The following is a 72,089-nucleotide window of genomic DNA, read 5'->3' on the forward strand; positions in this document are numbered from 1 at the left end:
TGTGTTTTGCCTACAACATAGTTATTTCCCATCATTAATAAATTTAAACTTGCATCCCCCCCCCCCTCCACCCATTTGAAAATATGGTTGCACTTCAAGCCTAGTATAAAAAAATCACAAGCACAATAACAACAATATCTTGATATATAAGCCCAAACGATACGCACTAGTAAATCTGAGTAGTATAGCTAAAGATAGAACAAAATAACACATATTGTTAGCTCTATTAACTTTATGATGCAATGACGATACTAATCCTAAATAATCAGTGCAAGAAAAAAAAAGATACATCCAAACTCTGTGAATAGAAAGCATAAATCTAAACACGGAAGGAAGTCACACACTACCATAATGAAGGAAGATTGATAAACGCAACTATCAGAACTGAGGAGATTGACTCGCGTAAAAATAAAATCTATACGAGCCAGCAACCTACTAGAAGGAAAGCACATCTTATCAGAATCAAGGAAGATTGATTTACATCAAGGAAGAATTACTTTTCCAATGATGGAAACTAGTTACCACACACTTGTCCTAGCTTCACTATTTGATGTTGTAAAAACATTGAATTTAATAAATCTAACTAGTGAAAAGAAAAAAAAGATAGATTAGAAAATTATACGAGTAGAATATTTTACCAGCAAGTGAATTGCAATCTTTCATGTCAAGGACTTCATAATAGGTTATTTATCTAATCGGAAACATTCAATCTCTAAGGAAACCAAGAGGACTGAATTAGGCACCACATGGTGATTAAAACCAGTAAAAGAATATTTGTATCAATTGTGTCTTTTATCTCTTTAAACCTTATATAATGCTCCCTCTGTTTTAAAAAGGATGGCCTAGTTTGACTTGGAACGGAGTTTAAGAAAAGAAGGAGACTTTTTAATCTTGTGGTTCTAAATTAAAGTTATGTCAAATGTACCAAAATTACCTTTATTCTTGTGGTTTTAAACATGCCACGTGGAAAGTTAAAGTTAAAATGTTGCCAAAAAAGGAAAGGGGTCATTCTTTTTTAAATAAACTAAAAAGGAAATTGGGACATTCTTTTTGAAATGGAGGGAGTATGTTTTTTAATCTACTCGTCTAAATTGTAGGGTAGTTGACTTGAAAAAATCAGCAAATGTATATATATTTGTCCTGAAATAAACAATGCTTATACAAAAAGAACAACATTTGCACAAACTGAAATGTCCTGGTAAGATACAAATATTCAAGTCAAATTAACTAATCATCACAAACAAGATGTTGAGTGGGGAGAGAATTTACCTGTGCTATCCAAACAACCTTCCTTTTTGAATGCATCTTGAATGCAGACTCCTTTCATAAGCTGATATGAATATCAAATTGGTCATTCTGGTAACTATAAACCTCAAATCGAAAACAGATAGCATCATAAGGAAAAAAAGTACAATTCATCAATTAGTTATACCTTTGACTTGATTGATCCAATATGATGCAACAACTCTTTTCCATTTCTTTTTTGTGAGCCACGCAAAATACAAATGCCAACATTCAAAATCTTTTCAATGGCAGCTCGAGAAGCAACAGATGTACAGGTCTTTATAAGTTTCAGAGCATGTGGAACCAAATCCATCCTTGAATCACAGTATCGACATAAATACTGTGCATCCAACTTGATGCTTCCTCCAACTTTCCCAGCCATGTAAGATCGTAAAGCACAGTCTAGATGGGAAACATGTCCACATATATATCCATCTACTATTGCTTCACATTGAATATAACTGTACCCATCATAGTCTGAACTGATTTTTTTGAAGCAAAGTATACAGCAACAACCTCGGCAAAAACCAGGCTCACTGCAATACATGTCATAAAGCATGTCTGGAAAAGGATTTTCTGTTGATAAACTGCTGCAAATTCTGTACCACCCTTACAAGTTTGCTCTATTATATCTGAGTCAAAATCAATATCAAATTAAAAAGAAAACAAATTTGGCATCAGGTCAATAAAAAGATGTGGCGAGTGTCTTTTTTAAAAAAAATTGACTCAAACAATCAAATAAATATCTACATGCTATATACCAAAAAGCTAACCTTTTGAGCTTGTCGACTTCTTCACAGGAATCATCCAACTAAATGAGGCAAAAAATTGGTTTATATCCATATCAGGATACTCAGATTGGAGATACTTTTCAACTGAAATCTTACTTCGAAAAGAATTTTTTCCACCTTTTGGAGCCTTAAAATGCTTCGGAAGATACAAATATCTATCTCTAAAGGTGCCTGAACTTGCAACTCTTTTCCCTGCGCGCCAACCCCACATATCACCGGCATTTGGCCAATCTACAGGAGCATATGGCAAGCCTTTGCCAAAGTCAGACTCAGAAACTGGATAAAGTTGAAGCTCAATTTTATTGATTCTGGAAGCACTCCCATTATATATAGCATGTGCACGACTCTCCCCAACCTCCTTCATGGCAAACATTTAGCTGGAAATCTCTAACTCTGTTAATTCCAATAGAAGTTTGAAACCATTAAAATAAGGAAACATCAAAATTCCACAGTAGAAAGTAAATTGGCTATAAAATATTGAAGAAAAGAATAGCTAAACGAGACAATCTAAAAGTTGGGGATATGCTCCAAGAAAATAAGATACTTTAAACAATAAGAAATTTGTTAGAAACAACAAAATTTAAAGAGTATTTTCAAAACTAGAAACTTAAAACCAATAAAGAAAATAGAATATGAAACAAATTTAAAATAATAAATAGAATATTTTCTTGAAAAGAAATTTACCCCACTGAATGCACAATGTTTTCTTAAGAAAATTAGTCCCCAAGTACTCGAGGTTGATGGAATCTATCCTCTAATAATAAAATAATGTTAGTCAACGGTGTATAAATACCTAAAACCACGATGTTAGCAAACCAATCGATAACAATAAGATTCACTTCGAATACTAAATTTAGAAGAAAAGAAAGAAGTTCAAAAGTTTGTTATTGAAAAATAAGAGAAACCCATCTATTTATAGAGAATAGATGGTAGTGTCAATGGCTTCTTATTGTGACTTATCATAAAATGTACAACCCTTCAGAAAAGTCACAATCTTATGGAAAAGTCATAACTTTTCATCCAAGTCACAGCTCTTCAGATTAGTCGCAACTCTTCAGAAAAGTTAAAACTCTTTATAAAAGTCACAACTCTTTAATTTCTTTCACATCTTTTTAAACCCAACAATTAATCGCCATCAAACAAATTGTGACCTTGAAGGGTTCTTTAGTAGATACCACAACAAGCCATTCCTTATGTGAGTCATGAATGGAACCCACAGATTTTTTAGAATGTTAGTTAGAGTTACGACCCAAAACGAGTCATGAATGGAACCCACACTTAACCTCCTAGGTGGGAGAACCAATGAATCCAACCTCAACTTATATTTATCATTGAACTTATTAATATTAATCATAATGCGGAAGCTTAAATATTATTAGTGTAGGAAACACAAATCCATCAAAGTCTACTATATGTCATTTCTAAAACCTGAAAATCGTCACATTAAAGACATCTAATCTTCAAATACTAAGTCTAAGAATATTATAGGCACCAAAATAAATAAATAAAATAGTTTATGTCCCAAATCTAAGAATATCATGTCATGACCGAGAGAATCCAACACGAGCTAGAATGAGTAGCTCAACCTGGAACCTGATATCCTGGAGACTGGATAGATCAAGTACACTTGTTGTACTCCATAAAAGAAAACAAAGGAAAACACAAGTAGGCTTAGTAGGGAGAAACATCTAATGAGTAGGTATCATCAGTCAACCCAAAATAGAAACTAATATACAATGAAAAATAATATAAAATCAACTATGAGACTTAGCAGGTGGCAAGCAACAACCAACATGAACCCTTCACAACAACAATAAAGTAAGTACACAATCAATCACAATATCAAACACACATATGGAACGCATGCCTCCACACCACACTCATTTGGGAAATGAGTTCTTTGAGATTGAGTGCATTAAGTTAATTAAATATATTTTTTCGTTCATGTGTCCGTGTCGGAACGTGACACTCTGATCCAATTATATCGTGTCGGGATGTGACACTCCAATCCGATAGTACTTTGTCAGAACGTGACACTCTGATCCATACTGTCGTGTCGAAACGTGACACTCCAATCCATAATGTTGTGTTGGAACATGACACTCTCATCCATAATATTGTGTCAAAGCGTGACACACTCATCCATAATACCGTGTCAGAATGTGACACTCTGATCCATTAATTTGTTAATGTAGCATTTATTATTACCACTTCTCAGTGCACTAACAACATTTTATCAAGTCTTCTTTGTTCAACCAATCAATTCGTCGACGGGGCTCAAGATTATATATTTCACATTTTCAAGATTTCAGACCAATCAAAGAACACACAACCATATAATCAAGTACATAGGGAACTTCAAAATGTTACTCAATACATATCAATCTCTATTAAAAATAAATCTATCAAATAAAATAAACCATAACCTACCTCCACCGAAGACCTAACGTCAAGCAAGCTAGTTCCCTAGTGTGTTCCTTTCCTCAATGTCTCAGAGTATTCACAATGTATCAAGTATGCATAGTATACAAGCAAACCAGTCGGAAGACACTCATATTACTATAACCAGATTCTTAAAATTTGATACAAACTAATGTATCAAGTTTAGTATTCCTCAAGTTGCAAGTCTAGAGTGATGTCTTAATTCCTTTCAGTAACTTAATCTAATTATATTTATATAATGCATAAATACACCTAAAATTTAATTACCTATACCAATATATCAATATTTGTATCAAAACCTAGCACCACAACAAAAATCCAACACATCGAAACTAACTAAGAACTCATTACTTCAATCCACCCGTAAGTAAAATTGTAGAAGCAAGATCTACTCTATACTCTAAATATTAATTAATAATTGCCTATAACCCTTAATTAATCATCTTTATTCTATTATTATCTACTCACAATCTTGTTCCCATAATAATCAAACTCTACACCAGAGAATAATAGGATGTCTTTAAGCTTTTAAGAAATAAAATTGAAACAATTTTTAATCAATATCTAGCCAACAACATATATCCATATCATAAGTCATGCTAATATAACCAATAACCTCAAACCTTATCCATCATTATCCAATAATGTTGTAACATTTGTCCCCTCAAATTGTAAAATAACGTACTGCCAAAGTGCCAAATTCAAATTTTAAATTTCAACATTGCCAAATTTCCCTTCCTAATTCAATTATAACGACCAAATACCAACTATACAACACATTCTTCCATCAATTCGATGCTATAGTAGTACAATATTCGTTCCAGAGTTAGATTGTAATTTACAAAGAAACGTACCAGTAGAGAGACCCACGATTGATTTTGATGTCGTTGCTTTCTCTTCCCAAACCCTCATTCTTTCTACATAATATTTTCTCCTTTATTATTATATGATTATTATATAAGACAAACTATAAAGTGTGAAAGTAACCGACTTTTAAGTTTGCATTTATTTTTCTTAACCACCAACTAAATAAATTATAAAACTACCCCATTGAATTCATAAATGTAGTTACGAATAGTCCAAAATACTCATTTAGAGTCTATCTAAAAGTCTTTTACAATATAGAAAGCTCTAATTCTCAAAACGATCAAATGGGTCGTTATGTTTATGTACCCTTTGTTCATCCTCAAACGCTCAAAAGAAGGTGAGGGTAAGAAAGTATAGCTGTTTCTACAATTCCTTATCCAAGGTCTCATATCAAAAGTATCAAACAAACCAATTGGAGATTTACACGAAGTTAAAACATGATGTTGATGATGAGATAAATCTTAAGTATATCGAACAACTGTAAATTTTCATGGTAGCTCTCCGATAAATTCTCATAAGCAAAATTGTACATGTAGAATAGCTAGTATACTTCAATCAGATCCAAAGGACTAACCCAAATTTTATGCATACTTTCGAACTAAAATCTTCAATTGAATTAACCCAAGTATATTCACTGAATTTCTTTATCCATAAGATTGTCATTCAGGCATCAATCCCCTCCTTTGGAGCTTAAAATAAAATCACTAGTCCAAGAACCCTCAAGATACATTTCACAACCAAAATGTATTAATACCATAGCAAAGATCCACTACTAAAAGATTTTCCCTTAAAATGATACTTAATCCAAGCGGTCGTAGTAACAAACTAGGTGGTTTCTCAAATTTGAAAGCAACATGAAATCTCATTATCTAAACATGTCATACCACTGATAGCTCCTTAAGTAGTTAGTATTTACACTTGACAATCGATGTATTTGTTTCCACATAACACTAGTATTGTACTGTACCGTGAAAGGTCGTTCATCTATCACTATAACACATCATATTTATCGAGAAGATCGCACCCGAATAGCTCAAATAATTATACCCATTGAATTACTATAAAGTATTATCAAATCCATTCTGTCTCTACCCACAAGCAATTTGAAATCTTTCTTAGATCAGCTCAATAACAAAAGTAACACACTTAATAAATCTGACCCTCCATAATATAAAATCAATCCATGGGATCATAGTAAAGATTTTGACCTCGATTGGCGCACCCTAATTTCATTATTTAAATAAAGTATAAAATTTGACCTCATAGGCCACAACACATATCTTCCATTTTTATATATTTAAGAAACCATCTCTTTTCTTATCGCTCTAGATCTGGGGTATTTAATTGGATGAAGAAGATAGAAAATGTTTTCTTTAAGTCATAGGTAGTTGCTTTAATAATCGACAGTCAACATGAAACTACTACAACATTTTGCATCTCTCCAGAACTAGTATGTCACAAACTAAACACTAAGCCTATCTACTATATTCATTTTATGAAGCAGGTCAAAACAATCAACAATGAAAGTATAAGTATCTTCATAATTAATACCCATGAAGAATGAGGGTTTCAACTTTATGAACTTAATTAAAAAATTATGTTGATCACTAGTCATTACTGGTCATGTAGTCAATCGAGAAAATATGCCTATATGAAAGGACACATTTTTTTTCTTTCTGATGAACCTATATGTGAAATAGAGTGAAGAAGTTCATAAACAACTTTTATAACTAAGATACCAATTTATATCACCTAAATACCAGTTGGATTCAAGTAGTAGCACGAAAGAAACAAGGAATGAAGTTTTCTTAAAGTCTAATATCCTCTCAAAGAAAAGTAAAGGTGTTCCCATATTGTTCCTCAAACTGTACTAGACTTGTCCTTGTAGGATGAGATCGTTGAACCTAATGTGTGCTCTGATACCAAGCTCGTCACGACCCAAAACGAGTCAGGAGTGACACCCACGCTTAATTTCCTAGGTGGGAGAACCAATGAATCCAACCCCAACTTACATTTATAATTCAACTTATGAAATACTAATCATAATGCGGAAGGTTAAATCTTATTAGTGTAAGAAACACAAATCCATTAAAATCTACTAAATGTCATTCTCAAAACCTCAAAGTCTTCACATTAAGGACATCTAATCTTTAAATACTAAGTTTAAGAGTATTATAGGCACCAAAATAAATAAATAAAATAGTTTATGTCTGAAAACGAAGGACATTAAGTCATGACCGAGAATATCCAACACAAGCTTCAATGAGTAGCTCAACCTGGAACCTAATATGCTAGAGACTGCCATAAATGAGGGCAGGTCGAAGTAGTTGGTCCACTCGTTGCACTCCATAAAATGAAAACAAAGGAAAACACAAGTAGGGCTTAGTATGGAGCAACATGTATTGATGGAGTATCATCAACCAACCGAAAGTAAAAACTAATACACAATGAATAATAGTATAAAGTCAACTATGACACTTAGCAGTTCACAAGCAACAAACAACATGAACCAATGACAACAACACTAAAGTAAGTATACAATCAATCACAATATCAAGCACACATATAGAGACTCATGCCTCCACACCACACTCATTCAGGAAATGGGTTCTTTCAGATTGAGTACATTAAGTTAATTCAATATTTTTATCCTTTAATGTTACCATGTCTGAATATGAAACTCCGATCCAATTATACTGTGTCAGAACATGACACTCCGATCCAATAATACCGTGTCGGAACGTGACACTCCGATTCATAATATCGTGTCGGAATGTGACACTCTGATCCATAATACCGTGTTAGAACATGAAACTCAGATCCATTAATATTGTTAAATTTAACAATATATCATTTATTGTTCCCACTTTTCACTACTTTAACAATATATTATCAAGCCTTCTTTATTCAAGGCATCACTTCGACAGAGAGGGCTCAAGATTATAAATTTCACGGTCTCAGGATTTAGACCAATCATAAAACACACGGTAAAGTAACTAGGAATCTTCACAATATCACTCAAGGCATATCAATTAGTATTAAGAGTCTACCTACCAAATAGAATAAACAATAACCTACCTTCACCGAAGAATTGAAGTCAAGCAAGCTACTTCCCCGATGTGTTTCCTTTCCTCAAGTATGCATAATATATTAGCAAACCAGTCCATAGACACTCGTATAACTATAACCAAATTCCGAAAATTTGTACCAACTAATGTATCATATTTAGTATTTCTCAAATTGAAAGTCTAGAGTTACTCTTAATCCCTCTCAATAACTTAATCTAATTATATTTATGTAATACATCAAAATTTCTATCAAAACCTAGCACCATAACAAAAATCCATTACATTGAAACTAACTAAGAACTCATTAACTTCAATCCACCCTCAAGTAAAATTGCAGAAGCAAGATCTACTCTCTACTCTACATAGTAATTAATAATTTCCCATAACCCTCAGTTAATCATCGTTATTCAATTATTATATACTCAAAATTTTGTTCCCATAATAATCGATCTTTACAACAGGGAATCATACTATATCCTTAAGCTTTTAAAAGACAAAATTAAAACAATTTCTAATCATTCTTTAGCAAACAACATAGATCTATAGAATAAGTCATGCTAACCTAACCAATAACCTCAAACCTTATCCGTCATTAGCTAATAATGGCCTGACATTTTCCTCAATTTGTCAAAGAACGTACTGTCGATGTTCCAAATTCCAAATTTCAATTTGAACATTACCAAATTTCCTTTCCTTATTCAATTATAACGACCAAGTCCAACTAGACAATACATCCACTTCATACATTCGATGCTATAGTAGTACAATATTTGTTCCAAAATTAGATTGTAATTTACAAAGAAACGTACCAGCAGAAAGACCCACGATTGATTTTGATGTAGCCGCACTCTCTTCTCAAACCCTAATTCTTTCAATATATATAATATTTACTTTCTAAATATTATATAAGACAAACTATAAAAGTGTAAAAGTAACCCACTATTAAGTTACATTTATTTTCCTTAACCACCAACTAAAAAAATTATAAAAACTACCCCATTAAATTCATAAATGTAATTACAAATAGTCCAAAATAACCATTTAGAGTCTATCGAAAAGTATTTTATAAAAATAAAAAGCTCTACTACTCAAAACGATTAAATGGGTCGTTACTGTTAATACTTAGCACTATTATTGATATTTGGGATAATGCACAAGTACCCCCTCAACCTATGCCCGAAATCTCAAATACACACTTATACTTTACTAAGGTCCTATTACCCCCCTGAACATATTTTATTAATAATTTTCTACCCCTTTTGGGCCTACGTGGCACTATCTTGTGGGTCCAACGCTGGTTGACTTTTTTTTTCAAGATAGTGCCACATAGGCCGAGAAGGGGTAGAAAATGACTTATAAAATGAGTTCAGGGGGTAATAGGACTTAAGTATGGTATAAGTCCGTCTTTAGAATTCCCGGCATGGGTTAAGGGGATACTTTTGCATTTTCCCTATATATTTTATAAGTACCATTTAAAGAAGACAATTCGATTTAGAATAGGTAGTTAGCAGTCAATACTATTATTAAGTGGTGGAACTAAGTATTGAAAATGTTGTTAATTTGATCCCTTCGTTAAAAAATTGTAGTGTAATTAAGGCAAACATAATCTTCCTAGTTATATGTAAATTGTAAAATCCAATTTGACAGTAAGGGAAGATACAAGTGTAGTGGTAAATGGTGTTCAAAATCTATTTTATCATATATTTAAATCTTAAGTACACATTCTAGTATTTATCTAAAAATTTATAATTTGAATCTCCTTTCACCACGACTATAATTTCACCGAGAGTCCTGTTTAAACCATCTGCCAACTCTAGAGTAACTATTTAGAAATAGCAACGATACATTCTACTTCCATGTTACATTTTAATATACATAGAAATTAATGAACATTTGTACCTAACTCGACTCAAAAGTTATCTATTTCTCAAGAGAATATATATAGACAATAACTTTAAATTCTTTGGGAACTCTAAATATTCATTCTTCCACACTGCAAAATCTAGTTATTGATGTGGGAGAGCCTCTACAGTAGGTAGTATTCACTCTACCACAAGTAGGACACTTTTTCTGAGGTAGCCCTTTTCAAGTTGATGGTCAGCGCCCTCCTGCAATAGTGGACATGAAGGGTGATGTATATTAATCTTATATCATCGATACAATCAAGGAGAAAATTAAATTAACATAGAGTAAAAAACAAAATAAGAATGCTTCCAACAAAAATGAGCATATCTACCTACTTTAAGAAAAAAACATAGTACAAATCATTATCAGATAGTGAGGATGAGTATATCAATTAACATGAGAAGCTTTGATTGAATTTGGGTATATACTTGAGGAGATTAAGGACTTGAATAAGCTCGGTCTCCTGGTAATCCTAGATGAAGATGAAAAGTAAAAAGTTCAAAAGCAAAGGAAAAAGGGAAATCAAAATCGTAAAACCTTTGTGAAATGCAGAGGCTATACCAAGTATATTTTTTTTAGTATTTAAGAACTTTTATACTCTTCATGTCTGAGTTGGTGCACATTCTGCACAACTGTCACATTCCTTAATGAGAAATAAATAAAAGCATAATTTTAATAGGATAAACCATAAGCTCCCTAGACTATGATAGAAATCTCAGAGACACACCTTAACTAAACTGAGGTCCTACCCCCCTACCCCCTTAAACCCTTTTTTGTAATTTTGTGCAACTTTTGTCTTACATGGCACACTATATGACATGCAATTGAGACGCGTGGGACATATTGGAGTCCATGTAAGTCAAAAAGATTTACAAATTTATTTTTTTAAAAAATTAAATGGGTTCGGGGATAATAGGACCTTAGTTAGTTAAGTGTGTCTCAGGAATTTCGTTCATAGTTTAGGGGGGTGGGGTACTTGTAACTTTTCCCTAATTTTACTATATCATTTTTTGAATGTAATATATTTAATATTTTGAAAAATATATTGTGGGGGTTGGATGATACTTCCTCTAGTATATATTAAGTGAATTATTAGGATATTAACACTCCTCTTAAAGAAAAATATTTAGGAGAAATATTAAAGGCTATTTTAAATTATTTTTATCTTTTCTAAACTATTCTCCTAAAAATGTAAAGTAGTTAACAACGTCATTAAAAGAAAGGATGAATGTGAAGAAAAAAAACCCAATCAACAAATATCTATAACTTTAAAAAAAATTATTTATTTTGAACTATAAAAATAACCTATGACTATTCACTTAATATGGACTAGAGGGAACAAATCTTAATAGTTAAGTCGGTTGATTACATTAACTTTTGTTCACCTTGTTGGTGAAGGTCCAATTACCATGAACTAATTGAAATTATCTCTTGATTTTTAAATTTCACATCTGAAAGTAGACATTTAAAAAGATAAAGTTAAATGGTCAAAGTCACACAACATTTATCATTTTTTTTTTGCTAACTAAACTATAACCATATATGTATTAAGACACATAACATTTAATAGATGATTGTATGTAGTGTGCAATCTCTAAATGTATTTTTTAAAAAAATGTCAAGTACCAGTCCACATGAATAAATATTTCCATTTATGCAGAACTAAAATAATTTGAGTTTAAAACTTAAGGGGGTTAATATTTTTGGATAAAAATCCAAATCTAATCATTTGTAAATATTCATGGGTCATTTGTAAAAAAGATTCACCCAACATCTTCATTCTCCAACAGTGATCCTCGTCCTGAATTGTGGTTTGTCTATTCAAATTGCTATATATCGACTTGTTCCCGCACCCTCCCCTATTAAGTTGTAATTATGTTGTAGATTCCAGATAATCAAGTAAAAAGTTAGTTAAGAAGTGGTAATCTCTTATGAAACTTAGGTAAAACTTGAAACTCGGAAGAATGACAAGAATATTCTTAGGAGAAGGTGTGAAGGAAGTAAACTGAAAATTGAAGAAGATATATAGATTTTTTATTCGAAACGTAATCGTTGCCTGGATGGTCGGCCATGTTTTTTAACCAATCATAGGAAGAGACTATCATACCCCAAGCCTAAACCATTGTTGGCCTCAAGCAAACTCTTGTCCTGACTTAACTCATAGAGGAAGACAAAATCATTAATAGAAGGATTCAAAAGTACTTCCAAAAGAAACTGTCTCAAATAAAATTAAAACATTTAAAGATAAACATTCAAACTAGACAAAGTGGCGACTCATGTCTTATAGCAAAACATCTGGAATACAAGATTAAAGAAGTCATAACTAATTTCTATGAAGTCTTCAAATACTAAGAGGGATGTCGGGACAAGACCCCCATCATCCTAACAACTTACTAACCAAATAATAAAAGAGAATCCTTTGGAAGCAAGGAGGCTCACTAACACATACCTAGTGACATTGAAGTCACCACACACCACCCAAGGCCCATCCAAAAAGTTTTACTAGCTATTAACTCATTCCAAAGGTTTCTTCTTCTGACCCTCCTTTTGTAGTCAACATAAACTTCACTAAGGTATCATGTCATCTTCTGGTTTATGCCAATAAATATGCATTGAATTAATTAGTTTCTAGAGTTGATGAGTTCTCCCAGCCATTCTCACTTATCCCATATAATCAAAATGAGTTCTCCCAACCATTCTCACTTATCCCATATAATCAAAATTCCACCACTGCTTCCCTTGGATTTTAAACACACTTCTCTTAACCATCTATTGGAGTAGAGATTACATGTAATGTTTGTTACCTCCACTCAAGCTTATATTCTATGAGAACCTAAATGTTGGCATCTCATTGATGTACTAATTACATTCTAAGATAAAATTTGACCTTCATTGATCACTTATAGGTGGTCTCTTACCATTCCTTAATTCACTCCTTGGCTCCCCATCTTTGTATTTCACCTCAGAGATTAAGTTACATATTAATTTTGGTACCAACTGATTGTTGTTAGTTGGCTCTTTTGGTTGTTATCTTCTTAGGTCTAGTTTGATAACAAGCCTCAGATTCCTTTTCAAAGCCATTGAACAAAGCCATCAATTCTTTTCTTAGTTTAATGATGCATTGATCCACCCATGAGAGGTTTCTTGTCTCCTCTTCACTACTGCACTCGCTGATATCATATTGGATGAGGATGAGATTTTCTAGAGGTATCAATTGAGACTTTCCATATAAAATCTGAATTGAACTTATTGGAGTTACTGGTAACAACGATGGAATTTCATTTAGAAGAAAGGTTGCATTGGCCATGGTAGATTATTTTCAAGTTGCGTGAAAGATTCGGTAATATCTTTTCATTTGATCTCAATGATGAGAGCATCGACTACATAGTTTTTGGAGGAAAAATGTGATAAATCAGAATTAATGAATTTGGTAAAGGGCTCAACCTTAGATGGAATAGAGACTTTATGAGGTGAGGGTTGGGTTTTGTAAGGCCTATGAGGAGACCAATTGACAGGAGGCCCATTTTTATTAAATACCCTAACCCCTGAATTTTGAGGGAATAAAAATGGCCAGCACGTGATATTTTCCACATGGCTGGGACCCTTCTTCAGTATACAGATCAATACCCAGTGGCTATTTCCCGTGACTCTTCAAACTTAATTTATGATTAGTATCTTTCAGCTTTCAAGGTTCAGAAGAGCAGAACATACAATTCTTGTACAAAAGATAGGCTTTTTGATTGTTGAACCCAACCCCCCTAGTACGCAAAACATTGTCGGAGCTTCTACCCAGATTGGTAATCAAAAAATATAGTCTCCTTTGAAACTTCGACCTCCCGATGGATTTCATTGGAGGAGGCTTTAACTTTGAGACGGGTCGAGTCTTGAGAAAAGTCTCTTTTTCGATTTTAATCCAACCCCCCACATTTATCTCCTAATTCTTTCATGGTGCTGGATGTCCAAAGATAAAGAGAGAGACCAAGAACACCATTCCATGACCAAGCAAGCGTGTGCTATACTGGATAAGGACCAGTCAATTCCGACCACCAGTCCAACTCCAACAACTATTTTTGTTCTTGTAAAGACCACTTGGTTCTATCTAAAACTACTTTATAGGTGTCTTCTCTCCATAAAGGTTGGTCAGCCAGAGTCATAATAGATGGGAAATGGATCATTTCCTTGCATTAATGGCTTTCTATTGATGAAGTTTTCAATGCGGTTGGCGAGACTCAACCAACCATCATTAGGTTTGTTTTTAAGGATAATGTAATTGCCATAGAGTGACCATTAACCGAGATGACAGAGAGAAAGTTTCCAAACTTGTTGGATTTAAAAGAATAGAAAAGAGAGGAGGAAACATCTCTGACTTTCCAAGTCTTAAATAGCTTCCCCTTAAAATATGAGGTTTCATACATTCTCATGCATTTCCAGCTCAAAGCCCCCCTACTTAGTGTCATCTTCCTCATATATTATAGCTATTTCAACTCATTTGAACAACCTATCAGACAAAGAGTTCATTTCTAATATGTCATGAGACTTCCCCATGACCTGGAGTAAATACGATTGTCTGTTAGTAGGAGAAAATGTTTTGAAGGAGAAGAGAAGGGGTTCTAGTGGAAGTAGGCCACCAGAGAAGGGTTCCAAAGACTTGTACAGAGCCTTTTGGGGAGAGTATTGGGATAAGTGTCTGGAATTGAACTCTAGTACATAGATATCCCTTTATCAAGGACCTCAGAACACTTTGAGTTTTTAGTTTACAATAATCCTCTATTTGCAAATCATCTAAAACATTTTATAGAGGCATAATTTGCTTTTGTTTCATATTTTGAGTTTATATCTTGTTAACGTTCAAGAACAACTAACGAAGAATCTAAGTTTTTGTGATGCAACGATATTATAAATTGCCAATCTAATCAATGATAATGAATCCCTTCAAATTGAAGTTGACAAAATATTAAAGCAAAATAAAATCATTCATGCAAAACGATCCGTATTGCGTTTGACTCTTCTTGCTTCTAGAAAAACTTTGAAAGTCATCTAAGGTGAAAAATTCTTAGCCTAAGGCATTTCACAAGAAGTGTCAAGAAACTCAAAAACTTATTAAGTGATGAAGACAATGTGACAATCATTACTATGTATCTAGGGGATGATGCAAAATTATGATAATGTATTGAACTAGTGAATGTTGAACATTATAAGATTGATTGGTAGGAACTTCTTAAAAAAAGAGTTGAAGGATCTTTTTCCTCATAATGCAGGCTGGATTTCTAGGAACTGTTTGAAGACACTATGACATACCAGATTCGTGAGAGACCCTTAGATAATGCTCTTCGTTGCTATTGGATATTAACATGTCTGGGGAGGATAAGCTGCATAATTTCATTATGAATTACAAAAATAGGCACATAATGAACTTCAAAGGTAAAACATAAAAGACCTTTCTAGGGTAATTGTGATAGTAGATGCATTGACAGACTTTCACTTGGGACGAGATGATGTTGAAAATTCTTTGATTTCCTCTAAGTCTAAAGGAAAAGAAATAATGAAGGATCTGAAGATAAAGGAAAAAAGATCAAAATGTTGAGGACAAGGAGAAGGAGAAGGAGAAATTGAAGGCTAGACCATCTAAAGGAAAAGAAAAGGCTTAGTTTGATGGTTGTTTCGTTTGTGATGGACTTCACATGGTTAGAAACAATCTAAAATGTACTAAAGTTATCAATTGTTTACTAGCTAAAACTGAGGATGCATAACTAGAAGAAGAACAATGGCATATATTAATCTTGTAAGTGTTTTGTTTGACATAAAAATGTTGTTGCGTCTAAATTTATTTCCCTGATCTAGTGACTTAGCTAAATGGTAATACAGATAAGGTTTTAAATCATGTTAACCTTGTCACTTCTATAATCTAAATAAACAAATATGTAAGGCTAAGTTGGTGACGAACTGTTGACAAAGCTAAGGTGTACACACTGACACCAAGGCCTGATTTTTAAGTGGTAATTGAGGATCAAGGACTTGAGATAAAGGAAATTTGGTGATGACTTGACAAGATGAAGACTTGAAAATGGCGTGTGGGTGTGGCATTGATATTCAGAAACATGACAAAGATAAGGCAACAATGCTAGGGGTATAAGGCAATGTGAGATAAGGCAATGATACAAATTTGGACATTAGCATGGCAACATTGAGTGGGAGCAATGCAAGGTTGAAAAGTCTAAGTAAGGTAGTGGTATACATGTTTGAAGTTTGGTGATAAAACAAGCAATGCCAAATCTACCCAGCAAGTACAAAGTACATACATGACCGGCGGTTACAAAAAGTACAACTTTATTTTATTTCAGCAAAGACTTTGTTTTGAAGCCTTGTTTGAATTATACTAAGGTTAACAAGCATTTCCTTCCTTTACGCCACATGTCAGTAGTTGGCTGCACATAAAATTATAAATGTGCAGGCTGCCTTATTGTGGAATTTGGATTTGTTGTTCTAAGTATTAGGGAATACTAAATAGAGGGGTAAATCTAAGCATAAGGTCTAGAGTGATCTTATAGGGCCAGGGCTGGTACAGATCAAAATGTTCTTGCATTTACTTTAAATAATATTAGTTGGAAATTGAGTTTTTCGTAAAATTTATTTTCTTATTTTCTTTTTCTACATACTTTGACTTTATTCTATATTGTTGCGTACGGTCTTATGTTGCCTAAAAACGTCCAAGGGTTGGTCTCAAACATTGTTGTCTATATTTTTAGTTAAGCCAAAACAATCATAAAATTGGCTAATAGTTGAGAAGGTTGAAGTTGACAAGGGTGTTGGTTGTCACCTGCCGCACATGTATTAATTAGCAAACAAATTACTGTTCAAAGATCGACCCCGTATCAAATTCCATAAAATAAAAATATATAGATAAAAAATTGAATATAAATTAAGCTAACATTTAACTTTTTTCTCAAAAAATATATGGAATAATTATGAACAATCTAATTGATGAAATCTCCCCTAATTTTTAATTACTTGTAGAATACAATAAATATATTTGCCAAGTATCCCAAATACTAGAAAAACTAGTATTTATACCAAGTTCTAATTTTTGAGATTTTAAAAAAAATCAAATATTACCCCAAAGTTTTGTATTTTATAAAAAATATCTATTATTTATTAAATCCATCTTATATTTGTTAGTACCTGCTCCTGAAAAGTTTGAGTTTAAATTTGAGCGATAAAATTGAGAAAAAAAGAACAAATTGTGTTTAATGACTTATAATTATGACAGATTTAAATATATGATCAATGTATTGTTTTGCCTACATTTTTATTTGATATTGTTACTTGTCATCAATGATATTTTAAAGTTATTTTTAACCGGACATATTTTTTATAAAATGATAATATAAATTTATGGGCGTTTATATTATTTTTTAGATTTTATGAGTATAAATTATATTTTTTGAAATAGTCAAATATTCTTGAGAAAACTTGAGCCAAACAAATGGGGTAGTTTCACTTATATATTTGACCCAAATATTATTTGTCAATAATATTTAGACTCTGAGTGAAACACTAGATAAATTAGTATTGTTATACTTACAAAATGGCAATCACATTAATTTGATCAAATTTATCTTTTTATATAACGAAGATGGTCAAATATGCCTTTAAACTATGCGAAAATATCTAGATATACCCCGTGTTTGAAGTTTGGCTCATCTATGTCCTCGTTGTCTAACTTTTTGCCCATATATGCCTTTGTAGATATTAGTTGTTTTGCTGAAAATAACCAACTCATTTTTCTTTTCTTTAAATAACAAATGAAATTGTCACATCCCTTTTTAATTACCACAGGTCATTTGTTTATATTCAAAAATAAATACACCTCTTTTAAATAGGATATTCGACCTGTAAATCCTATTCGACTCAAATTTCTTTGGTGGATATTTCACGTAAGCCGACAAATCATATCTTACCCAAATCACTTTGATCGAAGAAACGACATCTCCAATCGAACCCATCTTTTTCTCCTAAAAGCAAAACACCATTAAAGGTGAGATTCGAGCTCTAACCATGAGCAAACAATAGAGCTCGAATGAGCTCACTGATTTGTACAACCTCAGATAAACAACCACCAAATAGCTTTAACCATCACGAGCTCCAGAAACCTCCCCCCCCCCCTCCCAAGGTAGCCGGCAAAACACCAACCTACACACCTCACTCGTCTAGCAAGACAGCTAGCAAACGACCCCAAAATAGTTGTGTTTCAGATGTCAAATGTTATCTCATTTTATATCTGATCGAAGGAATTCAAACTACGATCACTTTGGGCTGGATATGATTTACGGGTAGGATATCATATTTAAAGGAGGTGTATTAATCCTTTAAATACAAATAAATGGAAAAGGGTAAAACATACCTTAAACTATCTTAAATAGCTTAAATTTACCCTATATTTCAGCTCAAAACTACTCTTCACATCAAACTATTGGGTCAAAAGTGTCATTCTTATTAATGGAAGTTGTTATGCCATGTGGATGCCAGATAGATGTCATATTGCATGCCAATAGGGTCCCACTACCACATAAATTACCAGGAAAAGATCAAAAATACCCTTAAACTATCCAAAATAACTCATATTTACCCTTAAACCACATTTTGGCTCAAAACTATCCTTTCCGTCAAACTATTCAGTCAAAAGTGTCCTTATTATTAACAAAAGTTGTTAAATGTCATATGAATGTCACACTGCACGCCAACAGGGTTCCAGTGCCACATAACTAGATTCGTAAATCTTAATTTGAAAAGGACAAATATACCCTGACCTATCGTAATCGATATGTACATACCCTTCGTCATACTTTTGGGACACTAGTGCCTCTCCCGTCCATAAATTAGAGCATATATGCCCTTCAATCTAATAGAAGACTAAACAAGAACACGTTACGCAATTTTACCCATTGATAAATGTCAGATCGGCGGATAAGATTATGACATGTGGATGTCCGTTATAATAAATGGTATATATACTCTACTTTTAGACGACAGGGGCACCAATCTCCCAAAAGTATCATAGAGGGTATTTGCTTACCATTTACAATAGTTCGGGGGTATATGTGTCCTTTTTCCCAATCTTAATTACTTTTTCCCCTTATTTCATTTTTTCCAATAATGTTTTCGCCCATTCTCCCTCATTTCGCGGTTAGGGTTTCACAATTTTCTTTATCGCTGGATTTCAAAGTGGATATTCATGGTTGTAGGTTAGTAAATCTTTTTTATTATTTTATTATATTTACAACCACAGATATCCACTATGAAACCCAGTCCCAAAGAAAGCTAGCCGCGAAATGAGGGAAAAGTCGTGAAATGCTAACTATCATACTTTAAAATCGTAAACATAATAAAATGAGGAAAAAGATGTACTAACCCTACAACCACGGATATTCACTTTGAAACCCAATCCCGAAGTAAGCTATGAAACCCTTGCCGTGAAATGAGGGGAAAGTTGTGAAATCCTAACTATTATACTTTGACATCATAAACATAATAAAATAAGAAAAAATATTTACTAACCTATAACCATGAATATCCACTTTAAAACCCAGCCACAAAGAAAACTGTGAAATCCTAACCGCGAAATGAGGGAGAAGGGGTGAAATCGTTTCTAAAAAATAATAAAATGAGGGGCGAAAAGAGTAATTAGGATTTAGAGATTTAGTCTATGTGGCAGTGGAACCCTATTGACATCCAATGTGACATCCACTTGGCATTTAATAACTTTTGTTAATAAGAAGGTACTTTTGACCCAATAGTTTGACGGAAAGGGTAGTCTTGAGTCGAAATATAGTAAGGACAAATATAAGCTATTTCAGATAGTTTAAGGGTATTTTTTTATCCTTTTCTATTTAGTGTATGTGGGAGTGCAATCCTATTGTTTGTGCAATATGACATCCACGTGACATTTAACAATTTTCAATTACATGAAGAATACTTTTGACCCAATAGATTGACGGGAAGGGTAATTTTGAGTTGAGATATTATGTAAGGGTTAATATGACCTACTTCGGATAATTTAAAAGGATATTTTGACCCTTTTTCCATAAATAAATGTCATGTGGTAATTAAGACGGATATGACAATTCCATTTGTTATTCAAAGAAAGGAAAAATAAATTGGTTATTTCTAGCAAAGCAACTAACATTTATAAAGGCATATAGGCGAAAAGTTGGACGGCGAAAACACGGATAAGCCAAATTTCAAACAGGGTATATCTAGACATTTTCACATATTTTAGGGGCATATTTGATTATTTTCCCTTTTATATATGTTCATTGTGTAATGAATGCTTTTATAATTTTAGGAATCGCTTAGTGTGAGAAATAAAAATAAATAATGATAAAATAAAATATTTGTATCTTATTTAATTGTTATGGTTGAGATTACTTATTCCTATCATTTATATATTATAATAATATGATATAATTTGTTAGCCGTCAATACCGAGAAAGAAATGAAATAAGCTACATCCCTGTGGCCAATTCTGAGGTTTGGGACTCGGTTGAAAATTCAGATACAGAGAAGAGAACTTTGAGCGGGGAAATGAAGTTGATTAGTATTCATCATGAGTGATCGAGCGAGTGGTAGATTGATTAGGGTTAGCCTAGATGGATGTGTATTCATGGTTCCGACGAAGCCTTTCTAGAACTACAAAGACCACTACCACAACTGTCACTGCTCAACCGGACGACGAACTACTCTACGGCGTCAGTGATCAATTAGTCGATTTTATCAAATCCTTCTCCATTGACACCTTTCGAAACTTCTCTCTCCCAAATGAGGACGATGGAGATACTCCCGAGAATGTACGGAGAGATCTATCTGATTGGCAACAACGTCATGCTTTGCTTGTTCTCTCCAAACTCAAGGTCTTTACTTCTCTTTCATTCTATACATTTGCTCTTACCTTCTTTTGTATTTTCCTTTTCTGTTCTCTTTAGGGTTTTTTTATAAACTGACTTGAAGGAAGATATAGGAATTGCATTTTGGATGTTGTAAAACTAGGGTTCTTATTGCTTTTTCAATATGATTCATCCTTTGAGTTTATTGAAGTAGACTCACTTGGTTTAGTTTACATTTTGACCATTTCTCATAGATTTCAAGAGGTACTGATGTTTGATTCTCTAAAATATGAAAATTATGTGTAATAAATACATACACAGAAGACCTACTGCATTTTGAGGGGTAACTGTGTTTTAAATCATTCTAATGCATGCATTAAAAACCTTGCATTGCTAATACTATGGTTTGACTTGTATTAGTTATACATGGAATTATACCAAATAGAGCATATGCATAGATTGAAAAAGTGTATCAAACAAGATATTAATAATGCACAAAGCTAATGCATATATTGTTTTTTCTAATGCATCCTACCAAATGACCTTGAAATGTATTTAACATACCTAGTATCTAGTAGGGCTTTCAACAACTCATATCAATTCCTGTAATTAGATATCATTAAGATTAAAATGAGAATGTTAGAAGAAACATAAGAAAGTGTATTTCTTTCTAGCATCAACCGGAAAGGAAAGATTTCCATGTGAAAAGGAAATAAGGGAGTAAGCAATTGCGTAAAAGGTTTAGTTTTATACTGTAGTATGAGACAATACAAAGACCCTTAACCTAGTTTTCAGTTTATTTTGTTTACTAGAGTGACTAGACTAAATATCTCAGGCCAGGTTCTTACACTTGTTTTATGTCTATTTGAGACTATGAATTATTAAGTGGTGGCTACAAACCTATGGATATGTTTAATAGGGGTCAAATTTACTGCCAATTTTTATTTTTTTTGATAAAGGTAATGTTAAAAGTTATCACCAATTTTTTGAGTGAAAGATTGGATGTATGAGTTTGTACTCTTTTTATATAGATTTGGGTTATCCTATCCACCTCAAACAACTTTTGAGGTTGAGTTAAGCTGATTATCCATTTTTGTTTACATGGTGTAGAGTCAGACCCATAATTGATATTATTAGATGATTGAGGACCGAGGCATGTCAAAGTTATTAGAATCTCACATTGGTTAAGTGTATAAGTTGTAGTCTCTTCATTGGTTTTAGGTATTCCTCAACATTTCTTTTGCAATTAAGTTAAGTTAGGCCTAGTGTCCATTTCTTAACACCGAGCATGTCGTTTCGCGTTAACAAAACTTCTTTCATAGATAGGTTGATGTTGACCATTGGTGTAGTAGGGAATTTCAGTCATCTCCCTAGAAGAAGATCCCAACACCAATCTACTAGGCTAGCAACATGTCATAACTTGATAAAATGGTGGCATGTGAAGCTGCCAAATACATGTAACATTTTTTTTATGACCTTGGTGGCTAGGCTAGCTTTATGCACCATGACTAATTCTACGACATACCTGTCACCTCCCACCAACAACATGTACTAGGTAACTTTGTCCACCAAGGCTATGACAGATGGGAAGAATCACCTCGTGTTTTGGTCTCCCCTGTGATTTGAACCTGAGACCTCAGTCTCAACCACTTCATTGAGCACTAGGCTACACCCTTGGGTGCCCAAATACATGTCACATAAACAACCAAAATATGAAGAAAAAGAAATACATGACTTAATTTTTCGGTCTTTTTGTTGCATAATATAGGTGATCCAGCAGTCTTTCCCCTAAGTAGTATCTTGAGTGGAGTTCAGTAATTATATGCCTGTTTCTACCAGTTTTTGGCTATATCTGAGAGACCGGTGTTGGTTTCATCAGCTTGCATGTATTCTCTTCCTACTTCCTGTTACACACCTGTGCGTTACTGTTTCTCTCTGGAGATTTATTTTCTACTGTGAGGTTAACTTTTGTTCATGCATTTTCCAGTAGATGAAAAAATATTATTTTTGTGGATTTAGTCATATTGGGTTACGCGCCTGCATCAGCTATATCAGTTGGCATTTAGTTGTGGTTGCTTGTCTTCACTCCTATCCATTATCTTCTCAAATCAGTTGTTCACTTCATTGCAACATTCAGGAACTCTCACAATTGAGGTTCAAATTATGTCCGCGTTTTTTAAAGGATCACCAATTTTGGACAATATATTTTGCTCTCGTTAAGGATTTTGTTGCCAAGTAAGTTCCGTGTACTAACTTTGCAAATGCTGTTGTGCTTGAACTTACCGAAGAAGTTAAAGTTCTATTAATGTTGATGATCAGATATGAGCTACGTGCTATACAATTAGATAAGCTCAAACAGATGAGATTGGAAAGTGAAAATTCACCAGATGTTGCTGCATGCGAAGTTGAGATGTCTGAAGCAAAGAGAACAACGGATGTATCACCTACAATTTCTGAGGATCACAATTAGTATCTCCTTTGGATATGTCACTAGTTATCAGGTATATATTCATTTGTTCTTCCTGGAATGCTATTTGTGATTTCTATTAGTGAGCAACTTCGTACACAAATTTTGTGCAATAGAGTTCCTTCATCTTTTTCTTACTTTTACCTTATAACCATTCAGTGCAAGAAAAGTGGCTCAGCTATTAGCAACATTCAAATGTGCCTTCCTGTTTCTGCTATGCATATTTGAAGGCACTTAAATAAAATAAAACAGAATATGTAAATTTTTTCATTTATGATGATAAAAACTGCAAGCCGAGCAAAATTTTAGATGAAACTAATTGTTGATTGGAAATGCTTTTGTTCATCAAGAAAAGGGAACATATTTGCAAATTTGGCGTGTCATGTGACAACTTCTACTATACCTGCATCACTGGAATTGATAATCTGGTATTGTTCTGCTTCTAATCGAGCTGGCTTTTTAATAAAATCTACTAGAAATTTCATACACCAATTTGATTTTAAGGCCAGTAGTCATTTCATTTATCTTAACTTGACCATAAAACCTATTTAATGCAACTGAGCAATACCCATATAAGAACAGATCTTAAGTTTGCATGTATGTCTAGCAGGAGTATCTAGATTCTAAGGCAATGTAGGAAATATAGTTGAATAATGTCAGTGAACTGAGATGTAATTTGCAGGTGTAGCTATAAAAACTGGAAGCAAGTGTGCTCGTGTCCCTAGCATGAGTACCTAATGCAGCAACAACAACAACAACAAAAACCTGCCCTATGTAGTTCCACAAAATGGGGTCTCGGGAGGGTAGAATGTACGTAGACCTTACATCTGTCTTAAGAGGTCAGGTTGAGAAGTTGTTTCCGATGGACATTTGCTTCAAAGACAAAAACAATCTAGAAAAAGACGTAATTGAAGTACAAAATTCAATAAATAATACTCCCTCTGTTCCAATTTATATGACTTACTTTTCCTTATTAGTCACTCCTAAAAAGAATGACACATTTCTATCTCAAGTAACAACTTAACTTTAAATGTCCATTTAACTCTTAATGAAATGATTTATAGTCACACAAATTTCCATCATTTCATTTTAGACCACAAGTTTTAAAAGTCTTTCTTTCTTTCTTATACTCTGTGCCGAGTCAAATTAGACTAACAAACAGAGCAGATAGTAGCATAATAACACTACAACAAATAACACTATAATCGAACTACAACTAAATACAAGAAACCACAGATATTTACAAAAATCAAAGAACAAGAAACAACAAGTCTAGTTCTATGACTACTAGTATGGACGCACTCTTACATGCTAACCTTCTACCCTAATTTGTATTCCCCGCCTTCTTATCTAAGGTCATTGTAATGCCCTGCAACTTCCAAGCAAAGATTTGAACCATTTTCTATATGCGTACAGGCCCGAACCTGATAATTTCTAAGATGTACATAGATGTTAAGGTCGTTTACCAAGTGTGATAAGTTTATTATATGTGTTTTAGGCTCATAGGGTACCTTAAACCCCAAGCCAAGTTCAAATCCTTTCTACTAGTTATGTTTTTCGCAAGAGTTCATGCAAGGGTCAGCTTCAAACGACCATGTCTCTCAACAAATAAAGAGTTAGATGAGCCATGACTTGTCAAATTAAAGGTATTTTAGTCTAGTTTCTAATACATCAAACTGTTTGTAAATTCGATATTTGTACACTAAGTTATGCCCATTTTACTAGACGCTATATTGTGTGCACGAGCAGCGCGTCGACTGCATGTTGGCGCACTGAGGCAACGACTACTACCTTGCTGCACGCTGGTTGCGCACCCAAGACTTTATCCGCACAACAGCGCACGTGAAAAATTAGTGCAATCTCTAGGAAAACAGAAAGAAAGAAGCAATGTAGGAAATACAGTTGGAAAACGGAAAGTGAAACAGAATATCTGAGATTTGCAAGGGAAGATATTCAAAAATGGGAAGTAAGTGAGCTGGTGTCCCTAGCTTGATTATCTAAGGGAATGTAGAGTGTACAGAGGAATATCTAAACTAAATGCATGAAACATGTGATTGAAATATTTAAAAGCATACAAGTATCTAGCAAATTTGAGATATGATAATGGGAAAATTTTGCCGTCATAAATGACAAATCTATGGATGCAGTGAATATCAGTTAGATATTTTTACAATGTGATTTTGTGCTTAACTGCTTTTACTATCTTGGTGATTCAAATTGCAATTGCCTGATTCCATTTGGCTTTGGATTGCCAAAATTATCTTCATTCAACCTGTCAGGTTAATTGATGTCTCTTCAAACAAATTGATGCAAATATTAGTTGCAAAAGCGGAAGTGTTTCATAGTGGACCCTTAAGATTAGGGGTGTACAAGTCAAACCGAACCGACGAACCAAATCAAATAAAAAAAATTAATTTGTGGTTTGGTTTTGTTGGTTTGGCGTTGGAAAAAAAACTGACCACTCTTGGTTTGTTTGGTATTCGAAGAAAAAAAAGTCAAATCGAACCCTAACCAAACCGACATAATATAAATATATAATTTTATTTTATTTATAGATAAAATATTATTTATAATCTACTCTATTAATATATTTTTAGTTAGTTTATAGTTTTCAATGTTTATATATACTATTTCAAATTTGGGCTTGTAAAACTTTGTATATATTTTTTACTAAGATCAGAAGTTACAATAATATCGTTATAGTTTTTCAAATTCAAAGTTAACAATTACTTTGTAAATATCTTGTTTTGTATTCATTTTGTTTGTAGCCTTTGATCTCTATTAATTTAACATACCGAACCTTCATATGTAGAAAATATTTGTACTCATGTGAATTTTGTCGTCTTTTAGATGATATCTATTCATTTAACATTTTTTAAGTTTAGTTAATCACACGTAAGTGAAAATATATTTGATCTCTTTTTCAAACGCAGTATAGTTGTAAAAAACCCGAAAGAACTGACTTGAGCTGAAACCAAAAAAATAACTTTATGTGGTTTGATTTGGTTTCTAGATTTAATAAATTGACATAATTGGTTTAGATATTTTTTAATGAAAAACCAAACCAAACCGGCGCATGTACACCTCCCTTAGTCACTTCACTAGGAACAAATTTAAATGGAGGCAATCTCAGGTAGATTCTAAAGCCAGTTCAAAGGCAGTGAATTATTGTCCCTCCCCTGCCCAGAAAGATTCTCTTGAAAGGCAAAAGAGGGACTTTTTTTTTGTTTGATGAACATGGTGTCTGGACTAGCTTTTGCGCATCTCGACTAATTCATAGGATACCTGCCACCTCCCACCAGCAACAAGTACCAGGTAACTTTGTCCACCAAGGCCTAGGACTGGTGGGAATTGGGAAGAACCACTTAGTGATTTTTGTCCCGCTAGGAATTGAACCTGAGAAAAACTTATTGACCACTAGGCCACACCCTTGGATGCACAAAAGAGGAACAATTGGTAACATTGAGAGTCATGTATATATAGAGTGTTTGGCCTAGTGGTAACGGTGAGAGCCATGTAATACGCAGAAAGTAAGCCACTAGGCCAAACACTATATATACATGGCTCTCACCGTTACCAACTGTTCCTCTTTTGTGCATCCAAGGGTGTGGCCTAGTGGTCAATAAGTTTCTCAGGTTCAATTCCTAGCAGAATCAAAAATCACTAGGTGATTCTTCCCATCAGTATTAGCCTCGGTGGACAAAGGTACCTGGTACTTGTTGGTGGTAGTCGGTGGTAGGTATCTTATGAATTAGTCAAGGTGCGCAAAAGCTGGTCCAGACACCATGTTCATCAAACCAAAAAAAGTTCCTCTTTTGTCTTTCAAGAGAATCTTGGGTTGGGGAAGGAGAGGGATGACATAAATGAAATAATTCACTTCTTTCCAACTGACTTTAGAATCTACCTGAGACTTGCCTCCATTTAAATTTGTTCCTAGTGACTAGGGTGGTGTACATGGGTCGGTTTGATTTGTTTTTTCATTAAAAAATATGTAAATCAATTATGTCGGTTTATTAAATCTTGAAACCACCTAAAGTCGGTTTTCGGTTTCGGTTTTTTTACAACTATATTGTGTTTGAAAAAGAGATCAAATATATTTTCACTTACACGTGTGATAAGCTAAGCTTAAAAAATGGTAAATGAATAGAAATCATCAAAAAGACGATAAAGTTCACATGAGTACAAATATTTTTTTTATATATGAAGGTTCGGTATGTTAAATTAATAAAGATCAAAGGCTACAATCAAACTGAATACAAAATGAGATATTTACAAAGTAAATTGATAACTTTGAATTTGAAAGCTATAACAATATTATTGTAACTTCTGATCTTAGTACAAAATAATATATATACGACGTTTAACAAACCCAAATTTGAAATAATATATATAAACATTAAACTATAAACTAACTAAAAATATAAAACAAAGTAGATTATAAATAATATTTTTATGATAAATAAAATTATATATTTATATTATGTCGGTTTGGTTTGGGTTCGATTTGACTTTTTTTTCTTCGAATACCAAATCAAGAGTGGTTAGTTTTTTTCCAACGCCAAACCAAACCACAAATCGTTTTCTTTTGGGGGTTTGATTTGGTTTGACTTGTACATCCCTACTAGTGACAAAGGTTCAAGGGGAAAAGTCATCTCAAAGAAAGACGGTTTCAATGTTCTTGGACCTTTAGCCTTGAAATTTTTTCTGCTAATTTTGTTTCTTTACTTTTTTACTCAAATAATGATTTCAGTGCTTCATTGCTTTCAAAGTGAAGATAGTATTTTGTTGCTAGTAGGGGAGTAGCTTTCATGCTTCCTCTCATCTGGTGGAAGACAATGTCAGTTAAAGTCTGACTTTATCACTGAAGTTAGTATTTGTAAGCCAGACGACTAAATGCCTAGTGTTGAGGCAGACGTTTATCGAAAACCTGTAAAAGATTATCATGTCATGTGTTATATTTCAAAATTAGATGGATAATTTTTAGTCCATAACTTTTTTATGAGGTAACATTTGTATTATAAACCAGCACTTAGGTAGTGCTAAAACTCTTTTACAACAAGTAAATATTTAGGAAAGAACGAAGAACTTCTCTTCCTAGCATGATTCTTAAAAATTCTAGGATATCTTCTGCATCTATAGGAGAGTTCTTTGTATACCAAAAACACAAGCAAAATACAATTAATTTTTGCCTTTCATACTGGTAATATCAAAAGCAAAATACAATATGTTTTAATCTTCTGTATTGTTCTACTACTGTCTTCAAAACATCTACACTCCTCTTCTTCCAAAGAGTCCACCAAATGCAGGCTGGGATTGTTCTCCAATAGCTCCTATTATTGGCTCTAATCCCAGCTTCCTCCAAACTAGAGAGAGTGTCAACTATCTATCTTGCTAGGCATTGTCCATCTTATGCCTCTGAGATTGATGAAAATCTTCCATAGTTGGTCTGTGATTCTGTAACACAAGAAGTGTCTCACTGTCTCAGCTGCCTCTCCACACAAACAACAATGTCTAACTAAAATGTTCCTCTTTCTCAGGTTTTATGTGTCAAAACAGCCTTCTTTACTAACAGCCATGACAAGCATGCCACCTTCAGAGGTATTTTGTCTTTCCAAATTTGTTCCATGACCAGATGATGTTCTGTGACATTGTCAAATTAAAGTACTTTTACCCTGAATTTACTCTTATTCTATGAGACATTGTGGAAAAGTTAGATGTAACTTGTGCCTTGTAGAGTGTAGTAACTAGCAATTGAGTCTTTTATACTCAATAATTAATATATAGGTAGGCTGCAAGCATGTAGACCTCTCCAAAAGGGCATGATTCATCCAATTTCCTTTAACTCACACAACAGATGAACAAAGTATTAAGATCTTATAACCTTATCAAAATATAACAAATAAAAGTTAAAAGAAGAGTTAAGAGTCAGAGATATAAGTCAAATGGAACATACATTAGTCGGTAGAAGTTACCCAAGTTATAGAATCAAATAGACTAAAGAAAAGTCAAGAGAGTCAAAGTCATAAATTTAAAATTATTAGCTATTTAAATTAATATAGTCAAATGATCACAAAAATTTGTACGTCTACTCCATGTTCACAAGTTCTTAGACCAAAAAAGTACATAACATGCACATTTAAACTATAAACTAAGTTATACTTCAGGCATCTATATGAGTACATTCAATTCAAAGGCCATCTTTCTCAATATCTTCCATGTCATTTTCCAAATCTTCAACTTCATTTTCAAGGAGGACTCCTTCTAGTGGAGGTTCGTCAATTGACAATTCAACAAAATCATTGATACTTTCATCAATATTAAAATATTCTCTACCTAATACAATATCAAATGATTTTTAGGTTATTGTGAAAGAAACTTACCATATTAGAAAAAGACTCGAAAAATATCAAAAAACTTATCTAAATCCCAATTGTTGCTTGGATCACTTGTTATTTTTCTTTTCTTTGAGACAACAAGCAGAGATTATGATGCACAACAAAAAAATCTTCAATCCTTGAAGTAGCCAACTTGTTTCTCTTGATGCTATGAATTAATGAAAAAGTTCTCCAATTCCTTTCACAACAAGATGAAGAAGCCAACCAGGAAAGCAATTTGTAAGTCAAACTTTGTAAAAGTTGAGCATTTATACCATGGTTAGCCCACTAAGATAGAGGCTCCGCATACCCCATATAGCATCAATTACATAAGGCTCACTAAAGTGACCATTTCCTCTACAAAATGCCCCTTGCTCGAAAGAATATTTGCTTTGAATCATTTGGATCTTTAATAATTGAAAGCATTTGATTCTATACAAGGAAATCTCTCTATCTTCATTAGGGGAACAAGTCTTCTTATCCCATTGCTTTCACTTTGAAGCCAAGATTCATGGTAGTATTCGGAAACCAAGGAAATGTGTCATACAATGCAATAGAATATTACTTTTATTCCACCTAACCACGAGATTTCTTGAATTTTCTCAAAGAATTTCCTATTGACCATTTTCCCCATGCTCAAATACAATCACCTTTACCTTTTCGCTTATTGTATCCCACATGTCAGAAAATAAGGTGCAATTGCAGGCAATCAAGGTCGGGTCTTCTAAGCATAGATATCGGTTTCATACACTTTTAAAAGATTCAGGTCTATCCCACCAACTATCATCCATCACAAGGGATTTTATTTCACACCCTTGCATTAACTACTTTATCTCCCTTGTAATTTTTCCATTTGTCATCCATCACCTTTTTTTCCAATGACGATTTTACTTGATGAATACAAGAAGTTGTGATAATATGGGAAGCAAATAGTTTCGGCAACTTCTAACAAAGATAGTTCCGAATAGTTTTTGGGAAATGGCATGCGCCAACTCATGATTCACCACAAAATTTTAAGCTACTCACTTCACCAATCAATATTAGTATTTATTCACAACTTGAGAAGTGAGGTGACTTTTAGAAAGGTTGACACATACTTTTCAAAGCAAGATTTAGGCAATGAATGACACTTGGTGTCCAATATATGTGAGGAAAAGTTTGTTCAAAAATAGAACAAGCAAGTTTCATATTTCCTGCATCATCGGTGATAACTTCGTCTTTTGTTTGAGACGGTAACAACTTGTATTCTGTTCCAAAACAAAAACCAGAACCTGCCACAAGAAGTTACAGATTCCTAATTACATCGGTGATAACTTGAACTACATTTTGTGGATTAACATCTTCTATGGCTTTAACAAACAACTTAGCAAAATACTCATCATCCTTGACAGTTCCACCAGAATTAAATGATTTCAAGAGTATTGGTCCATGACTAGATGTTCTCATTATATTTATCACTGATCAGCTTTTAGTATCAGACCATCCATCCGAACAAATTGATAATTAAATGAAGGGAGATGAAGTGAAATTGTCACTGGAAAAATTACAAGGCCGATAAAGTACTTGAAGAAAGGACACGTGAAGTAAAATCTCTTATAACGAATGATGGGATAGAGTTGAATGCTTTTTAAAGTGTATGGAACTGATACTATATATGCTTAGAAGAGCCAACGTGAATGTCTGGGAGACAGCTACAGAGAGATATTGAGTTTAGTACTAGAAGATGCATGTTAGTTTGCTAAACTGAGTATTTAATCAAATCTCCAACTGGTTTGGGATTGAGACAGTTGTTATTGAGTATCTAATCAATAGTAGAACCTGAATTTCCTCCTTCATTCCATTCGTGATACCCTGGCAAGAAGAGCTTTTGTTCTGGGTGTAATGTAGCAGCTCTCAAATCTTCATGTCCTATTCTTGGAGAAAAAGGAAAGTATGCTGCTTGTATAATCTAGTGTTAATATCTTGGAGAAAATTAGTGTATTTCAAAGTGTAAGTTGGAAGCTTTTAAGTGACCATTAAGTTAAGTGTTCCAAGAACCATCAAGTGAGTAGTTGATTATGATGTTGCATATCTACACATCAACACAAATGCATCTCTTCACATTTAATTATAAATAACCACATTTGATATTCCTCGAGCACTTGTTGAGTTAAGGCGAGACATAATTTTGTCATATTGTTTAAGTATTATGAAGATTTGTCTAGAGCAAAAATAATGCATCATTGTGTCGTGCATGTATATCGTGTTTTTCAGAAACTCACTTGACCATTTATCATTTATTATTTCTTCTTTACCAATTAACATGCCATTGTCATTTAATTCAAGATCTTATGTCCTTCACAGATGGTGCAGACTTATCTGCCGCATGGCTGGACAATCGGTGCAAGTTACAAGGTGATTTATAGTTCTGTGAATGCATAGAAGATCAGATCTCATAGGATTAATCTTAGGTTGGTTAAATACATTTTCATGTTGATCAAGTATAAGCTTATCTTAATGTTACTACTTGGAGCACCACTCTTCCTGTCTGACCTTAATTTATTAATGGTACTAGCTTGATAATCTCAAATGTTGGGAGATTATGTGTCAAATGAATGTCTCTTACCTTGCTGTGTTGAATTCTGGTCTTTTATGTTTGTGTTGCTTCTCGAGTTTGTTGGATTAATCCACTGGAGAAATGATTTTTCTTTTGCGTATCTTGCAAAAGAAGGTCAGCTGATTTGTCTTTAAAAAAAATGACTACAAATTATGCATGACAACAGTTGTTTTGAGGAAAACAAAGTCTTAAGGTTCTTGTTTTCTGTTAAGTCTCATACTTAGATCATGTTAAAACACAGCTGATAAAACAATGAAACATTAGAAAACAAATGGCTGAGCATGTTTATGCTGTAATTTTTCTTGAGCTAACATTATCTACATGACCTTTTAACAGAATTAATTTTGGTCTTGTGTAAACATTAGAGGAACTTCTTCTATTATCAACCTCCATGTTAGTCTTGCATTCAAACAAGCGCTTACCCCACTTTGAGAGGGAATTTCATATTCTGTTTTTTTTTTTTTCTCTATAAGGCATTTGGTTTTAGAACATTATTGGCTTAATATAGTAAAAGGCTTTCTATCTAAATATATACTTAATTTTCTATTTTTGAAGTCAATCTTGAAACTAGTACTAATTGAAGTAAGATAAGTTTCCTACTTATTTGTTTAGAGAGAAGTGTGGGAGAATCTAAGAAGTGGCCAATGAGAAAAAGAGCGAAGCAGTCCATTAACTGACTCACTCTTCGCTGAAAACAATGACAAAGAAAAATGAGAAAGATCCGTTGGTGAAGATGTCACTCCTGACATTGACAGTGTTAGCTATTTTTATCTTTATACACTGATCAGTGTTTTTCAAGCTTTACAACTCACTTCACTACCCTACTTTTCACTGAATTCTGAATTATCATCATCATCTTGGAATACACAAGTGATATTACAGCACATCAATGAGATCAGTGCAACTAGTTGGTGATAATAGGTCAAATTTAGGGATGGTAATGGGGTGGAGTGGTGTGGGTTTAAGGTTGTGTGGGGGCAAGTTGAAGTGGGTTTCTTAAAAAAACTAATAACCGGCGTGACAGGTTATGAGTATATGTGATTTTATGTGGGTTTAAACTTAATTCTAACTTTTTACATCTTATAAGAGTGTTAAATCTACTAAATATTCAAGATAGTAAATGAAATGTTTCGACAAAAAAATAATACACTTTTATATGTTTTCCAATTGATCTCTAAAAAATAATTTTCAAGTCACTGTCATGTTAAATTGATACAACTTAATTGAAAAAAATGAATTTATTTTTATGAAATATATTTTTAGTATCAAACTTCACTGAGAAAAATATTAAAAAATTATGAAGGGGGTGGGGTGGGGGCTGGATTTGATAATGAAAAAAGTAGTTCTGCTGTCTCTAGTCAAATTTCAGTATAAAGAAACAAAAATGAAATATATGGTGTTGGTGGTATCTTTTCGAGTGTTGAATTTGGTTGAACTTAATAACTTTTGATTTGATTCCATGAAAATCACTATATGTTAAAATTAAATTTTCTTTCTCTTGGATTCAACCATTATTAGTTTTAAAAAATCATGGAAAAAAGTGTTGATTTGAAGGGTGTGTTTGGTACGAAGCAAAATGTTTTTCATGAAAAATGTTTTTCTGAAAAACAAGTAGATTTTGGACTTATTTTCTCATGTTTGATTGGTGAGTAGAAAATATTTTTCGAAAATGATTTTTAGTATTTGATTTATGTATGAAAAACATTTTTGAGAGAACTTTTATTTTTACTAGAGTAGAATATAATTTATGAAATTAAAAATATTTTTTAAAAACAATTTTTTTTTTTGGGGGGGGGGGGGGGGCAGGGGTAGGGGAAGGGGGAGGGTGTAGGAGTGAAAAAATATTTTTTTGAAGTTTATAGCGTTTTTAAAAAAACAAAATTAATTTTTTGGGGGATTGGGGATAGGAGTTTAAAAATAAAAATTTGAAGTTGAAAATATTTTGAAAAAACAAAATTGTTTTTTTGGGGAGGGGGTGGGGTTGGGGGGGCTGGCCGGTGGTGGATGGGTGGGGTTGAGGGATCGGGTAAAAAGATAAAATTTTAAAATTGAAAAGATTTTTTTAAAATTGTTGTTTTTCCAAAAGAAATGTAATTTAAAATTGGAGGAGAGTTTTGGAAAATATTTTTCTTAATTTTTGAAGGGAAGTTATTTTCCTTAATTTTGAGAAAAATGAGTTGATATGGAAAAATATTTTTCAAAATTTTTGTCCCAACCAAACTTGAGAAAAATATTTTCCTTCATACCAAACACACTCGAAGTCGTGCTTGTTTATCTAAAAGTTGAGGACTCAAAACAGCCATTTTAATGCAGTTGTCATGATGTTGCATCAAAGTGGGAAAGGCATCTCACTGACATAGTACTCTAAAACTAGCTTCCCTTTGTAACTTTACAGCTCCTTTAATTTGTTTGAACAGACAAAAACCAAAAGGTAAACAGTTAATCCACTGAGTTCTTCCAATGGAATACCTACACCCAAATAAATGAAAGATTTATTTCTTCATCGTGACAGAAAGGGCAAGTCATCAAATAGCTGCTCACTTTAGCTTTTAAAAATGAACCGAAATTGATAATTCAAATTTTAAAGGAGCCTCAAAGCATCCACCTACAATCTCGAAGCATCAAGAAAAATCAAGAAGAAACAATTTCAATATATGTGAATTTATGTCCAATTTCATCTCACAAGTGTAATCTCACTGAACTCGTCATCGGCATACTACACTAATAAACTCACTCATCAAACACTAAGGTGTAGTTACATGCTAAATGACTTTTTATTTTCATCTAGCTATGATCTGCAGGGACCATCTTGTTGACCACGCCCTATAGGAACCAGGCTATCTACCGCTTTTTAAACTTGTTTGCTTAGGCTTGTGCACTGATTCCATGTATCATAGCAACATGATATCTGACTCTTCGAACATATGTACCTCGTACGGAACCTCACGTTGAACTTGAGTCACTCATCACTAGGAAGGTTATAATTACTTTTACATTTCTCGCGCATTATAACAAATGGTTAGTTTCACCAAATATAACTCGGTTTATAACAATTATAAATACACTAGTAACACAAGTAAATCAATCTAATTCATCTTTAATAACTTGTACATTTTAAGCATCAACAATCATATCATAGATTACAAGCATGTTTGGAGACCAATTAATAAGTATTCAATTTAGGACTATAAATATGAATATAAATTAAGTCTAAACTCTAATTAAATCATAACCTACTTCAACAGAAGAACCGAATGCAAGTTGATCCGTAAGAGTCTTCCCTTGTCCAAAGCTTTGAATTGGTCAGGGTCTAAAATAAGTAATTACACAATATTGAATTACTTACTCCACAATTCTAGACCTTACGAGCTAAACCCCATTGATTTTACCTTTGTTCATTACCTAAATATAATAATCCGAAAAGTTATCTTTGGAATTTTTTTTATAAAATTATCATTTTACCCCTTTTAATAATTGTCCGATTCATTTTCTTATTGGTTTGTGAAGTTGGGTTAGAAAGTTTAGTGCACTGTTGAGATTTTTAGAAGTTTTTAGTTTTATAAGGCTTAAGTTGGTTAAAAGTGGCTTATTGTGTCAATCAAAGTTTTGAGTCTCGGAATGAAATTTGGTTAGTTCCAGAATGTGGAATTTGGTCTAGGAGAGTCATCAGTTTCTATTCAGACTTATATTGTGGATTTGAAGCGTTGAGTTAGGAAGTTTGGGTGCTCAGATTAGATTCTAAGTTCGAATGCTCGGATGAAATTCCGACAATTTCATTGAATTTGTAGGATGATTTTAGGTCTAGAAGACACATTAGATGATTTTTGGAGGCTCCGAGGCCAGTTTGATCACTTTTGAGCGTTAAGTTAGTTTATTGAAATTTTCACGAGTTTCAGGTCAAGGAGACCTCAAATTCATATTTTGATGGTTCAATTGAGTTTGAAATATCGAGCTAGCATATTTTTTTGTGTGTAATGAGTTTCAAACAAATTTTGAAGGTCCTTTCGGAGACTAATATGTTTAGCTAATTTTTTGTGTTTGTTGTATGGCGCATTTGCGAAGTTCTGTTCACTTTTGCAACATCCACGTTAGCGAAGACCTGATTGCGTTTGTGAGGGTTGAGGTTTTCAATCCTCACATTTGCGAAGGTCTACTCATTTCCACGATAGACCTATCACTTTCACGAGAGTCATATTATTCGGGGATAACGTTCACGATCAGGGCGTCGTGTTCACAATGGTCTCGTAAGTGATCTTGAGTTTGCGTTCGAGATTGGTGATTTCAAAGAGGTTTTTCAAGATTTATTGATTGGGTAACAATTTCAAGCTCTTTTTAACTCTTCTATTCATTAAAGATTTCATGATATTGATGTATAAACATGAGTTTTGAGCCAAACTTTGAAGGTTTTTGTAAAGGGTTAAGGTTTTGATAAAATGGTGACGTAAGGCTTGTTTGAGCTCCGTTTTCGAAATGGTTTTCACTGATAGTTTTTAAATCACTTGGGTAATGCAATACTAAATTCTAGATTTAGCCTTTCTGTTGGAATGTATGCGTTCACGTATATTGATGTGACCAAGTCCTCGGTGCAGTAAAATCAGACAGTAAAGAATAAATACAAAAACGTAAAGATCGACAAGTAATTTTATGTGGAAACCTCCTTGCTCAAGAGAAGAGAACCACGACATGTTCTCAACAGGACTTTTCAAACCACTTTCACTAATCTTCAACAAGCAAAAGTAAAAGTCGGTGACAACAAGAGATTAGCTTGCTAATTCTTCCCCACTAAGTAATACTCCCTATCACTTAGTTGAGCCTGAGCAGATACAACACTGCTCTCTATACGAATCCTACCTGATTAATATGGAATTAGAGTAAGAACCTAAGTTACCCTTAATTGTAGCCCTTACAATGATTTACAAAAGTTTGAAACATTTCTTTCTTAATTGAAATGAATTCTACAATATAAGAACAATTATAAGTAACCAAATACAACAAATACAAAAAGCAATAAATGCACTTCGATCAGTTCCTTTGATGTTCCTTGAAGCTTGAAATTTCTCTTTTTGAATGAATAAATTTTACTATTGTTTGATTGATATATATCAAGAAAATTTATTACCCATCAAACAAACACATGGTCGTCCCTGATTGCTGAAGTACTCTGTTGCTTCACCAACTTTCCTGACACGGACAACTTTTACAGCTGTCCAACTATTTGAAGCCTGGACGAGTTCAAACTCTGCAGAGGACCAAGTCCCGCACTTGTGAGAATATCATCATAACATCTAAGAGCATAAACACTTATCAATTTCCATCGTTTTGATGATGATATATAACCTGCATAACTCCTCACGTGAGTTTACAATCATTCATTCCTATGACCATAAACAGTAAGCATTATTCATATGACCAATGAACTCTCCTTCACTCTATCAAGTCCCTTTGTTGAGTTGAGCAGGTTCTTCCTTAAAGATGGTTTTCGCTTTGTAAGCTTATGAATTTTCAGAGAAGAGAAAATCCAAATTTAGTTTGTCAAATCATGAATTTGTGTTTTGGTGAGAAGACTATATGAAATACACACAAACTCCTTGGGACCGCTCATTGGCTGAGAGCCTGCCATTCTGGAAGGACGTGCACCTACCACATCAGAAGTGACAGCTTTTTTGACAGTTGTATTGTCGTCCTTTCAATACACAGTCTTGCAGGGACCAGGTCCCTTGCAAACTTCTTTTTGAATTCTTGAAAGGTTTCCTGGCTGACTCTCTTTTATTAAAGAATGAATTTAATATGGTGTTTGTTATGTTGAAAATATCAACCATAAAGAGCTATTATTCGTTAGACAACATTTTCGTCCATTGGGATTGGTGTGATACGCCAACGCCCCACCAACCTCTAACACGACAGCGTTACAGATGCACCCCATTGTAGATCTGGACAAGAGAACTCAGACAAGGATCAGGTCCTTTCATTTGTGAGGATCATTCAAACCCCTAGAATATAACATCCTCATTTTCGGTATTAGGTTTTGGGTCATTTTGACCCCATTTTTCAAAATATTGATATAGGTATTGATAGTTTCAAATTCTTATTATGATTTCTTATTTGAATCGCTCGTGTTGTTTTGTATATTGTTTGAAGGGAAAAAGCTCAAGTGTGATTTTCTAAAGGCGAGTGGACTTTTATACATTTGTTAAGCTTATAGAATCTTATAGTTTTCTTGTTTGTGTTGGGGATTAATGTGAATTGAGTTGTTCACATTGGTTTATCTATGGACCACGAATTATGCCCTCGGCTATCATAATATGAATTCGAGGTCATCAAACTCACAACCGATCTTCAAACCACACAATACCAGAATTTTAATGCTCAAAAACAGTAGATTTTTACCATATCTCATTTTGAAAAAACTCTAATCAAATACTTACGCTAAAAAAAAAAAACTATAATGATAAGACTAATTGTTACAAATTTCCTTCACAAACAAACAAAGAGAAGTGAAAATAAGTTGAAAGTACATAATCGGAAACACACATGAGAGAAGTGGAAATTATAAAATCTACATTCTGATCATCACTCATATGAAGGATGAAAAAAAAAAAGAGGAGAAGGTACAATGTTGCATGTGAGGGGGCAAATAGGGAAACACGAGGGGAGTCGTTGGGACTTGACACACATTATTAAATGGACAGAACAATATACGAATTCAAAGTAGTAATAATGGAAAAAATCTCCCCCTACCACAATCACAACCACAACCATACAAACACAAACTTCATTGCCACTGACACTGATAGTTCTGACTAAACCAACATACAAGCCCCAAGATAGGAAAACCCAATTATATATACTGCCACTATGGTCCCAAAAGGAAATCACTTCACTTGCATGTGACTTTATTTCATTAAGAAAACAAAATATGTAATCCCTCCGTTTCATAAAAATTAATGGTTTCGTTTAATTTTGCATGGAGTTGAAAAAAATAAAGAGAATTTTTGATTGATTTTAAATTAAAGTTATGTCAAATATATAAAATTGTCTTTTAATCTTGTGATCTTAAATACGCCACGTGAAAAGTCATTCTTTTTCTAAAAAATTAAAAAAAAACGGCTATTTTTTTTTAAATAGAGAGAATATATATATACTTGTTATTTAACCACTTCCATAAAATCTCACACCTTATCATAAGGTAATATTCCTTTTATTCCTAATTAGTTTGTCTATTTTTCTTTTTTTAGTTGTCACTAATTATTTGTATATTTTGACAAATCAAGAAAAGACAATTTTTTCACCTTATCCTCAATTAATTGCTTTGAAAAAAGTAGAACTTTTTGAAAATCTTAAATTTTTAATTCATCTTACTTTATCATTAATAGGGGTAAAATGACAAACTCGTTATAATATTAATTGTTTTCTGAATAGATATATCAATTTAAAAGTGGACAAGTAATTAGGAAGAGAGGGAGTAAAATATTGAATAAAGAAATCAAAATAACCCATGTAAGTATCGTATCATATATGTCACACTGGATATGAATAAATCATATGATGAACTAGCGAAATTTTAAAAGAGGTCTCTTAATTTTTATTTTTATTTTAAATAGCATAAATTACTGCTAACAAGCTACATCAAAAATCAATATATATATAAATCTGAATTCCAAATCGCTGATGTGGCATGCCTCTAAGGGCTAGAAAAATATTCATCTTTTTTTTTAAAATATATTTTTTAAATTATTTTTTAAATTTTGAAATATAAAAAGAGTCTCTTAAATATTGAAGCTAATCACAATTAAAGTCATTGAATTATAATTACTCCAATGAATGTTATTTATCTTTTCATATTCATATGTTACTAATTATTATTTATCTTTTCATATTCATATGTTACTAATTATTATACTAACTATAAATACTAAAGCAAATATCTAACAGTACATAACATTTTGTCCTTTTTCATTCATAATTTCCTTTCAATTTTTCTTCTTTTTATTTCAAACTCTTTTTGCAAGAAGTCTTTTTCTTTCTTTTTTTCCCTTTTTTTTAAAATTATTTTATTTTAGCATTGTCAGTGTTGTCCATATTTTATTATCTTAGTATGTAATTTTCATGCCTGATTTTTTTATTTTATCTTATTTTCATCTTAATATATTAAATAAATTAGATAAATGCCCTCTATTAATCATTTTCGTTTAAATTCTTACATTAATTCCTTTATTATTTTGTATATGTACGTTACAATATACCCAACTGGACAACGATACGTAAAACTCATTTTATGTGTTGCAAATATTCAATTCTGTCCCTAAATTTCATCTATTAATTTAGTTATTATTATAATTTACATGTATGAATGTCATATTTAATCTATCCATATTTAGGATATTCTCCACCATTATTATTAATCTCTTCCCCTATTTTTTTTTTTACTTTTTTTGTATTACTTATATTTCTATAAGGAAATGTAGAAATGATCAATGCAGTAGTTATGAAATTAAAAAAGATAAGTTTCGTTGTAATTTAATAAATACAAAAATGTGAAAAGTCATTATTTTTAATGGCATTTACCATATGAGTTATTATGTATTGTAGTTATATCATATTTGCACATATAAATATAAGAAACATTGCAAATGATTGAGAAGCTCAGTCAATGTTGGGTGCTGGTGATATTTTACTGTTTATTTTAAAGGTGAGATTATCTATTTTCTTTTATATAAATTGATGATAAGAATATTTATCTTTTTCTATTTATGCATTTTTTAGAAAAAAATTATCAAAAGACATGAGTGTTTATGAATTGTTAACCTTGAATTATGATATTATATTTTTGAGGAGTGTTGCTTGGAGGCTCAAATTTATTTTTTTTTATATGAATTGATGGTAAGAATATCTATCTTCTTTTATTTATTCAATTTTCAAAAGGAATCTATTAAAAAATATGAGTTTTTATGAAATGTGAACCCTGAATTATGATTTTATAATTTGCAGGAGAAAGTCTTATATGGAGTCTCAACCTAAAAAGGTTGTTAAAAAATTCACATATATCAAAAGAAGTGAGAATATCTATTTTCTTTTCTATATACATTTTTCAAAAATGTTAAAATGTGAACTATAAACTATAATTTTATATTTTGTTGGAAGAAGTGTTATTTAGAGTCTCAACCTAAGAGACACATTTGAAAATCAATAACAAAACGAGGCACATACCAAAAGAAGTGAAATTATTTTTTTTATATACATTTTTGTAAAAATAGCATATTAAAAGACATAATCATCTATAAAATGTGAACTGTAAGTATAATATTATATTTTTTGTAGGAACAAATTTAAATTCAAATTCAAGAAATTGTTGTAGAAGCCAATAAACAAAAAAAAATGTTGCTCAAAAATTCATACAGAAAAAGAGATTGATCGTTATTTATATTATGAATTGTTAATTCTTTATCCTTGTAGTTGCTAGAGAAAAGGAAAGTAACTCGAGAACAAGACACCAAAGAGAGTTTGCTTCACTACATTTTTTTTATATAAATTTCTTAAGACAAAATAATTATGACCATAAATCAGAAAACTTTATAGGCAATTGTCCACTTTTATTGTACAATTTTAAAAAAATAATTGTTATTTTAAAAAATGAAAAATAATTTATGAAAATTGGGGTTGTGTAATGCAAATTACTTTGACTTTTTGCCAATGATTTGGATTGAAAATCTTTTTTATTATTTCTCAAAATTTTAAAAATTATGAGTTAAATTTTAAACTTTCATAGTCAAATTGAGTTTCCCATAGTTGAAATTCAAAATAAATAAATAAAAATAATGATTAAATACATCCTTTTAGTTACTTGTGATTGGATGGACATGACATATATAAATTTGTAGAGGAATAAAAAAATATAGATTGTTTAGTTTTTTAAATTATTTTTACCATACGATATATTGATTATTTTTTAATAAAAGTTATTATTCATTGTTTTTCTATTTTTTTTAATTTTAAGTCGTGAAAATTTAAAATAGTAGAATCATAAAAATGAAGGTCAAATGATCAATTGGGTTTTCACAATTCAAAACTATTTCTTTCTTATGTTTCTACGTTTTTAATTTTTTTATTTTCAAGTTTAAATAACTAATTTAAATAGGTTGTTGCATTTATATTGAAATGTTTTTCATCAACGCTTCCATATAAATGAAAGGAAAACTTATGTATAGATAAACATGTATATAACTTCTTGAATCAAACTTTTTTTTACTTAAAAAAATAAGTAGCATAAGTTTAGCGATATAAAAAATATTATTAGAAGATAAAAACTCTTACTTATGCTGGTCGTGTTAATTCTGAAGTAAGAGTTTTTATCTTCTAATAATATTTTTTATATCGCTAAACTTATGCTACTTATTTTTTTAAGTAAAAAAAAGTTTGATTCAAGAAGTTATATACATGTTTATCTATACATAAGTTTTCCTTTCATTTATATGGAAGCGTTGATGAAAAACATTTCAATATAAATGCAACAACCTATTTAAATTAGTTATTTAAACTTGAAAATAAAAAATTAATAGGAGTGTTTATTTATTTAAACTCTCCTATTTTCCTTTTCATTACCGATGAGGGACTATTGCCTTTTTCAATAAAGCATTAGAGGACTTTTCAAGTTCCCAACCTTTCAGGTTCTAAACCTTTCAAATTTCTCTCCTTCCCTCTATTTCCCATCAATTCTTACTACATACCCAGCATTTTTATCTCTTTATTTTATTCAATACAAGAAGAAGAAAAAAACCATTTTAAAGATCAATTCAAATAGATTCTTTAGCTTTATTTGTTTTCATTAAGATTTAGATATTTGAATGATTAAGATCATGTCTCTAAATTTAAACATCAAATTATTTCTTTTAAAACTAAACACTTAATGACTATGATTATTTGTTTTTTCAACATCCAAATGTACATAATTTATTTACATGAACATGATAAATATACAATTCAACTAAACATTAATTAAATATCAAAAAAGAATTAACAAAATAAAATCACATTTGATTAAAAAAATTGAACATAGTTTGTGGTGATCGCGAAGGTAATAGTTATTATTAGTGGCTAGTATGATGGTGGTGATAGTTTTGACAGTGTAGGTGGTTGTTACTATGGTCACTATCACAATGGTGGCTATTAGTAATAGTATTGTGGTTGTAATGATAATTCTATTAATGTTAGTAGTCAGCGGTGTTGATGGTAACAACTAAAGAATGTGTGGTAGTTGGCAGACCGCTGCTAGTTATGATCATGGAGTTGATTGGTATTAGAGATCAACAACATCAATGGTAGTGACTAATAGTAGCGGTGGTGATGGTTGGTGGTAATGGCTACACAAAAATACTATCTTAATAATATTAAGAATTCTTTAAAGAGGTGACCAGGATAGGTCTTGCCCTCATTTGTTATGCAAATACTTGTAGTAAACAAATATGACAAGGCACATCCAACAAATTAGTAAAACATTTGTGATTGGGAAGTTAAGGGCCAGATTTTTATAACCATAGAATCAACAACTTGCCTGTGGGGAAAAAGTACACCACAAACTTTTTGATGTCACAGTGTACTATCATCAAGTGGAGATAAAAAGAGAGCTACAAAACCTAAATTGATTACTTAAGAATAAAAAAAGAAGGAAGACAAGTACACAAGACATTGGCTATGTCACCTTGCAAGTTACAAAGACAGTCAAAGCCTAATCCACAATTTATGTCTATTCTACCTTCCAAATTGTTAGTTGTGTGTGTAATCCTGCTATCTAACAGATAACTAAAACTACACCACCTATTTATACAATAGTTTACTTATGGGAGAGAACATCAAATATCCAGCAATTTCATCAGCCCCACCAGCTTAGTGGTTCACCCTAATCCATTCATAACGGCCAGAAAGCGGTACATCATTTACCACATCAAAGTTGTACCTGGTAGGTGAAATGAAATTTTTTTAACATTAGTTCAACATACACGATTGTAAAATGTGTTTTAAAGAGAAAATGACTGCATACTTCTCCATAAAAAGGCGTTGTTGTTGCTGCTCAGCAAAGGTGAAAAACTCCTCGATTTCATGAGCTGAAGGGATATTTCTAAGGATAAAGTTCCTTCTTCTTTGAGTTGTTGTGTTTAACTCTGTTCGCCTTGTCGCAGAACCAGGGTTGACCATTTCGTCCACCTCCCTCACCAGACTGCAAGGTGTGCTTTCTCTAGTGCTTCTGATTATACACATTCACAACTATCGGTTACAAGACCATATGCAAGTAATGAGCGAGAGAAAAAAAGAACAAGAAATTCTGCTGGAACCACAACAAATAGTTATCTACCGACACCTGATCTTCCACAACAACAACAACAAACCAAGTGTAGTCTCAGAAACAGGGTCTATAGAGAGGATAGAGTATATGCAAACCTTATCAGTACATGATCTTCCATACCCCCAAAAAAGGGACAATGAAGTACTGAAATAAGATAACTGAATACAAAAAATAACTAGTACTAGTTTCAACGCACCGTAAGACAGCAAATACTACACACGGGGAAAATGAAAAAGGATATCCTATTTTTAACCTAGAATATTACTGAAGACTTTGCCTTGGCTTACTCTCAATACGAGACCCCGCGACTAGGACATGTCATGAGAAAAGCACATAGTGAAAAGAAAAGCAATTAATGGCTTCATAAGCTAAAATATTTTTTGTATAGGACAAATATATCCATGGCCACCACCAAACCCTAATTTCTTCTTATTCTTTACCCATTTTAATGACCAGCATACACCCTTTAGTGCATCAGAATAAACAGATAGCTCTGTTATGACCAGTCATAATGCTTAAGAATATGATACTAGACAAAAAAAGAAGAGAATATCTAACTTGTTATCAGAACAACTAAGATCCAATTAACTATGCAAATATCTAGTCCAAACATCATTTTTCACTAGGAAAGCAAAAGAAGAAAGAGGTCTAACAATAGAAAAGTTAGGGGCTTCCATTTAAAAAAGAGACAGAAACATGGCATTTTGCTACATTTAAAGAAAATTTATCATATTAAACTATTTGCTCTTTAAGATCTTTTTCTATGCAGTGGAATATGGTATTCCAAAGGTTGTATACCATAGGATACAAGAAATGGCTACAATTCTTTTCATGTAAGATTCAACAGCTCAAATACAATATGTAAGAAAATTCACTAATTCTTCCTTATCAAAGACCAAAATCTTGAGGCGCTCGAACGGTCAGAATCAGAAAAGGTTTTAGCTTCACAAGTATAACACAAGATCACCTACTCCATAAATGTTAGCAGGAATTAACACGTCAAAAATGTATTTTTTTTGAAAGTGATGAGTCCGCAACTTAAAAGATAAACACTAGAAGAAAGTGCAACAACATATACTAGGACGCAAAGAAGTGAAGCTACAAACAAAAGCAAGCAAGAAACAACATGAAGAGGAAGAAGTAAAGGCAAAGGAATGAAGGAAACAAAACCCAAAATTCATCATTTCCTTGACCTGTAAGAGAGTAAAACTGACAAAGCAAACATTTTAAAATAAACTTGCGACTCCAACCATGTTAAAAAATGCATTTTAAAAGCATGATGCTCTTCAATCTTTAAACTTAGACGAAATCTCTTTTTTTTTTCTTTCATAAAAACAGAAAAAGCACAATAAAAGTGTTTACCCACGAATGCAACACCAACACCAAAAGTGCTTAAAGGGCGTTTCCCTTTCAAACAAAAGCAACAAATTGATTTACAGCTTCAAACAGAGGAAAGATTTCCCTTTCAGAAGTTGAAAAAGAAACCCACTAGAATGAACAAAAGTATAAGTTGAGGGAAGGTAGATTTATACCTATGAGTGTGTTGAAAATGAAGATTATTGTCAGGAAATGAGATTTCATCAACAGACCCAACAGAAGCAGAGTGTGGGTGTGAGTTAGGGCAGGGAATGGGGGTGGGTGGTTTGTGAAGGCGGCGGGAACGAAGTTGAAGGTAACAAGAATCAGAAGCAGAGGGCAGTGAGGGTGGTGGAGTTGAAGAAGAAGAAGACTGAAGACGTTGAAGTGCTAAGGTTGTCGATCTAGTACGAACACCAAGAGAAGAAGACTCCATAACATGGCCACTTTTTCTCAAGTATTTTCCCATGAATGTTTTGTAATGGAAAGCAGAGGAGGGAAAATAAAAAGGGATGAGTTTTTAGGTAAAGTTAGGGTTGAAACGGGATACTTATGACTCAACACTCAACAGTAACGTTAACCATTTTTTCTATTTTCTATACAACAATAAAATATTTTTAGGCATCTCCAATCCAAACACTAAAATTTAGTGTCATCATTATTTTTTGTGTAATCACCAAATTTTACATAAAAAAAAAATTCTCTTTTTTTATTATTATATTATTATTTCTTATTTACTTTATATTTTCTTATTTCTTATGTTTTGTTGTAAAATTACTATGTATTTTATATTTCATTTTTGGTGTATGTCAATTACTACTTTGTTGAGTGTTTATTATAAATTATTATTTTTAAGTATATTGTATTATTTGTTCAAAAATTTATATGTTTGCATTTTTAATTTTTGTGAAGGTTAATTGTAGCTTATATTCAATTATAATTTATAATAGAACTAACATAAGTTTAATTTTTGAAAAAAAATCATATACAAAAAAATAATATTCAAAAAGGGAACTGGTGTGATGAATAGTGTTACACCAAATTTGATGTAACACTATTCACACACCAAATTTGATGTAAAAATTGGTATGAATTGGAGCTCAAAACACTAAATTTTACATCAAATATAGAATTTGATATAAGATTTGGTGTTGGATTAGAGATGATCTAAAGAAGATATAGTGTACATAGATATTATTACTATTTTTATAAAAATAAAGAGCTTGTTTTTAAAAGATACTCGATTTAAATACATCAAATTTAAATAGTAGAAAAATATAGTCATCGATAAGAAAAATAGTACAATATTTATTATTTTGAAAATGAAAATAAGTATATCAAGATAAGCTATTTATTGTATCAAAATCACATTATCTTTTAAGAGTTGTGTAAAGTATAAAGTGGTAGTGAATTGATTTACTAATGAACCAATTTATTACACATTAACAAAAAGTGATATTTTTTTGGAATGATGGGTATACTTACTATAATATCTAGTATAAGTATAAAATTAGTTCATTTATTTTAATAACGAATCAGATTTAGAAGTGTATTTTCTTTAGGGGTCCGTTAGTGAGAGAGGTATATGTATATCTATAATTGAAAGACATTAGCTTATGTGAAGGTAAAGTATAACAAAGGGCATAGACGTACCATTTATTAAAGTTTGGATGAATCCGTTCTTTTCATTTCCTAATAATACTCCTTTAATTTCTATTTGTATGTCATTCTAACTAAAATAGATGGTTCTTAATATTCCCTCTGTTCACTTTCTCTTGCTACTTATTTCTAAAATAGATTTTCAATTTTAGTTATCACTTTTGACATATCAAAAAAAGATAATTATATTTTTTCATGGGGAGAAGTCCCAAATCGGCGTTGGAAGTAGTATCGGATCACAGGTCAAGGTCAAAAATTAGGGCTCAGGTTGAGATTAGAGTTGGATCGAGATTGGATCCCAGATTTTGAATTACAGTTGAGAATTTGGGGTCTTCGATTGGGGTACATAGTCGTGTCCCATGTAGGATCAAGAATTAGGGTCTTGGATTAGGGTTGGATTGAGATTTGGATCCATTGCTTTTTATTGGGGTCGAGATTTGGGGTCTCGAATTGGAGTACATATATATTTGTGTCCCATGTTGGATCGAAAGTTAGGGTCTTCTATTGGGGTTGAATTCGGTGTTATAATACTTGTCCAGATTATATTAAAATATTTGAGGGATAATATTTTTTTTCTTACTAACCATACACCAGAAAATAAAATAAGAAAACCACTTATTTTAGAAGAAAATATTTTCTTGAAAGACATTCCAAAACACACCTTTTAAGCGTAAACTAAACCTTAATCTTTGATCATGATTTTCAATATTGGAATTTCATAACCTTTTTTTTATTGTAATGACATGCTATAATATTTAACCAAAAAAAGTGATAGAAGAAGAAAGTTGTTAATTTTCCAAATAATATATGGAGAATTTGACCTTTGTTTCCTTCCTTGAATTGAATTATATTAGTCGTAATTGATGCACGAATGGAGGAAAATAGTAAGTCAAATCTACATTGAATTGCCTATTAATTAAATGTATTAAGTAGTATTTCATTGGATTCCTTTTTTCTACTAATGCGCGAAAGTGAAAGCCAACACGCGTTTTAAGTTTTAAAAGGGAAATTGCACACGCCATTGACATTTGGTTTTTGTACTTTATTTCTTACTTTTAATATATTAAGTAAATACTTTTTTTTCCATATTTTTATCTTCAACACTAATTATTTATGGGCAAAGGACAAAAATTACATAATTTTAAGGTAAAATTATCATTTGTCTCTTATAAATTTATAATTACAAAAATTTCTCAAATTGATACAATAATATAAACGCTGATAAATTAATCTGATACGCGAGTTACATTAATCTTTAAGTACGACATATTACATTTTATACATGATACACTAATTTGATTTGCGATATACATTAATTTGATGCACTGATACATTAATCTGATCCATGAAAATAAAGGATTTTGAAAATTTGTAAAACTAATAAAGGATAATGATAATAAATAAATTTAAATATGGAATTTCTGTCATTTGTTATTTTTGTATTATTTTGTTCCCCAAATTATTATTAAAGACTTGCTACTCTCTTTAGTTTATATTAAGTAAATGTTGGGATACGACACCCATCAAAGCAATTATTTAAGGACATAAATCGAAAATTTATTTCCTTTATTGTCATTTTAATTATTTTCAAATTATTTTTCTAGAAAATGTAAAGTAATTAAAAAAACTCTTTAAACAAAGGATAAATATAAAAAAAATCTCAAATACTTTTAAATTTTGAATAATTCACTTATTTTATACTATGAAAAAAATCTAACAGAAGTGCAAATTCATCAAATAGATAAAATATTAGTATTATAAACAAGTAAAAAAGAAAAAAATCCCTTGTCTTTTCAACTTGGTAAAGTTTGTTTCCACATCTATATTTGAAATCATTTACTATACCCCAAACTCATAAATAAGAGTATGTCAAACTTGTGAAAAATTAACACGTAATTGCTTATTTATTAAAGGAGAGTTAAGGTGCTAGGGTCAATATTTTAAGAAAAATATGTGCTTCTAATTAATAGCATAAGATGAATGAAAATTGTAGATTCTAGAACTACTTTTTGATTTGAATAGGACTAATTTTTTCATATGTAATGAATGTTAAGATCTTTAAGATATATTTACTTAAAAGATTATGTGAATTGTAATGTTTTCTCAATTCTCTTTTTATTATTAATACTCTATCACAATAATACGTAGAGTAACAATATTTATAATTGCGCTCCATAGCAAACATAAATATGTATAATTCGTTATACATATACAAAGAAATCAATTGTATAATTTGCTATATATATATATATATATATATATATATATATATATATAAGAAAGTAGTTGTAGACAAATCAATTGTATGATTTGCGTATGTATAAAACGAGAAAGATAAAAACAAAAGAAAATTGGGCAGGAGAATATGTATATTGTGTAATAATAAGTGTATAGGCCGAAGATATATGCATTTGCAAGTGTATATACAATTTTCTCTCGCTTTATACAAACAGAAACATAATTTATACATTTCATTTTTGTTTGTATAGAGAGACGGGTACGAAAATATATGTATATGTACAATTTTTTCTCGCTTTATACAAAGAGAAAACATTTTATCCACTTGTGATTGTATAAAAGTGAGAGGAAGCGAGTAAGAGATGGAGCGAGAGTTTGAGTGAAAGAGGTGACTGATAAACAATTTGCTACAGGCACAACTAAATCAAAGTGTGATTATAACATTTAATTTGATTTATTAGTTTGTCATTATATACAATTTTCTCTAATATGTAAGGACAAATTACAGAAATGCACACCTTTTATTTCATTTATTTCCATTATTCTCTATTACTTTTAAAATTTTCATAATTTCTTATTTCTATAATGTATCTGAGCTGATGGAATGTTTTGCTTCTACCAATTGCACAGGGGAACTTCTATGATTTTTATGGGAGCACTATTAACTATACCCTAATTTCTACCAATTTTTCAAAAATAAAATAAAATAAAATAATATATATATATATATATATATATATATATATATATATATATATATATATATATATATGTATGTATGTATGTATATATACACACACACACACATAATTTTTTCAAAAGTTAGCGGGTGCACGTGCACCCCTTTCATATAGTGTGAGTTTGTCTTTGATCCGAGCTATATATTAATGTATCTGAGATTTAATTATTATTTTTGATTTTTTTTTTAATTTTAAAAGATTAATGTAATTAAAAACTTATTTAGAAATAAATTGTAATTTCATATTAAAACTATGAAATTGACGTAATCTACACATAATGTAATCATCAATACTAGTACAAAACATGCAGAAAACTAACTACTCCAAATATAAAATGATCTCTGTCAATGTCATATTAGTGTTAAAGTCACTACTAAAAAAAGGTCAAAAAGATCTAGAAAAGAGACCTCATGAGGTCTCTTTTAGGGAAAAAGAGACCGAAAAAGAGACCTCAACGATAGGTCAGTAAAATGCAGGTCACTTTTTTAAAGACACCTCATGGGTCACCAAACGGAGACCTCACGAGGTCACCAACAAATTGTCAGATTTTTTTTTTTTAAAAAAAAGACCTCATGATGTCACTATTGTATTATTTAATTTAATTTTATATTTTTTTATATAGATACCTCATTAGGTCACTATTTTATTATATTATTTAATTTTATATTTTTATAAAGAGACCTCATTAGGTCGCTAAGATATTATTTAATTTAATTTTATATTATTTTAAAGGAGAGACCTCATAAGGTCTCTTTTCGGCATTTATTTTTTAGCGACCTCGTGAGGTCTCTACAATGAAATTTACGGAAAATATAATGCAAAAAAGAGACCTCATGAGGTCTCTTTTCTGCATTTATAGAATATAAAATGTTAAATAGAGACCTTATGAGGTCTCTATAATGAAATATCTGGAAAAATTAATGCAAAAAAGAGACCTCATGAGGTCTCTTTTTCTGGAAAAAAACTGGCAGCTAATTATTATTTTTGCGGCTTTCTCATCACCTGTCATTTTAATTCAGTACCCAAATCAAGCTCAAAGAGCTTCCAAAAATCAATTGAAGCAATACATTTACTAAATATTCTCTTATCAACTCAATTACAACTCACTTCAACATAATTATATATTAAACAAAAATCATAATATCCATAAGTTATATAATACATTGCAATGTTATCATGTATTCACAAAACAAATAATTCCCATCACAAAATTATAAAGTTAATAAAATTATCAATAAGTTAACTTAGATTATCTATCACAAGTCTAAACTTCACTAATGTGGTAGTGTGTTTGCCACATAATCATCACTTTCTTCATCACTACTAGACTCATGTGTCATATTTCTTTGTTGACCATACATTGAATATTGAGTAGGTTGAGATTGAGGGGGTCGAGGAGGGAAAGTGACATCACCAGAACAAGGGGGAATCCCTCCTGAAGCAAGTAATGCATCGAATTGAGCCTTAAGACCCGCAAACTGTAATTCCAACCGCCTTTCCCTAGCCCGTGATTCTTCGTCTTTGCTAGATAGCTCAACAATCTTTTTCTCCATAGACAAATTTTTCTTCATCGATTTATCATGATTTGAACTATTTAGGCCTTCAAACTCAAAAAAAAATTCATGAAAGGTTTTATGCGGCATTCCATATGCATATCCATATCTACTCGGCCACAAGTCAAGTCTAACCAAACTCTCTCATCCTATTCTTGAGTAAGTGACATACCTCGATTTTCTTCTGGCAGAGTTTGTTGTAAATTCTCCAAAGCTTGAAGATATCGATTCTAAATTGAATGTTATCATATGAGAATATAAATTTAGAAAATAAGTAATTATTTTTAAAATTAGAGGCTTAAATAGGTCACTTGAGCTCGCGGTTCAACCCACACGTCTGGATCTTCAGGATTTTTCTTCTTTCTAATGTGTGTTGCCTTAAATGCCTCAGCTTGAGTTACCGGTCTTCCTAGTACCTTTTCCTACATAAAATAATAAAGTTATAATCAAGAGTAATTAAATATTAATACATAAAATATATAAACACAAAGAAAAATGATACACACCAATTTCCTCCTCACACTTCCTTGACTTTGAGCCCCACTTGTGTGTAGAGAACCACCCTTAGTAGATGATCTTGCCTTTTTACCGATCTCACTCATCTGCTTAAATCTTGGATCACATTTCCAATGCACAAGTAATTTTGCCCAATCCTCCAATAGAACCCAGCTAGGTTTGTTATTATCTCTACGAGCTTTATTAATCAAACTAGCAAGAGTATGCGTAGCTTTCTTGTGAAAGTTTGCACAAATTTTGGCCTCATTTTCCGGACGCAAAACACATTTTTTCTAAATCTAATTAGTTTAGTTTTAACTTAATTCAAACACTATAGTCACAAATTTAACTTATTAACCAACTTAACAAATTTTTAAGTCTAATTAGTTTAGTTTTGACTTAATTCCAACACTATAGTAACCAATGTAACTTATTAACCAACTTAACAACTTTCTAAGTCTAACTAGTTTATTTTTAACTTAATTTCTTATACTATAGTAACAAGTTTAACTTACCAAACAACTTAAAAAATTTCTAAGTTTAATTAGTTTAGTTTTACCTTAATACTAACATGATAGTCACAAATTTAACTTATTAACCAACTTAACAAATTTCTAAGTCTAATTAGTCTAGCTTTAACTAAATTCTAATACTATAGTAACAAGTTTAACTTATTAACCAACTTAACAAATTTCTAAATCTATGTAGTTTAGTTTTAACTCAATTCAAACACTATAGTCACAAATTTAACTTATTAACCAACTTAACAAATTTTTAAGTCTAATTAGTTTAGTTTTGACTTAATTCCAACACTATAGTAACCAATGTAACTTATTAACCAACTTAACAACTTTCTAATTCTAACTAGTTTATTTTTAACTTAATTTCTTATACTATTGTAACAAGTTTAACTTACCAATAACTTAACAAATTTCTAAGTTTAATTAGTTTAGTTTTACCTTAATACTAAAACGATAGTTATAAATTTAACAAATAATTATTTCTAAAATTTAAAGCTAAGTTTCAACACTAGATGAACACAAATTAATTTTCAAAAGAAAATCAATTTTGTCATCAATAGGATCAACTAGTGTTGGTACTTATGCTTAACAAATAATTATTTCTAAAATTTAAAGCTAAGTGTCAACACTAGATGGACACAAATTAATTTTCAAAGAAAATCAATTTTGTCATCAATAGGATCAACTAGTATTGGTTCTTAAGCTTAACAAATAATTATTTCTAAATTTAAAGCTAAGTGTCAACACTAGATGGACACAAATTGATTTTCAAAGAAAATCAATTTTGTCATCAATAGGATCAACTAGTGTTGGTACTTATGCTTAAACAATATATTATTTCTAAATTTAAAGGTAAGTGTCAATACTAGATGGATACAAATTGATTTTCAAGAAAAATCAATTTTGTCACCAATAGGATCAAATAGTGTTGGTACTTAAGCTTAACAAATAATTATTTCTAAATTTTAAGGTAAGTGTCAACACATATTTAAAGCAAAGTATCAATATTAGATGGGTACAACACATATTATAGAAAACAATTGTACTTCAACTTTATTAAATTTAAAATTACCATACTTTATCTCCTACTTTGATTAAATTAAAGAAGTAGTATAATCTTGTATCAACTTTTTTAGATTTTGAGCTTCCTTAGTGTCCTAGCAAGAAAAAAGGGAAAAAAGTTAACACTAGAAAATAGAGTTTGAACTCCAATGGTGAAAATCAAGTATTTGATCCCATGTACTAACTTATTTTCAAAGAAAATCATGTACCCTATTAAGAGTTACGAAAGCCAACTAGTTTTACAAATTATTATTGATTGGAAAACTTTTTCAATATCTATTTGACACAAATTCTTTTAAAAATTTCAAAGATAATCACATTGGCAATGATAAATTACTAATACAACAGGGTAACATTTAATCTACTTGCTACTTTTTAATTATTTTAAGCACTTAGAATTAAGAAAACCAACTAGTTTGTTCAAAAAATTCACCTGGAGTCAAAGGGTTTGGAACGCCGACCACTATTGCTGCTGCACGACTCGGCAGAGATGGAGGCGGCGCGACCTCCACCTGCTGAGGCCCGACTGCAAATGGCGTGTAGAGATGGAGGCGGCTGACTTTCTCGTCAGAAGAAGATGAAGGCGGAGATGGAGGCACGTCTGGAGATGGAGAAGATGACGGCGGAGAGAGGAGATGGAGAAGCCTGGCGGAGAGGAACGATGAGAGAGAGAGAGGGACGATGAGAGAGAGAGAGAGGGACGATGAGAAAGAGAGAGGGAAGAAAGAGATAGATAAATTTGGCTAGGGTTTTCTTTTGTTTAAGAGACCTCGTGAGGTCTCTCATTTTTTAAGTCTTTAATTAAATTAAATTATTATTTTTAATTTAACAAGTACATACCTCGCGAGGTCTCTAATTTTATGAGAATTAGATTAAAAATTTGAAATAAGTCAGGTATAGGAAAAAATAAATTCATTAAATTGACCTCACGAGGTCTCTCCTACATTAAAAAAAATTAAAAAAAATAGCGACCTCATGAGGTCTCTTACTATAGACCTATTTTTAGGTCTCTTTTTGGCCTTTTTTTAGTAGTGAGTACATATTTATCTTAATATTGGAAATTAATTACATTTTTGTATGCTCTACAAAAGGTTTAACTTCTTGTGAGAATATGAATTATAGACCGAAAAATCATTAATTTCCTTTTATATATATTGAGTTACATTTTGACAATCTTAAAATATATTCCCTTTTTTCTTATCAACGTTTTTAAAGTGGAAGGCATAAGACGAGGCATTATACATGCATATGATAGAGTACAAAACTGTAAGTTCAATAAATCTTTAAATTACGTTAGCTTTTTCATATTTAAAAAATAATATAACTGATTGAAAAACATAGAGAAACTTTAAATTATAAAATTTAAAGTTAAAATAAATAGGGTTCTATATGTTGTAAAATTAAATGGATGTCATGTGGGGGTCACCCCTTTAATTGTCATTCCTTGTCATACTAAATGGATGTCATGTGGGCCATCCATTTGAGATGTGTTATTACTTCGCCAAGTGAATAACTTCCTAATGGACAATTGTTAATTTGTAAATTTTAACTTATCGCCTATGAATAATCATTACTTTCATTCACAAATAAAGAGAGAAGAAGAATGTTTGGAATAGATTATCCTCTCTCTTATTCTTTTTTTAATCTCATCTATCAGTATAAGTTTGTTAAGCTAGTTATTTTATAACACGTTATCAGCATGAGTCTCAGTCAGTTCAAGTAAAGACTTTAAAAGCCTCGAAGGTATAAATATTTCTTTCTTAATTAATGTCAAATCTTTCTAAACTTGAATTTCTTTCTTTAGACATATCGAGAAAAAACTATCTATCATGGGTACTAGATGTAGAAATTCAGCTCAATGCGATGGGTCTGACAAATACCATCCAAGAAAAAAAAAACCAGGCATCGAATCAAAACTGTGTCAAGGCAATGATATTTCTTCATCATCCCCTTAACGAGGGTTTAAAAATGGAATATCTCACTATTAAAGATCCTCTAGTGTTGTAAAATAATTTAAAAGATAAATATGATCACCTGAATTAATCGTCCTTCCACAGACACTTTCTGACCGGATTCATTTGAGACTTCAAGATTTTAAAGCTATTAGTGAGTACAACTCTTCCATGTTTAAAATCATCTCATAATTAAAATTATGCAAAAAATCACTCACCATTATATGCTGGAGAAAATATTTTCCACTTTTCCTGCCTCGAGTACGCTCCTGCAGCAACAACACCGAGAGATGGGATTCAAAAACTATTCGAAATCAATTACACATCTTTTTGTTGTTGAACAACATAATGACTTACTGATGAAAAACTACGAAAATCGACCTACTCGTTCTATGTCATTTCCTGAAGTGAATATGATAAATTTCATCAATTTAAGCGTGAAAAAGATCGTGGCTATGGTTGTGACCGTGTTGAGAAAGAAATTTCGATCATGGAAATCGTCTTACACTAAATGATAACCTTCACCACCAACAATGTAAAAAGAAGGATGAAAGACATGAAGTCGTGCAGAAGAAAAATTCACATAACAAATGTTATAATGTGATGGAAAGGGACATTGGTCACTACCTGTCGTACGCCGAGGCATCTTGTTGAGTTGTTGCCCTGAAGGAGGTGAAAATAACACAAGGAAACTTTATCTCTGAAGATAATGTTGAACCTATGCATCAGATGTAGCGAATTTCTTGAGAATGCCGAAGGAAAAATTGATCACCTGATAGATGATGGGTCTATAATAATGTAAATATATCTTATTTTCGTTATTTGTACGAACTAGTATGAATATGTTTTCCTAGTCTTGAAAATAAATAATAGGTTGTGTAATATTTTTTTTAGTAATAATAGTATAATGTTTACTTCGTTTACATCTTAAAATATATATGGATATCTCTTGAATTTTGTTTGGCTCAATGATGAGTCACGAAGATATTTATATAATTGATAGTGGAACAACATATGTCATATATAAAAATGATAAATACTTTCTTACTTGCTTAGAAGGAAAGCAAATGTAACTACAATTTTTGGTAATCCCAATTGAATAAAAGGCTTCAGAGGAGCTACTATATTTCTGCCTAATGGGAAAAAACTTGTTATAGAAGATGCATTGTTCTCTTCTAAATCCCCAAGAAACCTGTTAAGTTTTAAAGATATTCGCCGACATGAATATCATGTTGAGACAATAAATGAAATGAATGTTGAATATCTTGGTATTACCAATATTATCTCAGACTAGAAATATGTATTGGAGAAATTATCAACATTATCTTCTAGCTTATATTATGCTAAAATAATTACAATTGAAACACTCTCTATCGTAAACCATAAATTTACTAACTTAATTTTTTTTGCGCTTTGGCATGACCGAATAAGACATCTTGGATCAATATTGAGAAGATGAATTTGTCACGCATCGAGCCTACACCCTGGACATGGACGACACCCAATGACCATTGCTAGACTTGAGGAACCCTTGGCTTGACTTACTTAACTCAGCGGAAGACTTAAACACTAAAGAAATAACTCAAGAGAACAACTTTAAAATAATTCTTAGCCAAAATGGAAACTTAAGTCTTATCGTTTACAAGAGATATGGAAAAACTAAAGAACTAACTCTATTGGTCTATGAAACCTCTAAATTAAATATGGATGTTGGGACAGACCCCACAACATCCTAATGAGCTAAACTAGAAAGAAATGAAAATGGATCCTACAGAAAGCAATGAGGCTCACCACTAACTATGGAGCTCGAATTGGATCAACAAAGCGTTGCGTGCTGATCCTGGTTACCTGCATCTGCATCATAAAAAGATGCAGGCCAACTGACATCAGTGCATTGAGTGCACAAGTATGCGAGTTGGAATGTTAAACAACGACTTAAGCTTGATGGGAATAAGATGAACTTACCTTCACTCTGCTGAACTCAATAATTACTCTACTCAATGAATAAATATAAAGTAATTTAAAACACATGCAATATAGAAAAAGTTTGTAAAACAATAAAGCAACTCATTTCATCAAAGAAAATGCAATATAAAACTCAACTTTACTTATATATGAATGTAATTTAGTCCTATGGGAGTTTCTCTAACCGACAACTATCACTATTTTTCTAAGTGGCGATACAACGTCTCGCCCACGCTGCCAGAACTGTCCTATACTATACCATCAAATAAAACATCCTCAACCTAGTGGATCCACTGGTTAACCTCACGTGATCATCTAAAAAGTATGACCCGGTAACACCCATAATGGCCACATGATTTACGTGCAGACTTGAGTTAATATGAACTCTCATCCCCACACCAGTGCTCAATACTACTTCTAAAATATACTTTAGCTCATGATTTTAAAATAACCTCTTTCCTGTGGGATGGGATAATTTGCTCAACCCTTTTTAACTTTTAAAAGAACTCTTGGAATCAATGGTCCCTTCGTTATTTATCAAAATTCTTTTGAAAAATCTTAGTTCCTCTTCAACTTAAATGTGTAAACATTTACAAACTTTTAGGGAGTACTTAGTTCCCTTATAACTTTTGAGAAATGAACTCAGTTCTTACTCTTTGCTTAATTTGAAAATTAACTCTTAGGTAATACTTAGTTCTCTTATAACTTTTGAGAACTTAGCTCAACTTTTTTACTCTTTTCTCAACTCATTCCTTGAACCTTAAAACAAAGTTAAAATGTTTGTTTAAGACTCTTGAATGCTATAGGAACTTATTTTGACTTGCTTCTTAACATTTAGACTTGACTCTTAACTTCTCATTTACGGATGATTTCATGATGTTTAAATGTATTTTAGAGTGTTGGAATAGACTAGAAAGTGTAGGTACATCACTTAGGAGCTCTTACAAAAACATAGGGGAACAATGGGGTCTCCAGATGCCCTTGGCACTCTAAGAGGCGCGGAGTGCCAGAGCCTGGGACAACCTCTAGTCTGAGGTGCTCTGGCTGGCATGACACGCCAGGGCCTGTCATAAAGAGCTTACCCTGAGGGGCTCAGGAAGGCGCGACACCCCAGGGGTTGTTAGACTGGATTCAGCTTTTCTTCTTTGATTTTCAACTCTAAACCTTCTAAAACTCCCATGTTTCCCAAACACTTAGGATAACTAAATACTTCAATAACCAATACTTTAGACTCGTAAAATAGCCTAAAAACATGAATCAAAACACTAAAGATATGCAACAACCCAAACAACAAGAATTCAACAATTGTTCATCAAGAACTTCAATATTCTTCATTCAATCTAATCAAAACTCGCTGAATGAAACATGTTGCTGTGTGGGTGAATGAACCAAACACAGAAAAATCTTACATACCTCGATAGAGATCACCCCGACAAATTCCACAAGAATCTCTTGGCGTTCTTGGTGAAATCTTGCCCTTTTCTCCCTTCTCCTTCTTCTCTTCTCTTTTCTTCCAAAACCTTAAGCGTAAAATGTATTTTTCCTTATCTTAACTAAAACTTGATTTTATCCCAATTAAACCCTTAAAACAAATTAGGAAATATTAGGATAAAAAGACTACTTTACCCTTACTAAAACCTGAATTGGACTTTCCTCAGTCCAACAACCCAACTTTTGAAAAGCATATCTTCCTCATACGACATAAAAAATGTGCAAAATTGGCGACGTTGTAAATTTTTTCCCGATGTCTTTCCAACCATATAAAGAACTAAACTAACTTCTCCTGACCTGAGAGTTATGACCGTTTGAATATGACCAAAATCTCACTTTTACTCTTAGAAAATTTTTCAGATTTCCCTATTTATTTCCAAAGATGATTAATCTTGGTTTCTTAGTTTACTCTTAGTTAATTCAAGTTATGAGACCTTAAAGAATCATTGAAAATTCAAATGGAAATCCATTAAAAAACTTGAAGATTCTTACGAGTGATGAGTTTTCAGGTGATGCTTGTTGTTAAGACAAATTGATTACTAGGCCATCACCAATGAACGTTAATATCGAATTCCCTCAATTTTTAGAACGTATACATGGGGATATCTTTGGACCTATTCACCCATCAAGCGGGTTGTTAAAATATTTTATGGTCTTAATTGATGCATCTTCAATATGGTCTCATGTGCCTCTTATCATCTCGCAACTTGATGTTTGCAAAATTATTGGCACAAATAATACGATTAAGAGCACAATTTTCAAATTATCCTATTAAGGCAATTCACCCATTAATGTTAGAGAATTCACATCCCAAGCTTTTGATGATTATTTATTATTAATAGGGATAAAAGTTGAACATCATGCATATCATGTTCATACTTAAAATGACCTTGCTGATTCATTTATTAAGTGCTTGCAATTGATAGCGAGACTTCTATTTATGAAAACTAAGTTGTGCCATAATGTATTGTGTTACGAATCAAAAAAAACTAATATGTGAAACTAGAGCCTAACGAGCGTGTGATTGAGTTTGAAGTGGGGTTCTATGTTGTAAAATGAGTTTCCGAGCTTATGTTGAGGGGCTTAGGGTTGAGCGTCAAGGTACGACCCCTGAAGGACCAAGTGTCCTTGAGGAGGACCCTAAATCCTAACCCCCAAATATCCCCCAAAACTTCCCAAGTTGTCAAAAAATGAGGACGTACGGATTAGACCTATGAGGCGTAGGTCCATCCATGGCCCGTGGAATCAATATGTAGGTCAAGGGCTCCAAGTGGTAAGTTGCAGAAGAAAATAACAGACATGTAGTATGGGGCGTCACCCCACTCACAGTTTGTGGGTTGGTGGGTGTGGATTGCACCTGCAATCTGCCCCAAGCTCGGCCAAGTGAGGGACGATTTAGTAAATTCTTTTTAAGGTTATTTGAGTTAGGGGATGATTTTATTGATTATTTAGAGTTAATTAAGGATTTTTAAAGTATTAAACTCCCTTTAAATTAATTATTTCCCTAAACTCAAAAATAGAAATTACCCTCTCCAAATAATTATCTCTATAAAAACCACCATTGGAGAAGAAGAAGTCAAGGTTTGGAGCTCAAGATTTCATCTTTTCTCTTCAATTTTGTGGAGTTTCTTCAATTGAGGGATGGTAGTTTTCATCCTTATTTAGTTTCCACCCAAGGAGTCCCTCCAAATTATGATTTCAAGTTTTATATGATGAATTATGATCGAACTGATGTATTGATGTTGAATTATGATGAATTCCCCCTTGAACCAATGATTCCCCCCAAAACTAAGTTGTGAATTTGTGATTTTGGATTGATTAACTATGAAACCATGTAAAAAAAATTAAGTCTATACTAATTTAGTTTATTGAATTATGTCATTATTCATGCCTAAATTGTAGTATTCTAGGTGTGCTAGTGAATTGTGATTCATCGTCTTGAAGGGAAATTTATGAAGGTTGATGTATGATTATGATGCTTATGTTTATGTGTTGTGATTTCAATCAAAGTAATATGATTATGGTTATAATGCAATGGCGGTGTTGTTGAAGAATTATTTTCACTATACACACATTCATGAATGAAGAATGAATAAAGTTTATATGTTCAAGTTAATGATGATGTATTGATTGAAAGACTATTCCCAATTGTACTCTAAAATTAATGATGACATGTGGTGAAAGGTCTTTCTCACAATATGAGAATTCTTTGTTCTAAGTTTATTCCCATCTTTGAATCCATCAACTATCTTTATGAATGAATGTTGGGTTCAGATGGATACTCATCCATGATTTGAGGCGGGGTATCTAGTAACAATCTCTTATCCCATAATGATGAACTATAGTATGAATGTCAAATACTCCATGGGGGACAAAGCACCGAATAAAATATGGATTGGGATGAATGCTCATCCATGAGTTGAGGCGGGATATCTAGTAGCAATCTCTTGAGATGGATGCTCATTCGTGAGTTGAGGCGTGGTAACTAGTAATAATATCTTTATCCCATAACTATATCCCACATGGATTATTAGCTAGTGGATCCACCTAAGCTAAATGTTAATGGTCCTACCTTAGGAAAATAGGAATCCTTTATCCAGTATGGGTAACCCTAGGATTTCATGATTTGCTCACATAATCTATGTCGGTTAATGCTTACCCCCACACTGAATGATAATGAATTATGACTTCTCTAGAATACACTACTTAGTGTGGGTGGTAGTAGGGATGTCATCCATGCATTACAGAGTGGGCTTTGAGAGTGGCTATAGTGTGTTTCTCCAATGTCATAATGTCGAATGAATGAATGTGCTCTTAATAAAGCTAATGCGAATGTTGACCTAAATGCTTAATATAATGATGCATGCTTTACTTGGAATGTTATTATGAGTTACTAGTCTTGTCATGACTGATGAAATGTATGTGTTCCTTATGCATGAGTATTGATTAAAGATGATTAATGAAGAATGGTAAGTTTAGCTTTGTTGGCCTTAAAATGGTACTTAGTGGTATAGTAGTATGAGATGTTATTCTTATATCGCACAAGTATAGCTTAGAGTTACTTAAGTGAAGGTTGTAATGTGATGTAATGACCTATATGTTGATTATATTTGTATATTATGCCTTTTATACTGAAGTTCATGATACTTCTCAAAATTGGCATGTAGGATGGTTTCAACCAAATTGTCCTTTTCAAGCATGATTTTTGCATGGCTATCATACTTAGTACATTTTTTGTGTACTAACCCATATTTCTATATTTTCCAACAAAGTTTAAGTTCCAACACTTGAGTTGATTCCTCCTTGTTCAAAGGGCTTGGATTGAGTTCTTTCAAAACTTGTGGTATGTCCTTATGGATCTGAGGAGAAGTGTTTTAATGACGTGTCATGTCTTTATTGCATTAGATACTTTTTAGACTTTCTATTGTAAGGGTCGTGATCCTACTTTTGATTCAAGATGTTTTTATATGGCCCTGTGAGACAAGTAGACTTTCGCTGTTTCAAATGATTTTTTCGTTTGTATGGATTTTAAAAGAGTTTTAAATTCCACACTATTTCTATTATCTCATGTTACAACATGATGCTTGTATGAGGCTTTTCAGAGTCTTTTACATCGCGTTTCATTCAAAGTATAGGCTTGGAATGTAACAATTTGGGGTTATGCTATCTTATCTGTAACATCCCTTGTTCGTCTTAAACCGACTCATTATAATAAATATTCACCGTCACAATTGGTATTTGATCATGAATCAAATATTGCTCATCCACAATTTTTTAGATATGTTGTATAAGTGCCAGCAACATCATCTCAGCGTACTAAGATGGGCCCCAAATAAGGCTAGGCATATATGTTAGTTTGGTTCACCCTCCTTTATTTGCTATCTTGAGCCAGGGAGATTTATTCACTGTAAAATTTGCAGATTATCAATTTGATGAAACAAATTTTTCGTAATTAGGGAGAGAGAAAATGAAATTTAAAAATGAAGTTTCTTGAAAAGTTTCATCATCATCTCATTTTGATCCATGAACCCCTATGTATGAACAGGAGGTTTAGAAGATCATCCATTTGCAAAACATAGCAAATTAAATTCAGAAACATTTAAATTTTTTGAAAAGAATAACAAAGTCACATATTCCTGTTGTGAATGTACCTATCCGGATTGACGTCCCAAAAAGGACATATACCAGTGTTATGACTTCTCAATCACAAACACACCTGAAGCATGGTAGACCATTGAGTTCAAAATATAAAATCCTAGAAAAAGAAGTACAAAAAATGACACTACAAAAGTATCCCACGAAGAAACTCAAGATCTGATTAATCTTGATATTCCTGAAGAGATTAGTGGACCCGAGACTCAAGTGAATGGAGAACTTTCAATAAGTTCTAGGGGTGATGTGATAAATTTAGATCGATCGAAAATCACAATGAATAATGTTATCGCATATAATGTTGCACTTAATCTTATGCAAGACACTGAGGATCTTGAACCTAAATCTGTCGAAGAATGTCGATGAATATGTGATTTGCCAAAATGACAAAATGCAATTTAATCATAATTAGTATCACTTAACAAACATGAGGTTCTTGTACATGTAGTCCAGACCCCAAATGGTGTAAAATCGATTGACTATAAATGGTCTTTGCACAAAAAAGAAATGAGAGAAATGAAATTGTAGAATACAAGACACGCCTTGTTTTGCACAATAATTCTCTTAAAGACCCGGTGTCGTCTATAATGAAACATATTCACTGGTTATGGATGCCATAACTTTCCAATATCTCATCAATTTAGCTGTACATGAAAATCTTGAAATGCATCAATGTATGTTGTTACAACTTATCTATATGGTTAAATTGATAAAGAAATTCATATGAATATTTTTGAAGAACTTAAAATGTGTGAAGCATATAGTTCAAAATCCTGGAATGTGCTCAATCAGACTATAAAAGTCACTATATGACTTAAACAATCAGAGCAAATATGGTATAATCGCCTCAGCGAGTACTGATAAAATAAGATTATATAAATAATGATGTCATTTGTCCTTGTATTTTTATTAAGAAAACAACATCTGGATTTTTTATACTTGCTGTTTATGTTGATGACATTAATCTCATCGAAACTCCAAAAGAGGTCCAAAAGACAATTGAATATCTAAAGAAAGAATTTGAGATGAAAGATCTTGGAAAGACAAAACTTTGTCTTAATTTGCAAATTGAACATTTAGCAGACGGGGTCTTCATCCATCAATATGCATATACTGAGAAAATTTTGAAACGATTTTACATGGACAAATCACATCTATTAAGTACTCCAATGGATGTCCGATCACTTGAAGTGAGTAAAGATCCATTCCGACCTTAAGAAGAGAATGAGGAACCACTTGAACGTGAAGTACCTTATCTTAATGCAATTGATGCACTTATGTATATTGATAATGCTATGAGACATGACATATAATTTTCTATTAATTTGTTTGCAAGATATAATTATTTTCCTACACGAAGACATTGAAATAAAGTTAAATATATATTACGATATCTAAAGGAGACCAGTGATATGAGACTATTCTATACTAACAAAGATATCGCAAATCTTGTTGGTCATGCAGATGCAGTTTATTTATCTAACCTACATAAATCTCGATCTCAACAGGCTACCTGTTCACATACGGAGGTACTTCATGGTGATCTACGAAGCAGTCAATTGTCACTACTTTTTCAAATCATGTTGAGATAATAGTTATTCATGAGGCAAATACAAAATGTGTTTGGTTGATATCGGTGATGCATGTCATCAAAGAAAGATGTGGCTTGAAGTGTGACGTCAAGATATCCATAGTGCTGTTTGAAGACAATGATGCATGCTTAGCTCAACTAAGAGGATGGTTCATAAAAAGAGATGGAACAAAACACATTTCACCATAATTATTTTTCACACATGATCTACATAAGAACAGTGGTATTGATATACAACAAATTTGTCTCAAATGATAATCCAACAAATTTATTCAACAAATCTTTACCAGCCTCAACTCTTGAGAAGATGGTGCACAAGATTGAAATACGAAGACTTAAGCATCTGACTCATGATCTTTATTAGAGGGAGTAAAATACGTGTTGCATTCAATTTTTCTTAATTAGTCTAGGTTTTGTCCCACTAGATTTTTCTAGAAAGGGTTTTAGTGAGTCAACAAGTGATGCATATTATGAAAGTCTATGAATATTTTGTTCCTTCAACTTTTTCTTTTACATGGACATCCAAATGGGAGTGTTGTAAAACTAAATGTATGTCATATGGTGTCACTTCTTTGATTTTCATCATTTGTCATACTAAATGGATGTCATGTAGGCTATTCAGTTGAGATGTGTCGTCACTTGGCCAAGTGAATAACTTACTAAAGGACAATGGTTAATTTGTATATTATTTATTGGTTATAAATAGCCATTACTTTGGTTTACAAATAAAGAGAAAAAAAGAAGTTTAAAATAGATTATGCTCTCTTCTTCTTCTTTTAAATCTATTTTTTTTAATATAAACTTGTTACGCTAGTTATTTTATAACACTACCAAATAATACAATGTAATACACCCCCATTATCATATTGTAACAACCTAAACATTGCAAATAAAAGAGTTGTCATATATTAGAAAGGAAATGTCGTTTATATCTTTTACATAAGTACAAATGAACAGAAGAACTTTTTATACTCTAAATTAAATTTACTTCTCGTATGTTACTTTTTTCAGTTTTGATTTTTGAGACGCAATTAAGCGTGCGTAAAAATAGAATCAGTCGGTAAATCAAATTAAATAAAGTAATATTGATTTATCATTATTGAGTTATTGAAATTATGGATTTAAATGATTTTATATAAAAAAAATTATTGGGCTATCGATCCGATGTTGCTTTATAATGTTATCTTATTAGGTAAATCGATAACCCATTAAGCTTAGTAATTTACTCCATTTAGCTGTAGATAAATATTATACATTAATCTCAATACCTTACTAGTTACCGTCTTTATCCTTCAGTCTTCAACTCACACTTCTAAGTAACTTTCAGTTCATAACTTCATATTGTATAAAACTTCAAAATCTAAGTAAGAACTCTATTCCTCTTAATTTCTCTTTGTGTTACACTTGTATAGTTTTTTCATTACATTATTGTGTTATCGCGTCAAATTTATTGGAGAAGTCATATATTTTATTTAAATAAATATTTTTTTATTGATTAAACCCCGATATAAAGAATCTTATTGATTTGATTATTAATTTAACGTATTTAAAAACTAAAAACCATAACCTATAATACATAAAATCAAATCGAACTAATCATGCACTCTTCCAGGCATGCATAATATAGCTATAAAGAATTTAGTAATTAAATAACATTTTGTCTTAAAAGATACAATTCACGAGTACATTAAACAACTTAGAATTATGTGTTTCCAATAATTTATTAGAAATATTTAGCAAACAATTTAATAGTTTAATTCAATACTTAAAAAAAGGAGAAACACCTCTGAACTGCACTTGTAAAAATCAAACTTCTTCCTCAACTTTGAACAATAGACATTCTATCTCTTATCCAAGTTAACTATTTTAAATGCCTATTTTACCCCCTCTTATCCTAGTTTACTATTTCAAATGCCTATTTTACCCTTAGGTGTATTTTATTTTCACATCTTTAATGACATAATATTTTTCATTGTTTTATCTATGCAAAATAATTTTTGAGATAAATCTAAAATAAAAATGAGAAATGTTGATTGAATTTACAGTCTATAATGAAATAAATGAGCAAAAAAAATAATTAAAAAAAAATAATTTGATAATAATAGTATATCCTCTAATTACACTTTATTAGGATTCACAACAACAACAAATAGTTGTACTGAAAGAAACAAAAATTGAACTCCAATGTTCCTTTTTCTGGCAGACACGTGATTTTTTATCATTTATTTTTCATTTAGTCCCCAAATTTCTCAAGGCTTCTCTGTAGAGAAGTTCTCATGAAGAATTGATGCATTTTTCCTTTTTTTGGTCAGTCCCGTACCTTATTTTGTACTTTTCTTATTAATTTATTTCAGTGTTTTCATGCATGTCTCTTAATTGTCGTTTAAAGTTTCTTGAATTTTGTATTCTGTTCAAGGTTACTACTCTGCATGGTTATAAAATTTATATGTAAGGCAGCTCGCTTCTATTTGGAACAGGCAAATCACTACTCACAAAAATGTAAATGATATTATTAAGTCTTGTAGAACGAACTCTTCTATTAAGACTTTTGAAATCTGAAAAGACAACAATGTTTTTAAATTTGAACCTAAAGCTTCATCATGCTCCAAAGGTGACAATTTTGCAATTCTTTTAAGGCGTCGACTTTATCTATCTTTTGGAGTAAAATTCGTCTAAAGCTTGATCATGCTCCAAGGGTTCGTATATTAAGAGAACATGGATGAGCGAATTGCACTTTATTTTTCCATTTCAGAATAATAAAGACCATTAAGCACCTACATCAGAGATAACCTATTGAATAGAAACTATAAGATAACATAAATTTCTTTACAGGAAGACAATAAGCTAGCCTAGGATTCAGTTCTTGAATTTATCACTTTTAACATATGTATGTGCTCTAATAAGTTCCAAGATCTTTGAGTTACCAGAAGCTTGCTAATACAATGCAACCTTCTCTCCTTTTTTTTTTGGCTTTAGCTTCTTGAAAACTTCTGCACACTTTACTTTTTAGTAAATAGTTAAACTTTTCCTTATACGTTATCTATTTTGATTTGTTTTCTTTTTTCCCCAGTGCCTAAGGATGACACAAGCAAATCCTGCAAGTTAACTTCCTTCTATGGTTATAAGGTTGAAACGAACCACATTGTGAGAGAAGTTTAAAAAATTATATCGAGTAAAATATGTAACATCTCGTAATTCAACTAACTAAGAAACCAAGAATAATCAATTTTGGGAATAAGTAAGGAAATCTGGAAAATTTCCAGCTTGCTATAGTATGTTTTGTTCATTTTCAAACGGCCATAACTTCCAGCTCAGGAAGAGTTTGGATGAGTTCTTTATATGATTGAAAATTCCTTGGGAATATCTTTTCAATGCCGCGGAGTTTGCGAAAATCCGATGTTGTTTGAGGGAGATATGCCTTATGGAAGTTGGATGTTGAGTTGAGGAAAATCCAATCCCGATTTTAGTAAGGGTAAAGTTTTTTTTTTTTTTACCCTAGTATTTCCTAATTCATTTTTAGGTTATATTAGGGGTAATATCAAGTCTCAAAGTAGGGCTTGAGAGAAAAGAGAAAAGAAGAGGAAGAGCAAGAATTGCTTTGAACTTCAAGATCGTTGTGTGGATTTCGTCAGGGGTGATATCTATCGAGGTATTTGAGATCATTCGGTGTTGGGTCCTTTCACCCACACCCAATATGTCTCAATTCAGCAATTTAGAGTATATGGAATGATGAATATGAGAGTTCTTGATGAAAATTCGTTAAATTCTTGGTAATTGAATTGTAGTGTATCTCAAGTAGATTTGCTTCATGTTTCTGGACTGTTTTTGGGTCTAATCTGTTGGGTGATGAAGTATTTAGAGATTCTAAGTGTTTGGGGTGGGATGCATGGAAGTTTGGGAGGTTTAGAATTGAAAATAAGAGAAGAAAAGTCAGAAAACCTGTCTAATAGGCCCTAAGGCGCCATGCCTACCAAAGTGCCTCAGGACAGACTCTGTCCGTCAGGCCTTGGCGCATTGTGCCAGCCTGAGAGCATGAGGGCAACCTCTGTCCATCGGCTCTAGTGCTCAGCGCCTCTCAGAGCGCCAAGACCCCATGGAGACCCCGTTCTTTCCCCTATCTTTTCGTACTAGTTCCTAAGTGATGCACCTATCGTTCCTAGTTGATTCCAACACTCTAAAGTACATCTAAACATCATGAAATCATCCATAAACATGATATCATGATCCTTGAATCCATAATCTAATTCAAGGAGAGTTAAGAACAAGGTCAAAGAAGTTAGGAGTCAAGTTAAAAGTTAAGAAGCAAGTCAAAGTAAGTTCTTAAAGTTTCAAAGGAGTATTAAACAATCATTTTAACTTTGTTTAAAGGCTCAAGTTTCAAGTTGAGCAAAGAGTAAAGAGTTGAGTTAAATTTTCAAAAGTTATAAGGGAACTAAGTATTCCCTAAGAGTTAAGTTCATGTTAAATAAAGAGCAAGAGTTGAGTTCATTTCCCAAAAGCTATAAGGGAACTAAGTATTCCCTAAAGGCTTATAAATGTTTCACATTTAAGTTAAAAGGAAACGAAGAGTTCCAAAAGAGTTTTGAACTAAAAGGGGAACATTGATTTCAAAAAGGGCCTTTTTAAAGCTAAAGGGTTTAGTAAATTATCGCAACCCAAAGAAAGAAAGTTTTATTAAAAGTATGAGCTAAGTATGTTCTGGGAGTAGTATTGAGTATCGTGGGGATGAGAATTCATATTAACTCAAGTCTCCATGTGAACCATGAAGCCATCATAGAAATTGACGGGTCATAATTTTTAGATGATCACGTAAGTATATCTAATGGATGCACTAAGCTAAGTAAGGTCCTCTAACGATGGCTTGGTATAGGATGGTCTTTGGGAAACGTGAGGTAAAACATTTTGTCATCACTTAGGCTCAAAGTGATGGTTTTCGATTATTAGAATCTCCCACAAAAGTTATATTACTTTCATATATAAGTAAAGTTGAGTTAGTTATATAATTTGTTTAACGAACTAATTTGTTTTATTTTTTTACAAAGCTTTATACATATATTGCATGTGTTTTAAATTGATTTATATATATACTTTAAGTTAAGCATATTCTTGAGTTGAGAAATGCCAAGGTAAGTTCATCTTAATCCTCTCAAGCTTAATTCGTCGCTTAGCTTTCCAACTCGCACACTCGTACATTCAATGTACTGATGTCAGTTGACCTGCATCATTTTATGATACAGACGCGGGTAATCAGGATCAGCACATAAGGCATCGTCAATCTTGTTGAGCACTCCACGGTCAGTTAGTGAGCCTCTTTGCATTTCGGAGAACATCCTTTTTTATTGCTTTACTAGTTTAGTTGATTAGGATGTTGTGGGGTCTGTCTCAACATCCATCTCAATCAGTCTAGAGGCTTTGTAGACAGTTAGTAGTTCAATTATGGAGTCTATTTTATTTTATGATTTCATATGTTCAAATGTTGAGACTTAAATATCATTTTGGAAAAGACATTTATCTAAGTTATTTTATGAGAATTTTTAATTCTTTATTTGAGATGAGTATAGTCTTCTGCTGAGTTAAGTAATCCAGGCCAACAATGGTCGTTGGGTGCCTACAACGTTTAGGGTATAGGCTCCGGGCATGACAAATTTGGTATCAGAGCATAGAGTTCAAGAGTCTTAAAGAGTCTATGAAGCCATTATTGTAGAGTCTTGGTCATCGATGTGAAGCGCGTCACATCTATGATGAAGAGGTTACAACATTTATGATCATCTAACTTCTTCACATTTTTCTTTGCATTAGAGTTTATCTCTAAAACTTCTCTTTCTAATTCGTACTTGCGCGTGTTTCAGATCATCATGCCTCCACGAAGAGCAGACAGAGGTGAGGAATAAGAGGTCCCTGATGCACCAGATGTGCAACCCCAAGGAGAGGTTACTAATGTTAAGTTCCGTGAAGCTATCCGGATGCTAAGTCAAGTAGTAACCAACCAAGTAGGACAATAGAAAAGAGATCTACAAGAAGAGTCTGACAACTCGAGGGTTCGTGAGTGTATGAGAATAAATCCTCCTAGCTTCATCGGATCAAGCATTACTAAGGATCTGGAAAACTTTGTGGAAGAATTGAAGAAAATGTTTGAGCTGATGCATGTGGTTAATAATGAGAGGGTTAAATTAGCTGCATATGAACTGAAGAGTGTGGCTAGAAACTGGTTTGACCAATGGAAGGAGGGAAAAGCTGAGGACGCACCACATCCAAGTTGGGATTGTTTTGAAGAAGCCTTTTTGAGAAGGTTCTTTCCCCGAG

The 72,089-nt window shown here is 32.2% G+C and overlaps 2 protein-coding genes across 8 annotated transcripts; one reads left to right on the top strand and one right to left on the bottom strand.

Moving 5' to 3' along the window:
- Window positions 1-20,719: 20,719 nt before the first annotated feature.
- On the top strand, window positions 20,720-32,669 carry LOC101256705 (uncharacterized). Of its 7 annotated transcripts, XR_011211455.1 has the most exons (7): window positions 20,720-21,264; window positions 23,375-23,472; window positions 23,557-23,738; window positions 24,387-25,350; window positions 25,430-25,670; window positions 29,242-29,302; window positions 32,422-32,669. XR_011211455.1 is itself a non-coding variant. In XM_069288769.1 (4 exons), exons 1-3 carry the CDS (start codon window positions 21,004-21,006, stop codon window positions 23,705-23,707), a joined length of 657 nt encoding a protein of 218 aa, XP_069144870.1. In that variant the 5' UTR covers window positions 20,720-21,003; the 3' UTR covers window positions 23,708-23,738; window positions 32,422-32,669. The 7 variants fall into 7 exon arrangements, 2 of the variants coding, with proteins under 2 accessions (XP_069144870.1, XP_004247087.1); XR_011211456.1 differs by lacking the exons at window positions 25,430-25,670; window positions 29,242-29,302; XR_003248119.2 differs by lacking the exons at window positions 25,430-25,670; window positions 29,242-29,302 and having other exon boundaries at window positions 25,203-25,350.
- Window positions 32,670-44,173: 11,504 nt separating this feature from the next.
- Window positions 44,174-46,844, bottom strand: krp2 (p27KIP1-related-protein 2). The gene is given in 3 exon segments (NM_001247055.2): window positions 44,174-44,624; window positions 44,709-44,912; window positions 46,544-46,844. Coding segments are annotated over 3 exon segments (567 nt in total). The 5' UTR covers window positions 46,837-46,844; the 3' UTR covers window positions 44,174-44,554.
- Between the last annotated feature and the right edge of the window lie 25,245 nt (window positions 46,845-72,089).

Source organism: Solanum lycopersicum, chromosome 9, assembly GCF_036512215.1.
Source record: "Solanum lycopersicum chromosome 9, SLM_r2.1".
NCBI classification, from domain to species: domain Eukaryota; kingdom Viridiplantae; phylum Streptophyta; class Magnoliopsida; order Solanales; family Solanaceae; genus Solanum; species Solanum lycopersicum.

Coding starts and splice junctions, on each gene's coding strand:
- LOC101256705 (XM_069288769.1), top strand. CDS start 21,004: ATGGATGTGTATTCATGGTTCCGACGAAGCCTTTCTAGAACTACAAAG. Junction 21,265..23,227: donor TTGTTCTCTCCAAACTCAAG/GTCTTTACTTCT, acceptor ATTTTCCAGTAG/ATGAAAAAATATTATTTTTG. Junction 23,473..23,556: donor GTTAAGGATTTTGTTGCCAA/GTAAGTTCCGTG, acceptor GTTGATGATCAG/ATATGAGCTACGTGCTATAC.